The sequence below is a fragment of the Rhinoderma darwinii genome, chromosome 1, assembly GCF_050947455.1.
Source record: "Rhinoderma darwinii isolate aRhiDar2 chromosome 1, aRhiDar2.hap1, whole genome shotgun sequence".
NCBI classification, from domain to species: domain Eukaryota; kingdom Metazoa; phylum Chordata; class Amphibia; order Anura; family Rhinodermatidae; genus Rhinoderma; species Rhinoderma darwinii.
The window spans coordinates 561,646,727-561,718,815 of NC_134687.1; the positions used below are offsets into that span (position 1 = coordinate 561,646,727).

Here is a 72,089-nt window from a genome sequence, read left to right on the forward strand (position 1 = left end):
GCAGTGCAGGGTGTGAATGCAGGAGTCGGGGGGCGCGCATCTAGCTTGCTTTGACACTTCCCTTTCTTGTTTTCTGGCCCCAGCTTGTCTGCAACTAGAAGCGGAAAGAACCTGATGGAGATTGGACTGCAAATAACTCAGAAGTGAGACACCTAGTGGCAGTGTGTTGAGTGATTTTTCACCTGGAAACAAGATTTGGTAATAAGAATATATTACACTTTAGAAGGTGGTAATTGCGCCTATATAATTATCATAAGTTAGGTGAAACGACAGTGACCATTTAAATGCATAAATTCAATTACAGCATTTTTTTGTTCTTCGAACACCTTAAATAATGTTTTACATTTATGGGTTGAGTGAATGTATTTTTTTTTGCTTTTTTTTACTTATTTGATAAATAGTTTGTGTGTTTATAATTTTATTTTTTTTACAAATTATTTTATTAAACTTTAATTATATTTTTTTGTCCCACGTGGGGACTTTTACAGTTTACATTTAGTATTCTAATGCTATATAATAATAACAATAAAGAAATGTGGAATGGAAAATAGAGGCAGTACAGGGTGATCGTGTGTAATCCCCTGGAGGCCTATGTCCGGCCCAGGGCTGTCACATAAAACAGTGTTTTCTCCAATCCCAGACGTCCGTCACAAGAACTCGCCCCACCCCCGCACGTTTATGTTGAAGTCGTGAGCGATCGCAGCCAGTTACTGTGTAAGGCCTCATTTACACGAGCGTGTGCGTTTTGCGCGCGCAAAAAAACGCTGCGTTTTGCGTGCGCAAAAGGCAATTGACAGCTCCGTGTGTCATCCGTGTATGATGCGCGGCTGCGTGATTTTCGCGCAGCCGCCATCATAGAGATGAGGTAGTCGACGCCCGTCACTGTCCAAGGTGCTGAAAGAGCTAACTGATCGGCAGTAACTCTTTCAGCACCCTCGACAGTGAATGCCGATCACAATATACACCAACCTGTGAATAAAAAAAAGACGTTCACACTTACCATGAACTGCCTGCTTCCTCCAGTCCGGTCTCCCGGCCGTTGCCTTGGTGACGCGTCCCTCTCTTGTCATCCGGCCCCACCTCCCAGGATGACGCGGCAGGCCATGAGACCGCTGCAGCCTGTGATTGGCTGCAGCCTGTGCTTGGCCTGTGATTGGCTGCAGCTGTCACTTGGCCTGAATTGTCATCCCGGGAGGTCGGACTGGAGGAAGGAGCCGGGACTTATCGGTAAGTCCGAACTTCTGTTTTTTTTTACACGTATATGTATATTGTGATCGAAAGTCACTGTCCATGGTGCTGAACCAGTTTAACTCTTTCAGCACCGTGGGCAGTGACTGTCTCCTGACGTCGCGTACCCGAACATTTTTTGCCGAGTTCTGTCAAAACGAGTTCGGCCGAACCCGCTGAAGTTCGGTGCGCTCATCTCTAATTTGACACTCCGTTTGGATGTTTGTAACCAGAAAAGCACGTGGTGCTTTTCTGTTTACATTCATCCTTTTGACAGCTCTTGCGTGATTTTCGCGCATGCAACGCAGGACCGTCAGTGTGGCATGCGTTGTTTTCACGCACCCATTGAAGTCAATGGGTGCGTGTTGCGTGAAAAACGCAAGAATATAGAACATGTCGTGAGTTTTACGCAACGCACTCACGCAGCGCAAAATTCACGCATCGTCTAAACAGCCCCATAGACTATTATAGGTGCGTACGACACGCGTGAAAAGCACGCGCGTCGCACGCGCGTATAATACGCTCGTGTAAATGAGGCCTAAAGCTGGCCATACATATTAGAGAACTGTCGGATAGAGTTGCTTTCTGCAGGTGTCTTTATGTGGATTACTGGTTGCCTCGAGTAGATGGCAACCAGATTAGTATTTTGTAGAGATGAGAAAGTTCATGGGCTCATTTTTGTAATTCACCCTCTGTCAATTGTCCCTTTTTTCTAATTACTGAACCCTATTTCCGCTGTACAGATCTGTATTTTAGACTCCATTGTCTTAAATTAGGGAAACAGAGTTTTGTGATAGGAAGATTGCTGGCTGACACATCCGCCACCTTGAAGACTTTCAAAGTTTTGTTCATCTCTAGTATTTAGATAGACAATGCATATTATTGACAGATATATGGTTCTTAACCCCTTAGTGACCAGCCCATTTTAGGCCCTAATGACCAAGCTATTTTATTCGTTTTTCTATAGTCGCATTCAAAGAGCTATAACGTTCTTATTTTTTCGTCTACATAGCTGTATGAGGACTTGTTTTTTTGCGGGATTAGTTGTGCTTTTTAATGGCACCATTTTTGGGTACATATAATTTTTATATTAACTTTTATTAACCTTTTAGGGGGAGATTATAAAAAAAACCTGAAATTTCGCCATTGTTCTATGCGTTTTTAAATTGACGCCGTTCACTATGCGACGTAATTAACATGTTACCTTTATTCTATGGGTCGGTACGATTACGGCGATACCACATATGTGGAGGTTTTTTTATGTTTTACGACTTTTGCACAATAAAAACACTTTTGAACTAAAATTATTTGCTTTTGCATCGTCTCTTTCCAAGAGCCGTAATTTTTTTATTTTTCCATCAATGTAGTGATTTTTTGGGCTTGTTTTCTGCGGGACAAGACGTAGTTTTGAATGGTACTGTTTTGGGGTGCGTGGGACTTATTGATTCATTTTTATTATGACTTTTTTGGGGGGCAATGGAAAAAAACTGCAATTTCGCCATGTTTTTTTGCGTTTTTTTTTTACGGTGTTCACTTTGCGGTTTAAATTAGATATTAACTTTATTAATGGAGTCATTACGGTCGCGGCGATACCACATATGTGTACTTTTTTTTTTTTTACACTTCTACTAAATAAAACCACTTTTTATGGAAAAAAATGGATTTATTTTTTTACTGTACTTTTTATTAATAATATTTATTTCACTTTGATGACTGATTTTATTAGTCCCACTAGGGGACTTTACTGTGCGATATTCCGATCGCTGCTATAATGCTTTGGTATACTTCGTATACCAGAGCATTATTGCCTGTCAGTGTAAATCTGACAGGCAATCTGTTAGGACGTGCCTCCGGTGCGTCCTAACAGGCATATGTCCAGGGCAGACCTGGGGGCTTTTATCAGTCCCCCGGCTGCCATGACACCCCATCGGAGACCCGCGATTTCATTCGCGGGCCGCCGATGGGTGACAGAGGGAGCGCCCTCCCTCTGTAAACAAAGTTAAATGCCGCGGTCGCTATTGACGGCGGCATTTAACGGGTTAAACGGCCGCGATCGAAGTAAACTTCGATCGCGGGCGTTGGAGCAGGAGCTCAGCTGTCATCAGACAGCAGAGCCCCGGCTCCTGCCTGCACGGGAGACCCGTGCAGGACTTAGACTAGGCTGACGTGAAAAGGCGTATTAGTGGTCACTAAGGGGTTAATAACTGTATATCAAGCCATTAATTGGAACGAAAGCAAAGTTTCACTTTAAAGGTTTTTCTGTTAACATGGATTATGATGAATGAAAACGGAGGTCTCAACTCGACTGCATAAAGAAGGCTGGTATAAGAAGTCAGATTCCAGATGCTATGAGATCTGGCGACCCCCCTACCAACAATACTGAACAAGTCGCAGGCTGGTATATTTGGAATATATTGTATTTAGCAACTGGGAGATTAATGTATGTACGAGAAAATAAAAATAATGAAACAAATGCGTATAAATTATAAGGAGCATCTTCACCAAGCCACAAAAAATAACCAGTGAGGAAATGCTAGAAAGTAATCGAGATAAACAGGAAGGCAATATTTTATTTCCCATCATCTGGTAGTGTATATCGGAGACCGATCAAAGAGTGTAAGTATACCACATTACAGGCGCCAGACACAATTATATGCAATACCATGTAATGAACATTCTGAGACCTGAAATACAGGAACGGAGAACAGAAAAAACAAGCTAACATGCCCAGATGGTTGTGTGAACTGAAGTATATACAGGAACGCGTTTTTTCCAGCTCTAATTTCGGACGGGAAAAACGCAGCAGAATACAGTAGCAGCATAGTGGATGACATTTACCAGATCTCATCCACATGCTGCGTAAAAATTCTTAGCAGAAATTGACCCGCTGTGCGTATTTTTCGGACCACAGCATGTCAATTCCTGCTGTGGAACGTGGACATAATTGCTGCGTTTTTCCAGGAGAGGTCTCCATCTCCTAACATTGTGAAAAACGCAGCAAAATACGCGCCATTTTCTGACGTAAAAACCGTAGGAAATGGTGAGTTTTTGCCGCAGTGGAATGTCTGCGTTTTTCAACATAATTGCTGCAGAAAATTTTTGCAGCAATTCTGTTGTGTGTAGACAAGCACTAAAAGGCTTATAAAACAGATAGATGTGTACACAAACACTGATAAAGCAGCTATACCTATAAAGCAGCTATACCTATAAAGCCGGTAGAAGAAGATATTCCTGACATAAACCAGTTCCCTCCTATAAAAAGTTTTGTGTATTTATACTCCCATTAAAAGGAGTTGTCCAGACCTAAGAAATTGATGGCCTATACGCAGGTCGGGGGGGTCCAACTCCCGATAAGCTCGTTTGAAGGGGAAGCAGCGCTTGTACGAGCGCTGCTTCCCCTTCATTACTGCCACTGCTTGTACTGGGATTCACCGACACACTTGTAGTGGTGGTTCACAGTATTACAGCCTTCTCCCATTCACTTCAATACATTCTCTACAAGTGTGTCTGAGATAAACAGTATGGGAAGATGAGGAAACAAAGGGAAGCAACGCTCATATAAGCGCCGCTGCCCCTTCAAAACAGCTGATCGGCAGAGGAGTCGGACCCCCACCAATCAGATGTTGATGGCCTATCCTGAGGATAAGCCATCAATTTCTTACGACTGGACAACCCTTTCATTTCTGCTGGTGAGGCCTTATTTACACGAATGTGTTTCACGTCCGTGATACATGCGTCGCACGGACCTATATAAGTCAATGGGGCCATTCAGACATTCCGTGTTTTCACGCAGAGTGTGTCCGCTGCGTGTAACTCACGACATGTCCTGTACTTGAGCGTTTTTTGCGCATCACGCACCCATTGAAGTCAATGGGTGCGTGAAAATCATGCGCAGCACACTGATGCACTTCCGTGTGCTCCGCGTGATTCGCGCAACAGTAGGTCAAGAAATGAAGGGAAAAATAAAACCACTTCCATTTTTTTTTCTAAACCTCAAAACCACGTGTCATGAGGATGGCATATGTGTGAAAATCACGCTGCCACGCACCAAACACTTATGACAAACGGAACTGCAATGCGCAAAAAACAAACGTTCTTGTAAATAAGGCCTAAGAGAGACTATTTCTCCACTAAGTAAGCTCCGTGTAACAAGTCATCTGAAACATTCGAAACTCCATCCCCCCCTTCCTGTGAAGTTCTCCTCATACGACCTTGCTTCATCACAAAACCCTTCCTGCAAGGAACCAGAATACTGGCATTTTTCCCTTGACTAACCAACCAGTAATCACACTGCTACATATCTGTATAAGATTAAGTCATTTATTTTCTACATCCTTGAAGTTACACAACTGGAATCTTGTCCATTCATTGTTAGGCTATGGAAATGCATTCAAGTTCCCCAATTTTCAAACAGGACAGTGGAATGGCGTCAAGGCATAAAATCGGAGGCTGGCGATCGCTCATGCATCTAATTTCACAGAGTCCAGCATGGCACGGGCATCTTTAAATTCCTCGGTCTCTTCTAAGTCTTTTTCATTATCCTACAAGAAAGAAAGATGGTCTATTTAAACATGGAGGATGATCCACACATACCTCTACTTTTTGTCTGAACTTATGACTGGGGCACCCATCAGTGACACAATGATATTACAATGAAGTCTACAGTGTCCTGGCGGCTTCTCTGCTTGTACAAACACTCCAAAAGAACTTCCGTAGACATCAATCGTAAACAACCCAAAAAGTTACACACCAGGCACAAATTTCTTGGTGTATAAGCCATCTATTTGCAGGAAAAAAAAAAAAAAGTTTTCCAGCCCTGCATACAAAGAAGATTAACATTGACTGCCATATAAAAGTCAGAATATATCTGAATAAAACACAAATGTTAAACGCTATTTAAAGAAGTGTACAGTATTGTGACTCCTTGTAAGAAGTGTATAGACAAGTACAGGATGGGATAGTCAAAGGAACCTGCCGATCCTTTAGGCTATGTTCACACTGAGTTTTTTGCAGGCGGAATTTCTGCCTCAAAATTCCGTTTGGAAGTTTGAGGCAGATTTTCCTCACCCTGCACGCCAATTTTCGCCCGCGGCCATAAAACGCTGCGAGATACGCTTTCTCTGCCTCCCATCGATGTCAATGGGAGGTCAGAGGCATAAAACGCCCGAAGATAGGGCATGTCGCTTATTTTTCCCGCGAGTGTTTTACCGCTCGCGGGAAAAAGACACCTCCGCCTCCCACTGAAATCAATGGGAGGCATTTTCAGGCCGTTTGACGAGTTTTTTGGCACGGTTTCCATGTAAAAAAAACTGTGTGAACATTTAAAAGGGAAAAAAAAAAAAACACTTTTCCAAACTTTGAATGTATTTTGCTTAAGACTAGATCAGATTTATAAAATGCTAAACAAGGACTTTATTCTAATGGGCGTATCATGGCCTAGCAAGGGCTGTATCTTTTGTGTCAAAGTCTCAGCTAAGGCTGGGTTCACACGACCTATTTTCAGACGTATACGAGGCGTTTTTTGCCTCATTTTACGTCTGAAAATACATCTCAAATACGTTGTCAAACATCTGCCCATTACTTTCTATGAGTATAATGCTGTATTGTTCCCACGACGCGTAATTTTACGCGTCGTACGGCAATTACGACGCGTAAAATTACGCCTCGTAAAAAGAAGTACAGGACACTTCTTTGGACGTTTTTGGAGCTGTTTTCTCATAGACTCCAATGAAAACAGCTCCAAAAACGGACGTAAAAAACGCCGCAAAAAATGCGAGTTGCTCAAAAAACGTCTGAAAATCAGGGGCTGTTTTCCCTTGAAAGCAGCTCTGTATTTTCAGACGTTTTTGGTCACTACGTGTGCACATACCCTAAAACCAGCACAAGGACAACCACTGGTACATAATGTAGCTGGTTCATTGAGACCACTGAAAGTAAAAAGAAGACGGACACCAAAGTCACTACTTTCATTTTCTTTCATTCAAAAGATAACAAAATAATCTGGAAAAAGATGTTCCCTTTAGTATTCAAAACATTAAATTCTTACAAAATCTGTATAATCTTAATCCCTTCCCAACGTATTATGTATAGTTACGTCATAGCCGGGTAGGGGGAAGTATTGAGCAGGTTTATGGGCTGAGCCCGCTCCATACAATGCGGGTGTCAGAAGTAGGTTACAGCCAAAACTTCAGTGTAATGAGCGGGATCCCGCTCGTTTAACCCCTTAGATGCAGTGGTCAATAGCGACCACGACATCTAAGGCGTTAGAAAGAGGGGAGCGACCCCTCTGACAGCCCCGCACAATGCGATCGCTGGGTGCCGATGGTGGGCAAGGCAGCCTGGGTGGCCTAATGAAGGCCCAGGTCTCTCTCCAATTAAGCCCTGGCTCCAGCCTGTCAGAAGCACGATAATAAAACTGCGTTAGTATTGCAGTATATAGTGCAAGCCATCCAATAATAGCTGGTTCAAGTCATCTAGGGGGACTAGTAATAAATTAAAAAAAAAAGTGAAAAAAAAACCCCCCAAAAAAACCCTTTATTTTACTCAAGTACAAAGTATTAAAAGTTAAAAAACAAAAACCTTTTCCAATTTTCCCCCTAAAGCATCATAAAAAATAAAAACCAAAAATAATTGCTATCGCCACATCTGTAAAAAAAAAAAAAAGCCTGAACTATTACAATATAACATTATTTAACCCACAATGTGAACGGCGTAGAAAAAAAAAAAAAAAAAAGATCTTAAGCGCCAGAAATGCTGGTTTTTGGTTATGGCCTCTCCCACAAAAAAAAAAAAAAATATCTAACAAAGAGTGATCAAAAAGTCCCATACACCCCAAAATGGTACCAATAGAAACTACAGCTTGTCCTCGCATCTTCGAGTATGGGGACAAGCGCTCGTTACTATGATCTCTCGGCCACATGCATTTCCTTCATGTCGGCAACACAGGCAGGTGTGCTGCCGACTAGCGCTCATTTTTCTAGCTGCATAAAAGATGCGATGAACGAGCGTTGTCATCAGCTGATTATTGTCCTGTTTATATAAAGCAATGATCGGAAACGAGCGTTCATATGAATGACAGTTTGCTCGATTGTTGGCTTGTGTAAAAGGGCCTTTAGTGACTATGTAGAAGATTCAAGCATCTGAGCTAAAACATATTGTAAGCAGAAGTACAACATAACCTGTGCCTGTATGTAGATAATATGATAAACTTTAAAACAAGGACACGTGTATAGTCTTTGAAGAATTGACAGACATATGTACTTACTAAGACCTGTGCGAGATCCGTATGTGCTGCTTCTAGCCTGCGGTGGCAATCTGGGACCATCATGAGAGATTCCTGTAACACTTCAATCTGTAAAGGAAAAATAAACAGACATTTTTACCAAATTAAACTTTGAATAATAGATTATAATCTCAAGACTGTATGGATGATAGGACCAATTGGAACACTTATTCTTCAATTCTTTATTGTAATCAGAGATTTTACTTCCTTATAGAGGTTTACATTCTAGACAGTGTTTGCCTTTTTCTGGATCAACACACAAACATCAAAGCTGAACTTGATCCTTCTATGCAGATCTACTAATGGTAAAGAAGGAATGGACAAAAAGTTTTCAATAGCCAGATAGTGAAATGTAAGTGCTAGAAGGATATTTTAACTTACTTGATACTTGGAAAAAGAGGGCATGCATTTAAATAAAAACTAATAAAAAAAACCGAATTAATTAGGTCAGTCCCAACCGAAAAATCCTATAACGACTGTGTAATGTAAGAGCTTATGTACCACTCACTCAGAGTTGTACAGAGCCATAGGGGGCAATTTTCTATATGCCTGAGAGATGTTTCAGATTTCTGTAAATCCAATAGAGAAAAAAAAGTAAAAAAAAAAAAAGTGTTATGTTCCATCAGATGCTCACTTAATCTTCAGCTGGTGTCAGCTGTAATATTCAGCTGACATCCCGTTGCAACAGCGTCGATCACAGTTACCTCTGATCACCGCCGTTTAACCCCTTCATTGCGGCGGTCAATAGCAACCGCCGCATTTAAGTGGTTGACAGAGGGAGGGGGCTCCCACGAGCAATTGCGGGGTGTCGATGGTTGCTATGGCAACCAGGAAGCCTAGCACTGGCTTCCTGGTGGGCCATGTACGGAAGCCTATTAAGTCCTGCCCAAGGCAGGACCTAATAGACAGTCAGTTGAAAAATGACAGTTGCAATACACTGCACTACATAAGTAGTGCAATGTATTGTACAGGGGATCAGAAGATCAAGTCTTCGAGTCCCCAAGTATAAAAAAAAAATTACAAAAAAATGAAAAGAAAAATAAATAAAAGTTTTAAAGGAAGGGTGTCGCGAAAAAAAAAATGTTTCTATCAATTTGCTTTTAGTGTTTTATTAAACCAAAATTTGTGTGTGTTTTACTTTTTTTTTTATTTTCTAACTTTTTCTTCTCTGTGGGGCTGCCATTTTTTTTTTCCATTTCTGTATGTGTCGATTAACGACACATACAGAGATGGAATACGGCACATACATCCCCATAGAGAATGCGAACGGGAGCCGTTCACATTCACTATGGTGTACGCTGTCTGTGTGGGAACGGCGCATGCGCCGCTCCAACACAGTCCAAATGGAAGGTCTTCGGCCGAGCGACATACGGCGCCATTTTCTTGTGGACCGGAAGCCGCGGCCGGACAGTAAGATTACTACTTCCGGTCGCGGCTTCCGGACATGTGTTCTGAAGCAAGCACTAGGAGCGGAGGGAGCAGACGGACCGGAGGGAGCGGCGGCGGCAGGAGCAGGTAAGTTATGTATGTGTGTGTGTGTCTGTGTTTGTTCATGTGTTACTGTGTGATTACCACTGTATGCAAGCCTGTATAGTGTAGTACTGTGTATTCGCTCAAAAAATGGCGGCACACAGTGTAGGAGGTTTGTACATTCAATCCCCTCCTTTCTCCTGGCACTAGCCAGGATAAAGGAGGGGGGATTGTTTGAGGACGCTGGAGCGAGTGGGTCTTCTCAAATTTTGCAGCATAAAGCAATGTGTTTGCTTTACCACATGCCAATGCTGCAATTTTTGGAATTGCTCCCTCTAGTGACCAGCACAGGGAAATTTTATAAATTAGAATCTAATTTATAATATTTCCTGACTCGTGAAAAAATTAAAACAATGTTTAATCACTTATACACTAACTGTTTAACTAAAGCGACACATTCCCTTTAAGTAATAAAAATAAGAAATCGCCCTGTTTCCCTGATCAAGTCCTTTATAAAGGAAAAAAAAGCTATACATAATAGGTATCGCTGCGTTCAGAACGGCCTGAACTATAATAATACGATATTTTTACTGCACGGTGGACACCATAAAAAAAATGTAAATAAAAAACAATGACAATTTATTTTTTTGGTCACCTGGATTTAAAAATTTTTTTTATAAGAAGTGATCAAAAAAGTCACAAGTACCCCAAAATGGTAGCATTGTTTAGGGGAGAATTTCTCGGTAACTTGGCCCTGTACACTGCACCATATAACAGCACAGAGAGTACCTGCAACTCCGTAGTATACACCGCATTCCAAATTATTATGCAAATGTTATTTTTCGCTGATTTTCCTAATTAGTCGATGCAAATGACAGTCAGTATAATCTTCAAGCCATCAACCGTTGGAGTATAATGCAAATTTTATTGAACAAATCTCCTAATGATAACAGATTTTTTTTTTTGGAAGTAAAAAAACTCAAAATGCTCGGTTTCAAATTATTATGCACAACAGAGATCAAAACATTTTAAAGGTTGTAAAGAGAACTAAAATGGTAATTTGTTGAATTTGCAGCATCAGGAGGTCATATTTACAGAAATCAAAAGCTCTCTCAATCAAAAAAAAACTTAGCAGGCCAAGTTACATGTTAACATAGGACCCTTTCTTTGATATCACCTTCACAATTCTTGCATCCATTGAATTTGTGAGTATTTGGACAGTTTCTGCTTGAATATCTTTGCAGGATGTCAGAATAGCCTCCCAGAGCTTCTGTTTTGATGTGAACTGCCTCCCACCCTCATAGATATTTTGCTTGAGGATGCTCCAAAGGTTCTCAATAGGGTTGAGGTCAGGGGAACATGGGGGCCACACCATGAGTTTCTCTCCTTTTATGCCCATAGCAGCCAATGACACAGAGGTATTCTTTGCAGCATGAGATGGTGCATTGTTATGCATTAAGATAATTTTGCTACGGAAGGCACGGTTCTTCTTTTTGTACCACGGAAGAAAGTGGTCAGTCATAATCTCTACGTACTTTGCAGAGGTCATTTTCACACCGTCAGGGACCCTAAAGGGGCCTACCAGCTCTCTCCCCATGATTCCAGCCCAAAACACGACTCCGCCACCTCCTTGCTGACGTCGCAGCCTTGTTGGGACATGGTGGCCATTCACCAACCATCCACTACTCCATCCATCTGGACCATCCAGGGTTGCACGGCACTCATCAGTAAACAACACGGTTTGAAAATTAGTCTTCATGTATTTCTGAGCCCACTGCAACCATTTTTGCTTGTGAGCATTGTTTAGGGGTGGCCGAATAATAGCTTTATGCACACTTGAAAAAACCTCTGGAGGATCCTACACCTTGAGGTTCGCGGGATTCCAGAAGCACCAGCGGCTTCAAATACCTGTTTGCTGCTTTGCAATGGCATTTTAGCAGCTGCTCTCCTAATCCTATTAATTTGTCTGGCAGAAACCTTCCTCATTATGCCTTTATCTGAACGAACCCGTCTGTGCTCTGAATCAGCCACAAATCTTTTCACAGTACGATGATCACGCCTACGTTTTCTTGAAATATCCAATATTTTCATACCTTGTCCAAGGTATTGCACTATTTCAAGCTTTTCGGCAGCAGATAGATCCTTTTTCTTTCCCATATTGCTTGAAACCTGTAGCCTGCTGTAAAGGATCTGCCAGACACCGCTTCTGTGTCGACGCCTGTGGGTAATCAGTCTGCACCTGCTCCTATGTCTGTGAGACTGACTCCATCTTCCACCACTCAGGATGGCAGACTTAGGAGTGGGAGAGCCTATCACAGCCTGGCCAGACGGAGCTAGCTTCCGCCCACTGTCTATTTATACCTGCCTTTCCTGTTCCTCCTTTGCCTGCGATTCTGCTCTGCTGGTTTCCTGGCTCTGCTGCTGCTGCTTGAACTACTGATCCTCTGCTTGTTATTGACCTTGGCTTACTGACCACTCTCCTGCTCAGCGTTTTGTACCTCGTGCACTCCTGGTTTGACTCAGCTCGTTCACTACTCTCGTTGCTCACAGTGTCTCCGTGGGCAGCTGCCCAGTTTCCCTAGCTTCTGTGTACCCTTGTCTGTTGTGCACTTACTGAGCGTAGGGACCGTCGCCCAGTTGTACCCCGCCTAGGACGGGTCGTTGCAAGTAGGCAGGGACTGAGTGGCGGGTAGATTAGGGCTCACCTGTCTGTCTCCCTACCCAGTCATTACACCTGCTTAATAATGTGGAACGTCCTTAAGTAGTTTTCCTTTGATTGGGCACACCTGGCAAACTAATCACAGGTGTCTGAGATTGATTACAATGATCCAAAGAGCCCTAAGACACAATACCATCCATGAGTTTAATTGAAACTAATAATTAAATGTTTATGACACTTAAATCCAATGTGCATAATAATTTGGAACACTGTGTAGAGCTGCAGACAGTCAATGCGTTACCATATAACATCTGCAGGCCTTACAAAGACTTAAATGACAAAAAGCTACAATTGTGTCACGACACAATCCAAGCAACTCTATAACATTATTCAAATTAAAAAAATTGAAATAAGTTGCTGCCTTGTGTGGCAAATTGCTACCACGCAATTATCTTGCACAGGCCAGCATTCAAGATATCCCTGCACCTCTGGGTCGTTGGGAGCCCGCTTTGTAGGGAAAATTTAAAAGGGGATGCAGCACTAAATTAGCGCTGTGGCCCCTTCATTCTCAGGATCAGTAGGGGTCACAAAAAGTCGAACCTCTACCAATCATAGTGATAGCATAGCCCATCACTCTAGGAGATGAAAATAAGCCTTTAATGAAAAATGATTATATAATATAATATATTTATTCACACTTTAAAGAGCAAGAGTTATTCTCACCAAGGATAGCGGATTGAGAGCTGTATATGTGCTTGCCCATCAGTGGCTGAATTCACAGCCGGAGCTCGGAAAGTTTACTTAAAATAAAATCTTTCTGCTGTTTTTTCCCCCTTCACCCAGAATGGGATCAGCTGGTTGCATAAAAATCACCTGCATCTTTTGGTTAATAAAGAAATACTATGCTGAGATAATATCACAGAGATAATTACTGCATGAAAAAACGGTCATTGAGAATATTGATCATGCGGAGAGGCCCCGGCAGGAGGTGTTAAAAGAAATAGAAAGGTAAAGAAAACGAAAAGCAGAAAACAGCAGGTTTATATTTTGCTGCTTATCATGCATAAAAAGTTATTACTTATCACTGCATTTCATTTTAGCAGAGATGATACTCTCCCCATGTGGTCGGGAGTAAAATTACTAAACTGGAACCCTACTGAACGTGAACATTTTTCCTGCCTACATACTCTTAAATGTTGTTTTGTGAAAATCCTTAGGTTAAGGATAAGAAATACTAGAAGTTTACCGTCTCCCTGCGAACAAGAAGACAAGCCGCCTTTAAGTGCAATGAACTGGGATGGATATACTATATTCAGCAACAGACAGACCAAAATATACTATGTACTAAGAGGTCTTCCATTTATTTTTGTAGTTTTTAACCCTCCATTAAGAAAACGATGCTGTGGTGCTTATGGAGCTTATTTATGAACGATTCTGCTTCAAGGTGTTGTCAGGTTTGGAAAACCCATTTTTATACACCCTATTTGGGAATTCTGAGTTAATAGAGTTAGTGTTCTGTTCAGGATCCTAATCTCTTGGTCATCCTGGACATACAGTCGACTGGGCTATTGATTCCATTGGAAAAACGGAAACCATTAGCAATGTTTCCGTCACCATTGATATCAATGGTGACTGAAAAAGAAGCTGCGGTTTCAGTTTGACTTTCCGTTGCGGGGTTCACCCGACGGAAACCCGGAACGGAAAGCCAACGCTGATGTGAAGAGGCCGTAACGGATACAAACGGATGGCATACCAGTTTGCATCAGTCATCCATTGACTTCAATGTTAAAAAAAAACGGAAAGCTCCTTGCAGTCAGGTTTCAGTCAATAGCGCAGCAGACTATGGAATTTCTTCTGTCAAAAAAAACGAAAACCTGACGGAAAGGAGCCTAACTGACGCAAAAATAAAACCCATTGAAATCAATGTTTTTGTTTTTTTATGGAAACGTTAACTTCCGTTCTTGTGGTCCTCTGACGGAGTAGCTAGAATGGAAGCCACAACGCAGATGTGAACGCAGCCTTACTGCTAGGTTTCCACAAAGACTACGGTTTATAATAGGGGTCATTAGTGTAACAGACACCCATGGTGCCTATGGGTGTACAATATGGACTGTACATATGTCAATGCTGTGTGCACGGACTGTAATTTAAAAACATTTGTCTCCGTCAGATTTCCAGTAATAGCTATGTAAACGTTAAGATTTTTTTTTTATAAAGTAATATATTTTAGTTTTTAGTGCAATTTTTGTAATGTGTTTTTATTAATATTTTTTTTTAACTTTTTCACGTACAGCTATGTATCCTAGATACATAGGAGCTGTATCTTGCGCTAAAACCCAAATTTGTCAGGTCAGCAGAACTGACGGCTTCGGTGACAGCGGGTCATGCACATCTCTGACACACAAGATCCAGCGGTTATCGATCACATCTAAGTTATGAACATAGAAGCTGTATCTGAAAAAGTTTAATTTATTTTTTATAAAAAACAATTACAAAGTTGCACTAAACACTAAAATACACTTTATTTTTAATAAAGGTCTTCAAAAGTTGACATAGCCTTTAACAAACAGAATATTGTGAATGTTTCTGCAACCCAGTGAACAGCACCTCCTAAACCTCTGATCATGGGGCAACAAATCATAGCATGTAATATGCAAATTACAGCACCAGAGTCGTCATGGCCGATTCTCCTGGCGGATTCATTTCTGAATACACGAACATCATGGGGATTGCCTGGTGAAAGAGCCTCTAAATATTCTAAAGACTGGATTTGGAAAGTAATAGGAAATAGATAAATTAGAGTTAAAGGGGGTCTGTTAGGTCTTTTATGGCAACTAAATCAATTACAGTGCCGGGAGGGGTCGACATGTCTTTGCGGAGTCAGATAGACTGAGCATTTCAGAGAAAAATAATTTTGTTTACTTATGCAGATTAGGTCACAAGTTCCCCGATGGCGGTCCCAAGCCCGGCAAATGCCATCTACCAGTCACCTGCCAACTGGTGAAGCAATAAATCAAGGAGGTGGTATTGTGCAGGGTTTGCTCACGAGAGCCAGAGCACCTGCCAGGATTGGAACCACCCTCGGGGGGACCGGAGACATAATTTGCACATGCAAAGTAATTTTTCTCTGAAATGCTGTCTATTTGTAGCCACAAAGGTATGTTTAACCCCTTAAACGACCAGCCTATTTTAGACCTTAATGACGAAGCAATTTTTTACGTTTTTCCATCGTCACATTCCAAGAGTTATAACCTTTTTATTTTTGCGTCGACATAGCTGTATAAGGTCTTGTTTTTTGCGGGACAAGTTGTACTTGTTAATAGCACCATTTTGGGGGACATTTATTGATTAACTTTTATTAACTTTTTGGGGGGGGGGGGGGGGGGGGGGAGAGAGAATAGAAAAAAACCTGAAATTTCGCCACTCTTTTTCGTGTCTTAAATCAACGGCGTTTACCGTGTGATATAAATAACACAAGAACTTTATTCAGTGGGTTGTTACGATTGCAACGATACCAAATTTGTATAGTTTTTGTATGTTTTACTACTTTTACACAGTAAAAACGCTTTTTTTTTTTTCAAAATTATTTGTTTTTGTGTCTCCATATTTGAAGAGCCGTAACGTTTTAATTTTTTCGCCGATACAGCTGTATGAGGGCTTTTTTTTTGCAGGAAGACTTGTAGTTTTTATTGGTACCATTTGAGAGTAGATGCGACTTTTTGATCACTTTTTATCACATTTTTTTTAAAGTCAGGATTCACAGAAAACAGCAATTTTTCCATAGTTTATTACATTTTCTACGGCGTTCACCGTGCGGGTTAAATAATGTAATACATTTATAGTCAGGGTCGTTACGGACGCGGCGATACCAAATATTCGTAACTTTTTTACTTTATTTTGTTTTTTTAATAGTAAAGCATTTTGTAAGGGGAAAAGCTGGGTTTTTCATATTTTTTTTTTAATTAAATTTAATAAACTTTTTATTTACTTTTTTACTAGTCCCACTAGGGGACTTTAATATGCGATTCTCCGATCGCTATTGTAATACACTGCAATACTTTTGTATTGCAGTGTATTACTGCCTGTCCGTTTAAAACGGACAGGCATCTGCTAGGTCATGCCTCCGGCATGATCTAGCAGGCATTCGTTCCAGGCAGACCTGGGGGCCTTTATTAGGCCCCCGGCTGCCATTGGAGACGCAGACACTCGGCGATCGTATCGGTGGGAGAGGGAGCTCCCTCCCTCTCTCCATAACCACTCAGATGCGGTGCACGCTATTGCGCACCGCATCTGAAGGGTTAAACGGGTGAGATCGATACTAATATCGATCTCACCCGGCAGAGCAGGGACGCTCCCAGCCCTCAGCTGCCTCTAGCAGCTGAGAGCAGGGAGATTTGACGCTCCCTGCTCTGTTTACTTTATCCTGATGCAGCGCCGTAAAAAGACATATGCATCAGAATAAAGCCCGTTATTGGCCGCCGTTAAAAGGCGTATTGGCGGTCACTAACGGGTTAAACATAAGTTTAAAGGGTAACTCAAGAACTAAATATTCACCTTTTTGTAAGTCACGGAGGTCTACAAGCCCCCATAGTTTATATTACCTAAATGGTGCAGTTACAGAGATTCCCTGGTTTCCCCTACTAGGCAGCAGCTGAAGCCTGTGCGGCCATAACAATAAAGCAGTGCTGTCCTGAGGTACTTGGGAGACCGTATAGGAAACATACCCAAATAGAATCACATCATGTTACAACAATGACTACCCTCCTGCAGGACACTAATATGACACCAGTGATGATTGGGCTTATGGTTAGGAAAATGCATAAATTCCTCATGTTTTCGGTCACTCAGGCTTCATGATGCATTGCTTATAAGTGACTGCTTTACATTTTCTCTGACTTGGAGGGGCTTAGTTGTGTGCACCCACCCACCCACATCTATGTAAGGAGAGGTAATTAAAGAGGCTCTCTCACCATATTATAAGTGCCCTATGTCCTACATAATGTGATGGGTGCTTTTTTATTTTGAAAAACGATCATTTTTTTAAGCAAGTTATGCACAATTTTAGATTTATGCTAATTCGTTTCTTAATAGACAACTGGGCGTGTTTTTACTTTTTTACCAACTGGGCGTTGTAAAGGGAAGTGTATGACGCTGACCAATCGTCATACACTTCTCTCCATTAATTTTTAACAGTACTCGCAACACAACGTGATCTCGCGAGATCACGCTGTGCAGTCAGATACTCCCACATTAACTTTACCAAAGTGTCTTGAGAGTGAATGGACATCGCTTTCAGCCGGGACGCGATGTCTATTCACGCTCCCGACACTTCCGTAAAGTTTCTTGGGGACTTACTCACACAGCACAACGTGATCTCGCGAGATCACTTGTTCCGTCATTCACAGAAACTTTACAGAAGTGTCGGAAGTGTGAATAGACATCGCGTCCTGGCTGGAGGTGATGTCTATTCACTCTCAAGGCACTTCGGTAAAGTTAATGTGGGAGTATGTGACTGCACCGCGTGATCTCGCGAGATCACGTTGTGTTGTGAGTATTGCTAAAAATGAATGGAGAGAAGTGTATGACGCTGATTAGTCAGCGTCATACACTTCTCTTTACAGCGCCCAGTTGGTAAAAAAGTAAAAACATGCCCAGTTGTCCATTAAGAAACTAATTAGCATAAATCTAAAATTGTTCATAGCTTGCTCAAAAATGATTGTTTTTCAAAATAAAAAAAAACACTGTTATCTACATTACAGAGCCGATCAGATTATGTAGGAGATGGGGCACTTATAATGTGGTGATAGAGCCTCTTTAACATGAGGACTCAATTACTGGCCTGAAAAAATATATATATGAGTCATGGAGATAGCAGCCACTTAATGCAGCTATGTAGAAAAACTGATGTAATGGCAAATAACAGAAAGAACAAATACTGTATAACGTAAAAGTAAGGAACACATATAAACACCATGTCCTGGCTCATTTTTCATTAGTGACTAGAGTGTTTCTGCAAGTCCCCTACCCGGCACGGTTATTGGTTTAGTTGCCATAAAGGACCAGACAGACTACATTTAAATAAAAAGAACACTTAATACTTGCCTGTTTTTTAATGACGTATTCATCCCCTGCTTCTCTTTTCAGGCGTTCTACCTTCTCCTCTTGTTGCTTGGCTTCTTTTTCATACATTAACTTTTCTTTAGACAGTCTGTTTAAAAGCAAGGACATCAAGAACATTATTTATAGTGATTGAATACATCTCGCTCTCCCAATTTTGGTTGATAATTTCATGGTTTGTGAAAAACACTGAAATGTATAAAAAATGTGGAAAAATTTGATTTTCTCTGCTTGTAAGACAGATCACAATACAGCACAAAATAGTAATTAACATTTCCCATATGTCTACTTTTTGAGGACATTTTTTCTTTGAACATCTTTTTTTTATTTTTTTAGAATATAAGGGGGCTTAGAAGTTTAAAACTTTTTCAAGAAAATTTCCAAAACCTTTTTTTCAGGGATCAATTCAGTTCTGAAGTGGCTTTGAGGGGCCTATATGTTTGAAAACCCCATAATATCACCCGGTTTTAAAAACAGTACCCCTTAAAGTACTCAAAACAGCATTTAGAAAGTTCCTTAACCCTTTCGGTGTTCCACAGGAATTAAAGCAAAGTTTAGGTGAAATGTAAACATTTTTTTTGTAGAGACTCAATTATAATCCTTTGTTTCTGTAACACAGCAAGTGTTAAAGAAACACAACTCAATATTTATTACCCCAATTCTGCCGTTTTTAGAAATATGCCCTATGTGGTCCTGTGTTACTGGACTGAAATGCAGGCCTTAAAAATGAGAGCACCTTGTGGATTTTGGCACCTTTTTCAGAAGGATATTTTTTAGGCACCATTATAGGTTTGCAGAGGCCTTGAGGTGCTAAAACATAAGAAACAGCCCCCCCAAAAAAACATTTGGAAACTACACCCCCCCCAAAGAATTCATCCTGCGGTGTAGTGAGCATTTTGACACTACAGGTGTTCTATAGATTTTATTTGAATTGGGCCGTGCAAATAATAAAAATAAATGTATTTTCTCCAATAAGACAGGTTTTTGCTAAAAAAAAATTAATAAATTGCATTTCCACAAGGAATAAAGAAGAAAAGCACCCCAATATTTGTAAAGCAATTTCTACAGAGTACGGGAATATCCCATATGTGGTGCTAAACTGCTGTTTGGGCACAGGGCAGGGCTCAGAAGGGAAGGAGCATCATTTGGTTTTTGGAGCGCATTTTGCTGGATTGGTTTCTGGGCGCCAGGTCACATTTGCGGATCCTCTGACATAACAGTACAGTGGAAGAAGAGACTCCATTTGGGAAACTACACCCCTTGAAGAACTCATATAGGGGTACAGTGAGCATTTTGTATTCTGTGTCGCCATATTCTGAGAGCCATGCGGTTTTTATTTTTGTGTCATCTAATTGGTGTGAGAGCTTGTTTTTTGTGGGACAGGCTTTAGTTCTTATTGGTACCATTTTGGGGTACATGCTACTTTTTGACCACTGTATATTCCATTTTTTGGGAGGCTAGGTCATAAAAAAACCCGCTATGGTGGAATACCTTACAGCCTCAGTAAAGATCTTGCGTTTGTTTCTACTTGATCTGGGACCATGGGATGAATATATTGATAGGATATGTACTACTGTACCCTAGGGATTAACAAACAGTGTATTTGCCCTTTACTCCTTCCACCTTTCCTTATGGTCTCGTCTCCCCTGTATTGTCCTGTTGGATATTAGGTTCAAGGTAGCATGTCTATTATTGCTCTTTCTAAAATGCTTCTGTCGTTGGCTTTCTGTAACAAGCTTTAAGACTATACTTACCACATTTCCATAGGTCCACAAAACACGGTCCGTTTTTTTTTTAACAGACAATTGAATAGAATGGGTGAGACTATTCCGCAAAAACTGACAGGAACAGGACCTGCTCTGAGTTTTGTGGATCAGACACACGGAAATAAAAAAAAAAAAATCTAGCAGTTTGGGATTTGTTTTTCATATTTCTTTATGGCGTTCACTGTGCAGCATATATGATGTGATAGATTTATAGTTTAGGTCTTTAGGATTGCGGTAAAACAAATTATGCAAGATTTATTTTTCCCCACAATAAAATTATGGGGAAACCGACGATTTTTAGTTTTTGAACTTGACATGTCTATTTTTTCTATTTTTTTTTACACCTAGTAAGAGAGACTTGAAGGTCCAATTGCTGTAGGGCAATGTAATTTATCTGTCAGGTTTACACTGGCTTCCGTAGATATCAGACCTGAAGGCTTTCCCATCCCTTGGTTGAACTTGATGGACATGTGTCTTTTTTCAACCGTACAAACTACTACTACTACTACTACAAGGCCATTGTTAGTCCTCTGGTTGACATGGCAACAATCGGCACCCCGCGACAGCGTTGATATTGACCGGCGCATCGAAGTAGTTACACTCTCAGGATCAGATTCTGAGCCTGCCCCATCACCATGTCATAATTGTACAGCAAGAGGGGGTTAAAAAAAAGCACTGTGCAGAGAAACAGAGAACTGCAACACAGGGGTGGGTAGTAATGGCACTATACAAAAAAAACAAAAAAGAGAAGGCAGGGTTTTACTACATCTGCAGCCCCTTGCTTCTATGGATAATTGGATCCACACCGATCAACACGGTATGTCATCCTTGCGATAAGTCATAGCTAATTAAAGTAGGACGACCCCTTTAAGAGTACGTGTGAGGATGCTTAGATCTAGTACAGGGGTCTCCAACCAGCAGAACTCTGGCTGTTCTGAAACTAAAACTCTGAGCATGCCCTGACAGTCTGCGCCTGTCAGGACATGCTGGGAGTTGTACAGTAGCTTAACAGCCGAAGTGGCGTTGGTTGCGGACCCCTGATGTAGTACCTAACCCCAGTACTAATGTGAGCATCTGAATAATAAACCCCCTTCTCCATGTCACACTGACACAGATATAGAAAGTTAAGAAATGAGGATTTGTTTTGCGAGATCCTCAAACTGCTTTACCTGTACCATCGTCTGCTTTTTAACATCGAGGAAACACTTGTCTCCAGTCGTTTTCTTTCCTGGACTAATAAAATAGCGGCTCTCTACAGGGTTGAATCGTCAAAAATGAGTGTTTGTTTTTTTACCTTGTGGAGCAATTTTCATTTAGGGAAAGAAGCGGTGACAGTGTCCTCTCCATGTCACAGGCACAGCTAAAATCTGAGTGAGGAACCACTCCTCACAGCTCTGCTTCCTGGACACAGGCAGTCTTCCCCCAGTGTAAACGCCGTGGAGTTTTCCCAAAAGAATTTTGTGTGAAAAACCTGCAGCATTTACAGTAGCAGCAAAAAGAGAGATTTAATCTCACGCACACAGGCTGCAGAAAAACCTGCAGTGAAAATGTACATAAATTGACCTGCGGTGCGGAATCTAAATCTGCAGCATGTCAATTTATACTGCGTTCTCGTTGCTTTTCCCCCATGGAATTCAATGGGGATGTAAGACCCGCAACCAAAGTCACAACTCAGAAAAAACAGGTTTTTTTTGGTTTAAAATTAATTTAAAAAAACAAAAAACGTATACTTACCACTTGGGCATTGTCATAGCGACGCTTTTTCTGTTTCGTCCAATGTAATTGCTGCAGCCAATCACAGGCTGCAGCGGTTATATGGGCTGCGGTGTCTTCCCAGGAGGCCGGGCTGCACGGACAATGGAGGGACATGTTGCCATGACTACAGCCCACGGTAAGTCTCTTTTTTTTTTTCCAAGCGATGCTTTCTGCAGCGGTAAGAACGCCCAAAAACTGCACCACAATGTGATGCAGTTTTTCCAGACGGAATTTGCTGCGGTTCCTAGGTCGAATACACCGCCTAGTTTTACGCAGCATATCCGACCAGTGGGAACCTGGCCTTATGGGTTTGACATGGTGAGGGGAATACTGCAGTCACACTTGAATTTGCAGATTTTAAGAGGAGTTGGATTGTCCAATTTTATATCTCTTTCCTAGATTATAAAACAAAAACAAAAAAAAAGGAAAAAACAAAAACAAAAAAATGTTACATTTTCTGTAAATATTCAATGGAAACATCGCTAGAAGCGTAGGAAGTGTTCATTCAGGTTCTTCCCCAACTGATGACATTTAACAAACAACTATCCAGCTCTAGAGCCCAAATGAAAGCTGCCAACCTGAGCAGCAACGTTCTTCTTCTCTCACAAGGTCAGCATGAAGTGTGCGCAAAATGTCTGAATCCACTAAACAAGAGCCGACAAGGCTTCATTGTTCTTATTACAGTATTTCAACACCACAATGAAGCAAATAAGAAGTAAAATAAACACAAATACCAGAAATTACATCTAGAAGATCACAAGGAAGGAAATGGCTACTGGCAAGTAAAATGACCTGACACAACTGAAGACCATTTGAGAAAGAATTATTTTACGCCCTGTTAAGTCAGTCAAGTTTCTCAGATTAGAGTTATTTCACTGGCAAAGAGACAAATCGGAGAGAAATGAAGAAAATGGAAAATGATGGACTGACATTTTCCTATCAGCAAACTATGTCAGAAAAGTCAACATATGTGAGGGAAGAAAATATACCGTACAGTGAGAGAAGATATCTGTACACATGGGACACTTGTAAATCGACCGGCCGTGGTCTTAAATCCCACTATGTATGGTTGCAAAAAAGGCTAATTCTTAAAGGGGACTTGTCACGGTCTGTGGGTATGTGGACTCACTAGGCCGTACCGCGGTGGCAGCTGGCCAAACAGAGCACCCAATCAATACAAAGTCCAGCACAAGGGTACCTGAATAGTCCAGACGGTGACACAGGTTTTAGCACAGATCGGGCTGGATGTGGCAGGTTGCACCAGACGTGGCGGATGACAGCAGGTGCGGCAAGTTGCGCCAGAAACAGCGGACGGCAGTAGGACACAACTCCAACACTGGACATGCTCAGGAACAAAGCACGTCATGGGATACAGGTAGCACGGCACGGGAACAGGATAACACTGAGGGACCGTTTGCAAAGACTAAACATGGAAATTACGAACGCTCAGGCAGGGGGTGATGGGGCAGGGCCCCTTAAAAAGTTCAGGGTGATTGGGGCTAATTTAAAATATAATTCATGTGCGCGCTGGCGCTTTAAGGCCGGGCATGAGCGTGCACACACACCCTAAGAGACAGTGCAGAGCGGAGGGGAGTGTTGGCGTCTCCTAGGAAGATGACGGCCAGCACTCACAGATCCATGGTCCCGGCCGCCGAGGGGCGAGTAGGAATGGCTGTCCGCGACCATAGACGCTACAACATCAAAAATCCTGTCCATCTGTGGACAGCATGTTATAGAGCAGGAGGAGCTCAGCAGATTGATATATATATTAAAAAAAAAAAATAATAATTCAGGAAACTTGGAATTAATTTAAATTCCTGCTCACTGTGGACTAAAGAGTCCAGTGGGCGGTCTCAATCAGCAATTGGCAGCTAGGAAGGTTGTCAATCTAATAGTTAAGACTGCCCACTTGACTCTTTAGCTCATAAGCCTGTACATGACAGGTTACCCAGAATCTTCTCACACAAAGCTATAAAATCAGTCTGCTCAGCTCCTTATGCTCTAACATACATATTGCAGACTGGACAGCATGTTTAACATAAAGGATTCCCTTTAAAAAAACAAAAATAGTTTTAGTCTGCTCTGCAATTATTCATTGAATTAGCAAATTAAGTAAAATACTATTTAAAAGGGGGTTTTGTATGGCAAACATTTGTGCCATTTTTTAATGGGTGAGAATAAGGGGCTGTGCTTGCATGGTAACTCTTCACTGAAGTCTATGGGAGATGCAGAAACAGCTGAGTGAGCGTACAGGCACAGCCACCACTGCAGGAAAAAGGGAGGCACCACCATGGACCAGATATTTATGGCATACCAAAATGATAACGTTTGTCATGGGAATTCAGGAGATTATAATATCACTGAGCTCCAAAGTGAGTTAAAAAACAGTTTGTTTTGCATATGACGTTTGACAAATAAATACCACTTTATGGAAACTATTGGAGACGTGTGTGGTTATCCGCACACTGGTGGTAATATTGTAGTTGATCGGCCGGGGTTTAATCAGATATAGGACGACGTGACCCCATCCCATATACTGGGATTTGTGCTGCATCACGCCCTCCTTTTCTTTGTTCCCCTTTCACGTCAGGCAGAGTGTCACTGAGGGCTCTCCCTTGCCTTAGATAGCTGACAACATAGGATATTGTTGTTAAAATGAAAACTTTTTAAGTACTTTTGAAAAAGGGCCCTACACTTATTTGAGAACTGCTCAATGGTACCTGGAATGGTCATGAGTGTAAATCCATGCAGAAGATGTGTCAGGTGAAAGCCACTGAGCAACTGGAATGAGGCTGAAGAGTTTATAGCCACAAATTGACATTATATAGACTGAATGGCTCTCTAGAGTGTGCCACATAGAAGTAGAGCCCAAGTTTACCATGTCCAAGCTCATATCAATAAGAAATTATAAACTGAATGGATTAGTTTAACACTAAATGCAGCAAGCACTTCCCTGACGGAAAATTGGTTGTCGACTTTGGACAGCGGCTTTTTATTGGGCAGGTTCCCCAGTGACTTGCAAAGCACTACATGGACACCAGAGGTCTTTGAGGCTCTTTGCTATCGGGTGATCTGCTCTGGTTAATAGAGGGGAAACACTCAGGATCCAGGACCTCCAGTGTTAGATTTCTACCAAACCGTTCCCTTTACTGGTCTCCATACCGACTTGGTGGAGATTAAGAGATTTGGATTTACTAAATGTTTTTTTTTCCCCCTAACTAAAAGAATAAAACCTATGAGGCACTAAATAAAAAAATAAAAAAAAATGGACTATGGACTCCAGATACATAGAGAATATTAGATAGAACTTTGCAGGCATCTATGAAGAGGTATATAGAAAGTGTAGCGCAATTCCATACAGATCACTTTGTTTTCTACTGGTTACGGTCATTGTATCAATAGCAATGATAAGCCAAGATCCATTCTCTTTAATACGTCTCATTTTTAATTGGTCGTCTTCTAAAGTCAAGACTAGTGATATCTTCTGTATTTTACGGATATACTTTTATGTGACAAAAGAAAAATATTGCCCAATTTTTGCTGGAAAAGACCGAGCGTATGACAGAAGAGTAGCATGATAATAACAGCTCAGTCTCCTTTATTACTGCAGAGATATTGCTTGTTACAATCTCAACCTTCTCTTCAGCATCTGTCACATACAAGGCAATCCTGGTTCATTGTAACTGCCAGGAAGATTCTCAGCCAGCCCGGGCTCCTCAATTCGCTTCTTTCCAGCAAATGGAGGCGAACATCCATTACTTTATCACTTTATCTTAACTGTCAGAGCATTTTCGGAAGGATCAAAATACGATACATACACTTATAAGATATCTTTTCCAGGACAGTAAGAAATCAATTAATACCATGGGAATTTTTTATTTTTTTATAAACAAGAAGTATTAAAATATGTGCATCACACAAGCACATAGAAAACGCTCAAACCTGGTTTTAAAAATACATTTAGTTTAGGTCTCTGTGTAGTATATATATGAAGCTCTAAAATAAAAATGACCTTGTGTAAATCAAGTTTTAACCATGATGGTGGCAGTTGCTTTAGTTCTCAATGTCTTGCAGTTTTCACAGTGGCCACTGAGCGCTCACAATAGGGTGACACTTGCTGTCACTTTACAGCTTGTGCTGTGAACACTGGGGGAGGGTCAGAAGTAATCACATCATCAGAGGGTGGGATCGAAGGTAACAACATTCACCGAAAAAAACAAAACTCCATTTGCCTCTGGATGAAATCTGAGGCATACGGAGGCACAGTAAAGGTTCCATGTACTAAAATGGGTGCGCTATTATGGGGCTGTACGAGTCATAATAAGGTCGTGTGTATGAGGCCTTAGTCAAGCGTAGCAGAATATCTTAGGATACAACACACAGTCGAGTCACATTATTATAACCACCTCCTACTTTCGACGTCGGCAGTGTGTAGTCCATGAAGGAAGTGAGGCGTTGTGTGCTGGCTTGGTGGGTATATAAGGTGTGTGATAAGCTGTCTGAACACATCACTCGTTGTTGCCATGGGTAAAAGGGGTGAATTATCAGTTGCAAAAAGAGATGATTATTGGCTTTCGGGCCAAGGGTGGCAGTATTTCTCAAACAGAGCAGTTTGTGATCTGTCCGCGTGCTGCTGTGGTGAAAGTGCATCATGGGTGGAGAAATGGCACCGTTGAGAATAACCAACGTGGAAACTGCGGAGCACCACGTGCCATTGATGTGAGAGGTGAACATCGGCTACGAAGCTAAGTGTAGGCCGAACGACACGCTACAATGGAGCAGCTCCCTGTGAAAATCAACCAGGGAGCTACCAGACGTGTGTCGAAAACAGTTCAGCCAACCCTACATCGTATCGGGCTCAGAAGCAGACAGATGGTCACTGCTCCTACACTAACAATGGTGCATTGGAAAAAAAAAGCCTTCAATTTGCACGGCAGTATCAGAATTGAACCCCCAATGATTGGCAAAGGGTTGCCTTTTCTGATGAGTCACGTTTTCTGCTTTATTGAACAGATGGATGTTGGCGTGTCAGGCGAGATCAGGGAACAAACACCCTGCAACTATTGCTGGAAGAACACAAGCTGGTGGCGGCATTATGGCCTGGGGCATTATTTCATGGCACTCATCCATATGGAAGGCACTCTGAACCGATTTGGGTATGAATCCATTGTTGCAGATCACGTCCACCCATACATGCGTTTTGTCTTCCCTGGGGAAGATGGAATCTTCCAGAAAGACAATGAGACATGTCACACGGCTAGAAACTCTCCAACAGTGGTTGGAAGAGCATGACCAAGACTTCCATGTACTTCCCTGGTCCCCTAATTCGCCAGACTTGAACAACTGTGGGACCACCTCGATCGTCTTGTTTGCTCTATAGATTCTCCCCCACGCACCCTCCAGCAAATGTGGGATGCACTTGCAGTCAGATAGTGGTCATAATAATGTGACCCGACTGTGTAATATTTCATCTGATGACATTAGAAAATGAAAAGTCAATTAAGAAGCAATTCCAACAGATCCGACTTACCATCATGAAGTGCAAATATTATTCTAAGGGGGTGTTTATAGTGTATAGTGAAGTGCTACTGTATGATTTCCTATGTATACATTCATATCCGGTGTTCATATGTTAAATACAATAAAGATCTGAGCTCTCATCATTCCATTCCCAAAAAGATTCATCTCCATTGCATGAAATATCCAAGCTACACAGCGGCAGAGGCATAAACGCTTTTTATTTTGTGAACCATCCCTATAAAATCAGCCATTTGTAATCCAGCTGCGTGCTTATTAGCTGTGAACCATAGCAGCTCAGCTCATTCTCCTAATCTTCCGTCTTAACTCCATTTATTTGGCTTATTTTTTTTTCTCTCGCTGCTGCTCCTTTACAAAATACAACGCTGCCCCTTCTAAGATTAATTGATCATCAATTTAATCCTAATTTGGACCAAGTCAGGTGGTAAATGGACCATTTTTGCTTGATTGTTAGTGAAATGTGTGCAAGCACATTGATAAATTTTGATTATTTATCAATTACCACCAAATGAACTAAATCTATTGAATAAATTGCCATAATAGAGTTAGAAAATATTGCTATTGATAATGATTCTCGCTAATAGTCTTTTCCGGCTGCAGTTCCTGGGTTGTCGGCGAGACAACAAAGAATTCATTTTTCATAACATCAGCAGCGTATGCCTCAGCAATCCTTCATTAATCAGTTACATTATGGGGCTGCTCCTCCGTAATGTGTGTTGCTTTGCTCAGAAAGCCTAAAACACTTTGTCATATTTTATGTCAATTATCAGTAATTTTAATATCCTTCCATCAAGGCATCTTGTAATAGTTAACATATGCTACAGTAAGTGTCTTAAGACTCCTTGAGATGAGTTATACTGCGGATAGGGTTTGCGAGTCACAATGCCATCGGCAGAATGCAAATAACAAAAACGACAGCCTAATGAGAAAAATGTCCCTTGATCTTAATTTCTGATTGCACCGGCTAAGTCACTTACATCCAGGGTGGAGCCGAGCGGCTTTTAAACGAATCTGCCAGTGTGTTTTCCCAAAGTTAATGGAAAAGCCGCTCTCTGGAAAATGGAAAAAAGAATTAGACCCGACACACATTCAGCAACCCTAATACTGTATTTTTGAGGCATGTAGCCAGTGCCAGTTCAAATGACAAAACCAAATTACTGTTGTCATTTTATTAAGGGTATCCGCTGTGCATGGAGCGAACTGAAATGTGCAAAACTGTATAAAAGCCATGCACAGTGTTTTTAACTTCCAGCCAGAAGGAATGCCTGGGCCAGTGCTTCATTATCCTTTACTTTCTGACTGCAGGTCTCGCCCAAGGTCACACTTTAGTAAATGTGCGCCCGGCACCGTTGCGGAATTATAAATGATACGGAATAGGCCACTGTTCACTGAATTTCTATTTCAGCAGCAGAATATGCTGCCACTGACTCAAACGGATTTCTTTATTACGGGCAAGAAATTAATCATAATCTGGCTTTTCAGGTTTGAATAGGCAGGTAGTTAAGCTGTGGACGGATTGTGTAAAACCAAAAGATCAATGTGCAGCGCACACGTTAATGAAGATTCTCTCATTTTCATTACATAAAATGACCTCATCGGAGAACTTAGGGGGGGAGCAAGAAAATTATTTAATGGCAAGAGGTCTTTAAAAGTGAAAGACTCAGTATTAGTATATAGATTATAGTCATGGAGTCAAATCATATAAACAGGAATGAGAATTATTTCTCAAAGGGGGAGGGTGCAGGATTTTTTTTTGAGAAAAAATAACTAGCTTCCACCAATATCTGTTGGCTTGGTGTTATCCAGCGGATAGGTCATCAGTATATGACACTCAGACCCCGCGCCGATCAGGCGCCGGATGTTTTAAACGGTACGCAGTAGGTGGAACCATTTGAATAGCAGAGCAGCTGCAGTTCTATAGAATGGCCGCTATGCAGTTGTTGGAGCCCTCTGCTTCCAGCTCCAACTACCGCATACCGTTCAAAACAGCCAGCGACAGCTGATCGGTGCAGGTCCAATACCCGGACCTGCACCGATCATATACTGATGACCTATCCTGTGGATAAAAACAGTTGAACACCACTCCCTTCTACCAAACTGTTTGTTTAAGGCCTGATTTACACGAGCGTGGGCGTTTTGCGCACGCAGAAAACGCGACGTTTTGCGTGCGCAAAAGGCACTTCGCTGCGTGTGTCATCAGTGTATGATGCGCAGCTGCGAGATTTTCTCGCAGCCGCCATCATTTTGACACTCCGTTTGGAAGTTTGTAAACAGAAAAGCACGTGGTGCTTTTCTGTTTACAATCAGAGTAAGAACGCTGTTGCGCGAACCACGCAGTTCGCACGGAAGTGCTTCCGTGCGACCTGCGTGGCTTTCACGCATCCATTGACTTCAATGCGTGCGTGATGCGCGAAAAACGGGGAAATATAGAACATGTCGTGAGTTTTACGCAGCGGACTCACGCTGCGCAAAACTCACGGACTGTCTGCACTGGCCCATAGACTTGTATAGGTCCGTGCGACCCGCGTGAAAAGCACGCGCGTCACACGGACGCATATCACGGTCATGTAAATGATGCCTAAAGGTCTTGTCTGCAATTCAGAGTTTTGTAGTGGGGGACAGATTTGGAAACTTGAGGGGGAAAAAAAAATAAATCATTCTTATATACATCCGTAGTAATGTCACGTGATCACATTGTCAAATGGCTTTTAACCGCTATGAGCGAAATATCAGTCACGAGTCATAACACGAAGCCAACAGATATTGGTGGAAGCGGCTCTAAGGACTAGGTTTAATTTTTTTATTTTTTTCTCTCAAAAACAAATCCTGCACCCGCCCCCTTTAAGAGTAATAATCCTCATTACTGTTTATAGGATTTGACTCCATGACAATAATCATCAGTTGTCCGGTCACGGACAACTCCTTTAAAGAGGCTCTGTCACCAGATTTTGCAACCCCTATCTGCTATTGCAGCAGATAGGCGCTGCAATGTAGATTACAGTAACGTTTTTATTTTAAAAAAACGAGCATTTTTGGCCAAGTTATGACCATTTTTGTAGTTATGCAAATGAGGCTTGCAAAAGTCCAAGTGGGTGTGTTTAAAAGTACAAGTCCAAGTGGGTGTGTATTATGTGCGTACATCGGGGCGTTTTTAATACTTTCACTAGCTGGGCGCTCTGATGAGAAGTAACATCCTCTTCTCTTCAGAACGCCCAGCTTGTGACAGTGCAGATCTGTGACGTCACTCACAGGTCCTGCAGCGTGACGGCCACATCGGCACCAGAGGCTACAGCTGATTCTGCAGCAGCATCAGCGTTTGCAGGTAAGTCGATCTTACCTGCAAACGCTGATGCTGCTGCAGAATCAGCTGTAGCCTCTGGTGCCGATGTGGCCGTCACGATGCAGGACCTGTGAGTGACGTCACAGATCTGCACTGTCACAAGCTGGGCGTTCTGAAGAGAAGAGGATGTTACTTCTCTTCACAGCGCCCAGCTAGTAAAAGTATTAAAAACGCCCCGATGTACGCACCTAATACACGCCCACTTGGACTTTTACTTTTAAACACACCCACTTGGACTTTTGCAAGCCTCATTTGCATAATTACAAAAATGGTCATAACTTGGCCAAAAATGCTCGTTTTTTAAAAATAAAAACGTTACTGTAATCTACATTGCAGCGCCTATCTGCTGCAATAGCAGATAGGGGTTGCAAAATCTGGTGACAGAGCCTCTTTAAGGGCGTTTTGGGTAATGACGTAGTGATCTCAACTCTGAGGAGCCAAATCTATAGAAAGAATATGTGATCCATAGCGGAAAAATGTGTGCGCAAATAAAATGAAAAGGTTCCACTCGCTGTTGTAAAAGGCAGCTGATGAACACCAGAGGTGTATACTGAGAAACCGGGATCCTTCACTGGCAAATTTTACCAAGAATGTCGGGATGGAATAATCTTTAAGGTGGCTTCACACGCAGCGTCTACGGCCAGATGTTAGCTGGAAACCAATGGTAAAATATAGAAGGCACTACAAACATTGCATTTTTTTAGGTGGCAATTGTTTTTTTTCTTGCGTATATTTTTTTATTTTGTTTTCATAACTCCAGCAAGGTTTGGTTTGGCATTTTTTCCAGCAGTTCGTATGGTTTTTCGCCATAGACCTCCAAAGTTTTTTGTTTTTTAAAAAGATGTGTCTATGTGGTGCGGTTTTTAATAGCGTTTTTCTTGTGGTATTTTTTTTCTCCAGAATAAATCATGTATTGCAAAGAAAAATCTTTGCATCACTTGATCTTTGAATTAAATGATTTGCAATGTGAAAAATGACAGAAAAACGCAATTTTTTTTTTTTTATTGCAAAAAAAATTGTAGCCACATAAAACTGCATGTACTATTTTACAAAAAAAAACCTCAAGCTTTTTAAGATGCATTTTTTGCCCTCAGATAAGACCAATCTTTTACTGGAAGTAAGCTCTGACATTCCCAGCTAAGTCCTGGTCTCTACTCCGTCCACAGTCAAAGCTGGAGGTGACAAGGAGGTGCTGCTTTATTTGGCAGCTTTCTTCAAGCCTGTCTGTTTAAACCCTTAAGGACACAGCCTGTTTTAGCCTTCAGAACACAGCCGATTTTTTTCAAATCTGACATGTGTTACTTTATGTGGTAATAACTCCGGAATGCTTTCACCTAGCCAAGCGATTCGTAGATTGTTTTCTCGTGACATATTGTACTTGATGTTATTGAAAAAATTTGGTCGATAAATTCAGTATTTATTTGTGAAAAACACCAAAATTGAGAAAATTTTTGAAAATTTGCATTTTTCTAAATTTAAATGTATCCGCTTGTAAAACAGATAGTAGTACCACACAACATAGTTGCTGGTTAACATCACCCATATGTCTACTTTATGTTTGCATCGTTTTTTTGAACGTCCTTGTATTTTTCCAGGACGTTACAAGGCTTAGAACTTTAGCAGCAATTTCTCATATTTTCAAGACAATTTCAAAAGGCTATTTTTACAGGGACCAGTTCAGTTCTGAAGTGGCTTTAAAGGACTTATAATTTAGAAACCCCCCATAAATCACCCCATATTAGAAAAATGCACCCCTCAAAGTATTCAAAACCGCATTCAAAAAGTTTAACACTTTAGGCATTTCACAGGATTTAAAGCAAAATAGATGTGAAATTTACTAATATTTTTTTTTGCCAAAATTCATTTGTAATACATTTTTTTTGTACCACAGGTTTTAGCCAAGAATTGCAACTAAATATTTATCACCCTGATTCTACAGTTTTTAGAAATATCCCACATGTGGCCCTAGTGTCCTCTTGGACTGAAACTCGGACCTCAGACGCAAAGGAGCGCCTAGAGGATTTTGGGGCCTCCTTTTTTTAGAATATATTTTAGGCACCATGTCTGGTTTGAAGAGGTCTTGTGGTGCCAAAACAGTGGAGAGCCCCCAAAAGTGACACCATTTTGGAAACTACACCCCTCAGGAAATTTATCGAGGGGTATAGTTAGCATTTTAACCCCACAGGTTTTTTGCTAAATTTATTGGAAAAAGTCTGTAAAATTGAAAATCCACCTTTTTTTCTGAAAAAAAATGTAGAATTTTTTAATTTTTACAAGGAATAAAAGGAGAAAAAGAACCCCAACTTTTATAAAAGCACTTTCTCCCAATTACGGCAATACTCCATATGTGGTAATAAACTGCTGTTTGGACCCACGGTAGCGCTCAGAAGGGAAACAGCGACATTTGGATTTGAGAGCACAGATTTTGCTGGAATAGTTTTCAGTGCCGTGTCACGTTTGCAACGACCTGGAGGGACCAAAACAGCGGAAACCCCCCAAGTGACCCCATTTTAGAAACTACCCCTAGGAAAATTCCTTGAGGGGTGTATAGTTAGCATTTTGACCCCACAGGTGTTTTGCAGAATTTGTTGGAGTTAGTCTGTGAAGATGAAAATTGACTTTTTTCTGAAAAAAGAAAAAGGTTTAATTTTTACAAAAAGTAAAGGAGAAAAAGCACCCCAACATTTGTAAAGCAATTTCTCCCGATTACGGCAAGGGTTCAGAAGAGAAGTAGCGCTATTTGGAGATCAGATTTGTCTGGAATGGTTTTCGGGTGCCATGTCGCATTTGCAGAGCTACGGAGGTACAAGTACAGTGGAAACCCCCAGGAAGTGACCTCATTTTGTAAACTACACTCCTTAAGGAATTTATTTAGGGGTGTAGTGAGCATTTTTACTCGAAAGGTGCTTCTTAGAAGTTATAAACACTGGGCCGTGAAAATGCTGAATTTAATTTTCTCCAATAAAGCGTTGCTTTATCCTCAAATTTTTCTTTTATACAAGGGTAATAAAAAAAAATTAAAATAAATAAAAAGCACCCCAAAATTTGTTGTGCAATTTCTCCGGATAAGGCCAATACCCCATATGTGGCCATTAACTGCTGCCTGGGCACACTGTAGGGCTCAGAAGGAAAGGCCCACCATTTTGTTTGTGGATCTTGTGCTGAATAATACTCCATATATGATTTTTACACAGTTCCAGGAGGTTTCTAGGGCCTACTTTTGACGTGGATGATTTTTAACCAACACCTTATTGGTTTGCAGAGGCTCCAGAACATAAAGTTCAAGAAATGACTCATTTAATAAAATTGCACCTTTCAAAGCACAGTATTCATCTAGGGGTATAAAGGGAATTAGATTTTTTTTGGGGGGGGGGGGGGGGTGGAGTTATTGAGATATCAAATTAATTTGGTATTTAAGAAATGAATGGAATGGATGTGATGTCATTGGAGTAGTAATAATTAGATTTAACGAATATCAACAGAGGTGTGATAAAAAAACGGAAGCATTCTCCGATACAGAGGCCTGGTCTAGATGGAGCGGTCATACAGTAGTGAGTGGTGTCTTTCCTAATCCCTCTGCTTGAGCAAACAACACCATTTCTGGGGTTTTTGGTTTTTTTCTGTGTGTGGGGGGGGGGGGGGGGAGGAGTACTCCAGAGAAATGCTGGCCATGTATTATTCTGGACATCCCAGAAGTGCAGCTACCTTCACTGCTGCTCTCTCCTTCCTGGTCTCCAAAAATAATTTTTTTTTTATAATTTTTTTCTGGAATCCCAGGAAAGTCTCTGTATTGCTGGATGTTCTGTAGAGAACAAAGGCGTTATAGAGTGCAACTTGGGTGAGGTATAGCGCCAATTTTTTATACCACACCTTAGATTTTCTTAGGGCACTGTAGGGCCGCAGTACCTGGTCCGAAAGATCCACCCCTCCCATGAATTGGTTATAGTCCTGGATGCACACAGGCTTGGTGGTCTGCTCTTTGGCTCCTCTGACTTGAACTGTGGTGGATCAATCAGCATGAAGTGTGGTCAAAACAAAGACATCACGCTTGTCTTTATATTTGACAAGCCTCAAATTTTCTGAGCAAACAGCCCTGCTTTCCCCACGGCGCAGTGTCTGCTTTATAAGGGACTTGGGGAGACCCTTTTGATTTCACCGAATTGTGCCACATGCTAGTGTGCCCCTGGCAGAAAGGCACTTCAGGAGGGGGACGTGGTTGTAAAAATTGTCCACATACAAGTGGTATCCTTGGTCCAGTATGGGGTGGAGCAAATCCTATACTATCCTCCCACTTATTCCCAGGACAGGTGGACAGTTTGGTGGCTCGATCTTTGAATCCTTCCCTTCATATACATGAAAGCGCAGTGTATACCCAGACACACTTTCGCAGGCCTTATACAGCTTCACGCCATACCTAGCCCTTTTATTGGGTAGGTACTGGCGGAAGTATAATCTGTGGACTAGGGATTCGTCCACTGCTAGGCATTTTTGGGGTGTATAGACCTGACTGAATTTTAAGTTGTAGTGGTCAACTACTGGCCTAACTTTATAGAGTCTATCATAATTGGGGTCGTTTGGGGGTGGACACTCATTGTAGTGAAGGAATTTTAATAAAATTTCAAAACGGGTCCTGAGCAAGGCAAGAAAATAAAGAGGGGAATGATAAAGGATGTCTCAGTTCCAATAGAAACGTATCGTGTTTTTTTTTGTAATGCCCATACTCAATAGAAGGCCCTAGAACTTGCGGATATCAGTGGGGTTTGTGGGGAGTCCATTTTTGGGGCCTGGCATAAAAACTATTTTGATTGCGGGAAATTGCTCCGCATATATGTTTGTTTGTGCCACCATCAAATTTACAAGGTCAACAATGAAGAACAGTTGGAAATAGTTCATTTCACTGAAACCTGCGGTATCTACATTGATGCCTGGAGCCACAGTGAATTCAGGCACCTGGGGCACAAAATTATCTGCGGGGATCCATGTGGAGTCAGCTGTACTGTGCTGCGATTGTGCACTACTGACGCCTACACTTGGACGGCTACGTGGCGGTTCATCAGTAGATGAGTCACTAGATGACGAGGACACTAAAAATGTCACCTCATCCCCACTACCAGAATCAGAGTCCTCAGAGCATGGCACATGCCTCTTCGGCAGTATACAGACGCTTAGACATTATATTTTTTCTTCTGTAAACTTAATTAGTAACAAGTGTCACAGGCGTTGAAAGTAACGTAAAACTTTTTTTGTGTTTTTTTTTTTTAATAGAATAACCAATTCCCTAAAACCAATGTGTTTATTTAATCGATCTACAAAAACTCCCGGGAAACAGGTGTCAAACACAGGTGGATGGAGTTTGGTATGTCCCAATTAGGCGCAGAATACAGGAGGGTAGCGATGACAATGAAGGGGTGAATTTATTTTACACCCGACTTTTCACACACGTCACTGGGCAGTGATTTGCAGATATCACCGGTTAATTACAGGTGGGCAGTGATTTGCAGGGATCACAGGTGATACTGGTGGCAGAGTGCTGATGAGGCTGATTGGTGCAAATCAGGCACAGGAGGGTGGCGAGTCAATGACGGGATAAATGTTTTTATTTTATACGCTGGGCAGTAACAGACGTCTTGGTGCACAGGAGCCTGAATGCGGCACAGGGGGCTGGATGTGGCGCACGAGGCTGGATGCGGCACACGAGGCTACCAGTCTTCTGATAGGGCACCAAGGCTACTGTGACACAGATGGCTGGTGATGGACACCTGCATAGGGCACAGGACACCTGCATAGGGCACAGGACACCTGCATAGGGCACCAGAGATCCGCTGCTGGGTGATCCTGGGTTTATACGGTTAATTAGTAATTTATACTTTCACTAGCAATAGCTCCTTCTCTGATCGCTTCCCTGACAGAAGTTAAGCGGTCAGAGACGGAGACTACACTAAACTCCCCCCTCCAACTGTGATTCCAACTCCCCAATAAACTGTGATTGGTCCATCAGCACTTATGGACCAGTCACAGCAATCGCCGGCCGAGGACTGCTGTGATTGGTGCTTGGCCGACATCCTGTTACTAGGCTGTCTTGGACAGCTGTATTTTCTAAAGTTTAAATTAATTCTAAGTGTCAAACTAAGTCATACTAAGCTGTGATTGGTCCATCTGCACTGATGGACCAATCACAGCGATCGTCGGCCGAGGACAGCTGTGATTGGTCTTCGGCCGGCATCCACAGTTGCTAGACGTTCTCCGACAGCCGTCTTTTTTAAACTTACGCCGCACCAGGATGGGCGTCAGCAGCTTAAAGCGATCACGTAACTGTACGTGGAAATGCGGGAACAGACCGCATCCCATCACGTACAGTTACGTTAAATTGTGGGAAGGGGTTAAGGAGCCTGGAGGAAAGTCAGACAGGTTATAAAAGCACGTCAACCTCTGGGATCCCACTATTACTGATAAGGGACCCTTTAGTCCCTGTTATTGGCTGGAGAGCAGGACAAACATGAGCTGTCCTTCTCCAAACAGTTGAATGGGGATGTCGAAAATAGCCAAACAAGGTCATTCTTTTTCTGACAGCCAGATTTACGGTGAATTAAAAGGGTTGACCCACCACAACAACTTATCACCTATCCACTGTACTGGGCTATATCGGTCAGTCCCAGAGAGAATGAATGTAGCGGCAGTGCACATGCACCACCACCACCGCTCCGTTAAACAGGGGACTCATAACGCCTGTTCTCGTGATAGGCAGGAGTTCCAGCAGTGGGACCCCTAGCTATCAAACTCTTATCACCTACCCTGTTGATAGGTGGTAAATTGTTACAGTGGGACAACCCCTTTAAAGAGACTGTCATCAGTTTATTAATTCCCTATCTCCTAACTAATCTAATAGGCGCTATGATGCTGATAACTACACCTGCTCTAAAGGGCGGGATCGATTTAAACATCGATCTCACCCGTTTAACCCCTTAAATGCGGCGCTCAATAGCGAGCACCGTATCAAAATGGATTGAATTGCAATCGCAGGGTGCCGATGGCTTCTATGGTAGCCAGGGGCCTAACAAAGGCCCCCAGGTCTGCCTGTAGTGGATGCCTGCTAGGCCATGCCTGAGGCATGACCTAGCAGGTGACTGTCAGTTTTACACGGACAGGCAGTAATACGCTGCAATACAGAAGTATTGCAGTGTATTATAAAAAGCGATCAGAAGATCACATAGTGAAGTCCCCTAGTGGGACTAAAAATAAAGTTAGCCAAGTTTAAGTTAATAATAAATAAATATCCCCAAAAAAAAACCAATGAAAAACCCACTTTTTCCCTTATAAAATACTTTAATATGAAAAAATAAATAAAAATGAAAACATTACACATATTTGGTATCGCCGCGTCCGTAACGACCCCACCTATAAATCTATTGTTATTTAACCCGCACGGTGAACGCCGTAAAAATTAAATAAAAAACTAATGCCAAAATTGCTGTTTTCTGTTCATCCTGCCTTTATCAATTTTTTTTAAAAAGTGATCAAAAGAAGTCGCATTTACTCCAAAACGGTACCAATAAAAACTAGAAGTCGTCCCGCAAAAAAAAAGCCCTCATATAGCTGCATCGGCATAAAAATAAAACATTTATGGCTCTTAAAACATGGCAACACAAAAATAATTTTGTCAATGGGTGCGTGAAAAATCGCGCACAGCATACGGACGCACTTCCGTGTTCCGCGCTACAGTAGTCAAAACTATGAATGAAAACAGAAAAGCACCACGTGCTTTTCTGTTTACAAACATAAAAACAGAGTGTCATAATGATGGCGGCTGTGCGAAAATCACGCAGCCACACATCATATGCTGATGGCACACGGACCTCTTGCGCGCACAAAACGCCGCGTTTTTTGGCGCGCGCATAACGCACACGCTCGTGTGTATCCGGCCTTAGTATGTGATTATTTTGAGAACACTTATTTGAATTTTGGAATTCTCATTTACAACAAAGAGGCTCTGTCACCACATTATAAGTGGCCTATCTTGTACATGATGTGATTGGCGCTGTAATGTAGATTACAGCAGTGGTTTTTATTTAGAAAAACGATAATTTTTGATGGAGTTATGACCTATATTAGCTTTATGCTAATGACTTTCTTAATGGACAACTGGGCGTGTTTTACTTTTTTTGACCAAGTGGGTGTTGTGGAGAGAAGTGTATGACGCTGACCAATCAGTGACCAATCAGCGTCATACACTTCTCTCCGTGAGATTTAGGGCTTATTCAGACGAACGTGATATACGTCCGTGCAACGCGCGTGATTTTCACGCGCCTCGCACGGACCTTTATTAGACTATGGGGCCGTGCAGACAGTCCGTGATTTTTACGCAGCGCGAGTCCGCTGCGTAAAACTCACGACATGTCTGTTCTTTGTGCGTATTATGCGCATCACGCACCCATTGAAGTCAATGGGCGCGTGAAAACCATGCAAGGCACACTGAAGCACCTCCGTGGGATGCGCGTGATTCGCGCAACAGCAGTGAAAAGTATGAATGAAAACAGAAAAGCACCACGTGCTTTTCTGCTTACAAACATCCAGAGTGTCATAATGGCGGCTGCGCGAAAAGCAAGCAGCCACGCATCATATAGTGATGACACAAGGAGCTGTTAAGTGCCTTTTGCGCACGCAAAACTGCGCATTTTTTGCGTGCGCAAAACGCACACGCTCGTGTAAATCCGCCCTTACAGCAAGGCAAGCGTAATCTCGTTTTAAATGACACTTTACAGCGTAATCTCGCGAGATCATATATAACTTGCTGTAAATCTCACACAAACGTTAGCGAAGTGTCAGGATTCTGAATAGACATCACGTCCTGGCTGGAGGTGATGCCTATTCATTGTCAGGACACTTGAGTAACGTTAAAGAGGCTCTGTCACCAGATTATCAAATCCCTATCTCCTATTGAATGATCTACATTGCAGCGCCGATAACAGCAAACTTTTTTTTTTTTTTTTAAACGATAATTTTTGCCCAAGTTATGAGCAATTTTATATTTATGCAAATGAGCTTTTCAATGGACAACTGGGCGTGTATTGTGTTTTTACCAACTGGGCGTTGTGAATAGAAGTGTATGACGCTGACAAATCAGCATCATACACTTCTCATCGTTCCCACCCAGCTTCTTTCACTGCAGACACACAGCGTGACGTCACCCACAGGTCCTTCAACCTTGGCGTCAGACAAAGAAAATACATCGGCTCCAGGCGTCCAAAAGGTTAATATGCTCACCTGCACATTGAGATGCTGCAGCTGATTCAACTATACCCTCTGATGCCTGGAGCTGATGTGTCTTCTCTCTTCCGACGCCAAGGTTGAAGGACCTATGGGTGACCTCATCGTTCCCACCCAGCTTTCACTGCAGACACACAGCGTGACGTCACCCACAGGTCCATTGCAGCACCGATCACATTCAATAGGATAGGGATTTGATAATCTGGTGACCGAGCCTTTTTAATGTGCGTGTATGTGGCTGCACATAGTGATCTAGTAAGATTACTATGTGCTGTGTAAATGAATGGGGAGAAGTGCATGACACTGATTGGTCGGCGTCATACACTTCTCTCCACAACGCCCACTTGGTCAAAAAGTAAAACACGCCCAGTTGTCCATTAAGAAAGTCATTAGCATAAATCTAAAATAGGTCGTAACTCCGTCACAAATGATAGTTTTTCTAAATAAAAAAAACACTGCTTGTAATCTACATTACAGTGCCGATCACATTATGTACAAGATAGAGCACTGATAATGTGGTGACAGAGCCTCTTTAATCGATTCAAGATCGGGCTATTTTGAGCCTTCAGGACCAGACGCCGCTTAGCCATTTTTATCATGCATTAGTTAAATGGCAATAACTTTTTTTATTTCTAGGGCTACCGACGTGATTTTGCAAGGTTTTAGACAATACAGGTTTATTTTTTTTATCATTTTTATACACATCCTTTTTGCTATTTTAGAATTTCTAGGCTTAAAGTTTGAAAATAGTAAACAGATATACTTTGCTTTTCAGCTATTTTTTCTGGTAATATAGTTTTACCCTAAAATAGACCTTTTATTTGTGATAGTCATTGTTTACCGTAACTTTTGATATATTACATGTCTATTCTAAGGTAATTGGGTCAGGGCCAGCGTTACGACAATGATTTGGGTGGATTTTATGTGTACTTATTAAGTTATTTTGCACTTTATCTAAGGCCCCATGCACACGAACGTGCTTTTGCGGCCGCAATTCCCCCGAAAATCCATGTGAGAATTGCAGCCCCATTCATTTCTAGGGGGCCATGCACACGACCGCAGTTTTTACGGTCCGTGCATGGCCCGGGAGCCGGCACCACAGAAACAACGGACCTGTCTTAGTACGGCCGTCTTCTGCGGTCCGGGCTCATTGAAAATAATGGCCGCGGCCATGTGCATGTCCCACGATTCGCGGGCGCCTCGCGGCTGACAGTCCGCAGCCGGCCGACCCGAAAATCACGACCGTGCACATGGCTACGGTCGTGTGCATGAGGCCTTACTTTTATTTTCTTATTATTATGGTCTGTCCCTCAAAAAGTCAGAAAAGATCTTTGGGGGACTTATTTTAGAACTTATTTTTACCACTGTAACTGGGGCTGCACAGACAACTTTTGTCACTAAGAGTATGTTCACACTATCTATTTTTAGCAGTTTTTCACGCCATAAACGCCCCGAGAAACGGGTAAAAATATGGGGGCTGAACGCCACAGAACATCTGCCCATTGATTTCATTGGGAAAAATGGCGTTCCGTTCCCACGGAGCGTATTTTACGCGGCCGTTTTTACAAACGCCGCGTAAAAAATACACCCCATAAAAAAGAAGTGCATGTCAATTCTTGAGCCATTTTTCATTGACTCAATAGAAAAACAGCTCCAAAAACGGCTGTAAAAAACACCGCAAAAAACGTCTGAAAATCAGGGGCTGTTTTCCCTTGAAACCAGCTCCATATTTTACAGCAGTTTTTTGTTAAGCGCGTGAACATAACCCATCACAGCCCTATTACGGTAAGTTAGACCCAGAGGCAGCCTCTTACTAACGGGATCCCGACGATAATGCGACCAGTCACAGGATCACCGGGACGTTTATATAAAGCCGACGGTCAGGAACCGGTTAATCTCTTTAGACCAAAGGTGGACAAGATAATGTAGACCAGTGGTACCCAACCGGGGTGCCGCGAGAACCGTCCCAGGATGCCGCGGCACTCCGCTCGTCCACTGCAATAAAAATAAAATAGCAGTCTGGGGATGCTGGGAGTTGTAGTCCTCTCCTCTTATACCTCCTCCCTGTAATGTCCTCTGATATCTCATAACAGCCTGGACATGCTGGAAGTTGTAGTTCTCTCCTACCTCCTCCTCCTGTAAATTTTTTCTGATATCACATAACATCCTGGGAGTTGGTTGTAGTTCTCTTATATCTCCTCCCTGTAATGTCCTCTGATATCTCATAACAGCCTGGACATGCTGGGAGTTGTAGTTCTTATACCTCCTTATTCATTCCTTCCCCAGGATTAAGCACATTTTCTCTCTGTGATGGTCACTTTACTAGAGGGGCAGATGGTGACTTTACTGGGGGGGCTGAGGCTGATGGTCACTTTACCGGAGGGGGCTTATGGTCTCTTTACTGAGGGGTCATTATACTGTGAGTGGGGGGCTGATGGTCATTTTACTGTGAGTGGGGGGCTGATGGTCATTTTACTGTGAGTGGGGGGCTGATGGTCATTTTACTGTGAGTGGGGGGGCTGATGGTCATTTTACTGTGAGTGGGGGGGCTGATGGTCATTTTACTGTGAGTGGGGGGGCTGATGGTCTTCGAGTGGTTTCCGCCCCTGACCTCCCATTGAAATTAATAGGAGGCAGAAAAAACCTGCGGCGCTCGTTTGGTGCTTTTTTGTCTGCTGTTTTTGCATTCGCTTCAACGGCTTAAAAAACAAAAATGTGGGCAAAAAACACAGCAAAAAAAAATAAGTCAAACAACGCTGTCCATTCAAAATCTGCCCCAAAATTCCTAAATGAATTTGGAGGCAGATTTTTAGTTTCTGCCTTACAAAAAAACGTTGTGTGAACATATCCTAAGAGTGTACTGCTTGTTTTTAGCCATTTTTTGTCGTTTTGTAAACAATTTTTGATAGGGGTGCCCTGAGAATTTTTTTTTGTTCCTGGGGTGCCTCGAGTCTGAAAAGGTTGGGAAACTCTGCTGTAGACTTTGGGAGTCAATAGAAAACAATATAAAATATTGGACACCAGCAGAAATTTTGAAAGGGGCACTGGCTGCTTGAATTTGCCCAGCCCTGCTTTCAACCCACTATGTTCTGCTTTCCTTTCTCAAGTGCATAATATTAGATGACAAAGTTAATGGGTCATCAGAAAACAACCTATGGTTTAAATCAAGTTTTTATGTTTAACATTTGTTAGGAATTTTTGGTGATTTATTTTTCTTCATTTTCTATATCATCTACAATTAAAAAACAAAACAAAAAAAAAAAACATAAAATCTTGTAGTTTTCACTCGCCACTAAACCTCACAATTGACTGACAAATCCTGTTCGGTAGAGATCACTTCTCAGCAGTCATCCCATTATCGTCACAGGCAGTGTAACGTCTATGGCCGCGGAACGTCGTTCTTACTTCCCCTCGGACATGGACGTGTGAGTTCTCGGCGGCATCTCCCTCCTGAGACACGCCGGAACTCACTTCCTGGTTCAGTGACTCTCTCCCGCAGGGCGCGCGCCCGGCCTTAAAGGGCCAGTACCGGTCCAGTTGCAGTGAATCTGTAATCAACGCAGAATGCTGCTGGACTATAAAAAGGGCTCTGCCTTATTGATCATTGCCTGAGCGTTGTTGTGTTACCTTAGTTTGTCTTGCAAATGGTCTCCTAGTGTTTTCCAGTTCCCAGTGTTACCCGTTCCTGCTGCCTGTACCATGTATCCTGTGCCTCCTAGAGTTGAAGTAGAGTTGTGTCTTCCGCTGCACCTACTGTGCTACACCCACTGGGTGTCTGCCTGCTGCCAGAGCCGCATCTTAAGCCTGAATCACCGCTACTGTGTACTTTGTCTATAGTCCAGAAAGGGTACCTGTGGCATTGTATTATACCTGGTTGGCCAGCTGCCTTTCCGCTACGTAGTACAGCCCAGTGGGTCCACACCCCACATCGTGACAGGCAGGATTACAATGAAAGGCAACACCTCTATATAGATAGTACGGGATCCATCATTGACATTAAGTGATAGACACAGCTCTTCCCCATCCCTTCCGGCACAGGTTATAGAGAATGCCTAGAAAAAAAAAAACTCTCCCAAAGAAGTCAATGGGCCCCTCCTGTTTACAGGTGCCTTTGGCTATATCTAAATGCTGTTAAAAGCAGCTCAAACAAGATGACTGCCCCATAATCCTGTACAGAAAATAGAATACAAAAATCTATATTTGAAAAATAAAACACCAGATTAAAACAAAATATGTTTTGCTATCTGGTTTTAATTAATAAAAAAAATAAATAAGTATATATAGGGGGAATAAGTGGTTTCTGAATATGGAAAAAATAAGGAGAGCGTTATTGACTTCCGAAAGCACAGGAATATTCCCAGATTAGTTTGGGGGGGGGGGGGGGGGTAAATCAGGTCGAGGTGGTTAAAACCTCTAGGAATTACTATCTGTTATGATCTGACATGGTCTGCTCCAAAACATGGTAGTCAAAAATGGCCCAGCGGCATATTTCTTTTTTAAGAAACGTGGGTTCAGTGCCAAGACCTAGCAGAGATTTTATCAAGCCACTATTGAGAGTTTTCTGATATATGGTATTACATTATAGTTTGGAATGGCAATTTAGAGGGAACGGAATTTGCTATGTAGAGTGATAAAGACTGCCGCTTCCATAATAGGCTGTAATGTTATAGAATTATCAGACATTTTTGAGAAGCAGTGGTGTTGGTGCTGTGAATAAAATTCTGCGGGACCAGTCACACCCCTCTCATAATTTGTTTGAGCGATTACCAGCGGGCCGGAGGTATCGGGTGATTAAGGCAGGAGAAGTGCAGGTTTAGAGAGTTTTTATCCATCTGCAGTACATTTTCTAAACGACTATAAGTAAACGTATGTGTATGATTGTAGAGTGCTAAATGCAATTTTCGTGATCATCCATGTATGGAAATGAAATATATCTCAACGGGGGTCACCTGACCCCCGTCCCACCTGGTGAGGTGTTGATATGTCATTAATGTCTAAGGTAGGAATGCCCCTTTAACATGATGTTCTTATATTCTATCTAATATCAGAAAAATTGAGTGCTACAGAACAGCTTTATTAAAAAAAACGTGCTTTTCCCAAATACTCACTGCTCTCATGTCTATTCAGTAATCTGCCAGAAGAATTTCGACAAATATGCCGAGCATGATATTTGCTTTATGGACACATGCTGGCTTCTTCAAACAATTATATACTTTAACTCATACAAAAATCACACAACCATACTTTTAGACGGAACATGTCTTTATAGTTTCCGTGCCCACCGTTAACAAAACAAATCCAATACTTTTGTTTTAGAAACGCAAAGTTTCAACAACAAAAGTTTTAACACCCAATTTGAGTATTTTCTGCCACAAGGTCAATAAAGTTGACAGCTTGAAATGTAACACGAACAATAAGCAAGAGATGCCACATACTGTAACCCTCTAAAATCTAGGCTAACGAGTTATGGCACAGAAAAAGACGCTTTACACAGCAAAATGTACATTTACAATAGTCGTCTTCTTGATCCTCTTATTAAGTGCAGATCCCAGCAGAAGAATTTGAGAATATTTGAGTGCAGTCAGATACATATTTATTCAGAAAGCCATAGTCTAATACATTGGCTACTACATTGGAAAAAACGCGACAAAATTAAGTGAGAGAGTTGTACTGTTTTTTTCCCTAATAAATCAGTTCTAAGAAGGTTTGTGGAACTGCTTCTACGGAAAACGGATTGTGTTTTATGCATGTTATTTTTATACCGCCATCTACCCAACACAAACTTGGACGCATACAATTGTCCAAAATGTCTTGGCATGCTGAAGAATTAAGATTTCCCTTCACTGAAACCAAGGAGCCTAGGCCAACCCCTAAAAAACAACCCCATAGCATTATCCCTCCTCCACCGAACTTGACATTTGGCACAATGCAGTCAGGCAGGTAACGTTCTCCTGGTATTCGCCGAAGCCAGACATGCCCAGAAGACTGCCAGATAGAGAAGCGTGATTCATCACTCCACAGAACACGTTTCCACTACTCTAGTGGCAGCAGGTTTACACCAGGGGTCCAAAACACACGGCCCATGTGCGACCCCTGTGGCGGTCGTCTGAGGCACGTGGGATATAGAGCAGCTAGTATAGGCTCTGCTCCGAGACTCTGTGAAATCCCCTGACATCGCTGTCCATATATGGACAGTGAGGTCTGGGGCATCCCCAGAGCCAGAGTCCTGGGCAGAGTGCGAGTATAGGCTCTGCTCTGGGAAAGACTGGGACATCACTGAGAAATAGAAAAGAGAGGCAGCACTACAGACGGATGTTGTCAAAAAAGGTAGATTTATTCTCCCATAAGTGCAGTAGATAGTGCAACGTTTCAGCTGCTCAATGCAGCCTTTGTCAAGCATGCTTGACCCGTGTTTGGGATGGGAAATCTGGAAACAACACGGAGCGTTTTTCACGGTCGGGCCTTAATGTATTTTACCCTCCATCGTGGGGCCGGTACTACACAGGGTCCTGCTCAAACTTCAGACACTAACGTTATCTTGTGCCAGAGTGCCCTCTAAGCGCAATCTGCCTGGCCCTGCTGCAATTTACACCGCTCTCACTGCAATGTCGGAGACTGGCTGAGGTGGTGACAGGCAGAGAGGGATGTTAGTACACGCAGCGCATCATTGATTATAGATTGTTAACTTGTTCCCTGCCGGAAAACACAGAAATTCTAATCAATTAGATATACATTTATCCAATAGTATTTCCGCTAACAACCAAGTCATTTTTCTTTAGTCGACGTGTTACTTGCTGTAAACAAACCGTACCTATACTGGATTTGAGCATCCTCATGAATTAAAACATGCCTCCAAAAGGGAATCCTGCACTTAGACGAAAGCCTCCTGTGGCAAAGAGCATTGCTGCAGCCCGAACTGCTGAAATCTCTGAACAGAACAAAGCCCGTAGCTTTCAGCATTCTCAGAAATGTAACCCCTTTCAGACCTATCATGCCTCCAAAAAGGAACCCTACACTTGGACTTTATTGGATATGTTGGCTTCAAATCAGTAGGAAATAATGTTTTTAATCACACACACAAACAACTAACAAATGGACCAGTGTGAAGCCGGGTAACTCGGCTATTCTATATTATGAAAGTCAATGTCTGTTTGTCCTCTATAGGCATCCAAACGCCTGAACCATTTGACCCCAAAATTGCCACATCGGTACATCGGATGTCCGGGAAGGTTTTTGTAAATGTCCCAACCTTGCCGCTGTGCTCTGTGATCAGCCATTATAACGAATGTCTGTTTGTCGTCCTCTATAGGCATCCATACACCTGAACTATTTGACCTGACATTTGGCACATAGGTTTATCGGGTGTTCAGGAAGGTTTTTGTAAAGGTCCCGACCTTGCTGTTTTCAGTTATCAGTCGTTATCACATGATCATGATCCAATACTATAAAAGCGGCAGACATTCGCTTTTATAGTAAAGATGTTTTTTTTTGGCAGTAGCAGGTAGTGCACTTTACAAGATAATCCTAGATGGGAAGGTACAGGAGCGGTTACCCATAGCAACCAGATTACTGATGGCCAGGAGGAAAGCTGCATTACTAGCTGCAGAGACTCCTCCCGCCCAACTGCAGGCTGATCAAATGCATCATACTGCTGCTCGAGCTGCTGAAACTCCTCAGCAAACTCGGGCTCTCTCAGCAACAGATCAGACAGGTGGCTCTGAGAAGCGCAGAGACTCCTGCCCGAACCCAGGCAAGTCAGCAAGCTGATAGAGCACATCATGTTCAGCAGGCTAATGAGTGGGCTTGCATGCATGATGCGGTTTTCAATTGTGATCCAACCATAGCCCATGGTCAACTGGTAATAAAACTGCCAATGTTGTTAATCAACAGGCTCGGTCAAAGTCAAATGACTCAATTTCCCACAAGTTTAGCTGTTAGGTATTTAGGAAATTAAAATTGAAATAAACAGTGTGTAACTGCCTGGGTATATAGGGCTACTAGCGACTTCCCTGTAAACCATGAAAATACGAGGGCATGGATTAGCCTCCTGGGCACCCTTGGAACAAATCCAATGAACACGCAAACAGACAGACCGACACGTTATACCTGGGCAGCACTGGGTACTTTATCTAGTTAATAAAAAAATATATAATATGTAACAAGGGCTGCTTTTATCAAAACACACACTATGTGAACACTCACCTATGCTAATTTTTAACCTGCGACTATTTTGGTGTTACTTTCTGTATATATTAAGCTTCATTTGTGCTAAATGTTTTATATATGATGGTCTGAGGAAGAAGTCGGTCCGGCTTCATAACGTGTCTCCTTTTTGAAATATTAACAATAAACTACTCAGTTTACGATTGTTGTGGATCACTACTCTGAATGAACTAGTAACGAACACTGGGCAGCGCCAGGGAATCTATCAAATTTCCTTTCCTTCTTATTGTGCATCTAACTTTTGGACACTGGCCTCCCAGATCGGGACTGTGAGCCCCACTACCACGCTGAACTCTACTGGATGTTGTGCTTCTAGCGCAACTACATCAGGTCAGCAGAACTGATCAAATGTATTTTCATTGTTTTTAGAAATATCCGATGATGGGCTATGTGCAAACTGTGTGTTTTTTTTATCCACTTTTTAACAGTATCCAAGAGAGTTTGTGTTCTAACATTCCAACCCAGATGGACTTTTTATTATTGAAATGGACAAAATCTATAAAATCTGTAAAATAATCTAGAATTTGATAATCCAACATCCTGGTGCCAGTTTTTTGTACTTTTAGGGTATATTCATACGCAGCTGATTTGTTGCAAAAATGTCTGCGACTTAAAATCCGTTTCATATATGTGAATGGGGTGGCTTCTGCAGAATGTGCATGGATTTCTGCAAGCACCATTTATATGAATGGGACAGTTGCAAAAATGTCTTCAAGAAAAACCTGCGGAGGGTGAATATACCCTTATTAGAATGCTTTTTAGCCAGTTCATCAACTTTGGAAAAGGGAAAAAAAATGGTTCCTTGGAAAAAAAAAATTCAATACATACATGCTCCCCATGGGTTCAGATGTAAAATTCTTTAATCAAGGCTTGTAGATTTGTAATTATGGTATGTCAGCTACATTTAAACAAGAGTGTTAAAAGATTGTTAAAGTTAAACTAACACAATTGCAGTGTGAATTGTCTTAGTCTCATTCTAATCTACTGATGTCACTTTCATTTAGCCGGAAGGAAACAACGGGACAGTGTCAGTGCTGTTTTTGCATGGCCCTAGCACTCTCTACTTACTTTAAATTGAAAGCCATTATTAGCTTCAAATGGATAGAAAAAGACATATTTAAGGATGGTTTATGCAATTAATGACTAACTTATGGGCACGCCAGGAGCCCTCCACCACACGGACAACTCCACATATGTCCTCCCAGATAAAGCTGAGGTTATAAACCAGCACATATCTATCCCAACCACCCCCAGGTCCATAGTCCATCTACAGCTAATATTGAAGCGTGACGTCCCCAATTAACCCTGTTTTTCCATCCGATAATTTATGACGCTACATGTTAAATGAAATTCCAACAATGAGCCATATTATAAATCGTATATACACGCATTTTTTTCGTCCAGACTGCTCTGGCTACTAAACGCTATATCATTTTTAATTGACGGCTCATCCTTAGGAGAGGTCATCATTATGAGAGTCTGACTCCCGGCACCACCGCCAATCAGCTGACTAAAGAAGCCACGGCGTTCGTCGCCACGGCCTCTTCAGTGTTTACCAGGCACGGCACGGTACACATTGATAGCAGCTGTGCCTTGGATTGAAGCTCAATCGCAATCCCCGTCACAGATGCTCCGAATGTGTACGGCGCTGTGGAGGTAAACTGAATAGGCTGTGGCGACGGCCATCAATGAAAACAGTTTTTTGGACAAAGTAGATATCAAAATAAAAAAAAAAAAACACATTTCTCCTAAATCCAGTAAAACACTAAATAAGTACAATAAGAGTCCATTATGTTGATAAATCAGATATTTCTGCAGTCAGAGAGGGACCTCCATCTACATCAATATATGATCACTCCTGTATAGACGGCCTTCCACATCTGAAGGTGTGCCACATATTTTGAGAAGCACTGGGCTAGAGCGTGGGGTTCCCATCCATTCTCATCTTTTTATCCCGTTTCTCCCTGGTGTAGGTCCTGTTCTTACTTCTCTTTCTTACTTCCAAGATCCAAGTATATAAATGCCTCTTCCACACAGCTGACTACATATTGTTCTTTCTCCATCTGAGTTAAAAACATTTTTAGATAGAAAATACTCTCCTATGAAAATGTGGACTCACCGCAAAGTCTCCAGGTGCCTCCATGTTCAGGAAAATAGTTATCAGGGATGGTATACAATCTAGTTCTAGATAAGAGTAGGGATGTCACGATACCAGAATTTGGACTTCGATACCGATACTTTTGTGCAGTATTGCAATACTAGATACCAAAACGATACTTTTGCCAACAAAACAAAAAAAATATTCTTACATTTTCTGGTGTGGGGCACAAGGTGTGATGAATTTTGAACCTCCACGTGCTTCACATTAATAGTACTTAACCCCATCATATGTCTCAGTCATAATGGACAACATTGGGTTAATGTGTGAGGTACATGATGGGTTTAATTACTATTAATGTGAGGCACATGGAGGTTCAAAATTCATAATACCTCGTGCCTCACATTAATAAGTGAGAGAAAGCAGTTTTTTTTATTTTATAACAGCGTAAACCTGAATGATGCTATAAAGGTGTTGTTACGGTCGCGACCATACCGAACATGTGTATATTTTATGCATTGAGAGTGTGTGTGTGTGTGCGTGTGTGTTTTTTATTTAACATTACTTTATTATTTTTTTTTACTTTTTTATTTTTAAACTTTAATGTACTGGCATATATCTATATACCAGTACATTACCCTGTGCACTGATAGTACACAGGCAGTTGTTAGGACATACCTAAGTATGCCCTAACAGGAAATCTGGTCAGACAGACCTGGGGTCCTTCAATGGACCCTGGGCTGTCTGCCCATATATGGTATGGCCCTCGATCGTGTCACAGGAATTCCCTGTGACGCGATCCAAGGGGCATCCCCCCTTCTCATTCTCCCCTGAATGCTGCGTTGTGGTCAGCATTCAGGGGAATAGTGGCGGAGATGAGGTTTCTCTGATCTCCACTGTTAGAGCAGGGCTGCGGTTGTGTAATACAGCCATTGCCCCGCTCCTGACATTAAGTGCACACGCGCTCAGCATGAGGAGATGCTGCCGGCGCTGCACTAATGAGCGGCGGCACAGGCACTGAAGACAGAACATGGGGGTGTTTTGCAGTGCGCAGCCGCCATGTTCGGTCTTCAGTGCTGGCGCTCATTAGTGCAGCGCCGGCCACATCACATCATGCTGACCACGCGCGCACTTCTCAGGAGCGGGGCAATGTCTGTATTACACAGCCGCAGCTCCGCTCACATACATTCATGTATTACTATACTAAGCTGTGCAGCTTAGTATCAAAATACATGAAATAATGTTATCGGACCGTTTGAGGGTGCACGGTATCGAAACAGTATCGAAGTTTTGATGCCTCGCGCATCCCTATAAGAGAGTACTATATTATGCTGCAGATTTGCCGCAAATCTGAACGTAATACACATCGTGTGCATTTGGCCTTATAAGTTATCATCTTTGCCAGGGGACTTCCAGGACATATACACATAGCTGCACAGCCAGAAGTCAGTCTCTCTATGCCGATCAGAGCCTTGATGCGAGTCTCATAGCCTTCCATAGAGAGACTGACCTCCATTACACAGCAGAGATAGGATTCAGAAAGTCAGAGAGCGGGTCACGTGATCTAACGGAGGCCTGTAACGCAGCAGATAGATTTACAACAAGGCCACCGGTAAGAGAATTACTTTAATAACCTGAAATATGATCTCCTGAAGGCACAGGCCCAGCGCTCAATACTGAGAGATCATCACCCTTTGGGGAGTCACAAGGACTGGTAACGTCACGGCAGAAAGCGGTCCTATGACTGCACCGCAATGGATTTACACTCAGTTCTAGCTTTACTGAATGTAAACACGTGGGGTTGTGCGGTGTTTTTTCTGCTCCATCGGAATGTACCGAGACCTTTATAACATCCCAATGCTGCATTCACACTTTTTTAATCTAAAAACTGGAAACGGATCCCAGTACAAAAGAGAAGGGAAACCATTGGTAAGATTTCCCTCATCCCAAGATCTTTAGATGTATAGGACAGCGGATCTCAGTGTGAACGCAGCCATAGGGATCAGGTCCACAGAGTCATTCGTTCTATGCTGTAAGGATCCCCATGCTAATGTTCTCTGCTGGAGCTACGCATGGCGCCGCATATTTATATGGTAGTATATAAATGAAGAGTCTGGATATAAAAGATGCAGCTTGCACAGAATTGTCCATCCATATTATTTGCCTTGTATTTTACCTCATTCTCCCCCAGGCTTTTCATGACCTATTCTAAGGATCGGCAATCAATGTGACACACCCAGAGAACACCTTGAAATCCTGGAAAATCCCTTTAATGCCAGCAGAGTCCCTAGTATATGACATTATTGTAGGGTACGCCACCTTCTCTATGATTTATACAACATGTTGAGGACTGCAGAAAACATATGGACTAGAGGCATTTTATGACGTCCTGTAAAGTGTACGGATAACCTTTGTAATACAAGCCGCTCATTGGATCGTTCACATTGTGGGGTGCAGAGTTGTTTTACACAGGCTATGTCATAAATGTCAGATAGATGCACTTTAATATCACGTCATTCATTTATACAATAGGGCATCTGCGCCAATCACTTAAAGAGGCTCTGTCACCACATTATAAGTGCCCTATATTGTACATGATGTGATCGGCGCTGTAATGTGGAGAACAGCAGTGTTTTTTTATTTCGAAAAACGATCATTTTTGACAGTTATGACCCATTTTAGCTTTATTCTGAGTTTCTCAATGGACAACTGGGCGTGTTGTACTATATGGCCAAATGGGCGTTGTACAGAGGAGTGTATGATGCTGACCAATCAGCGTCATACACTTCTCTCCATTCATTTACACAGCGCTATATGGCTATATTGCTATGTGCAGCCACATAAACACACTATAACGTTACTCAAGTGTCCTGACAATGAATACACATTACCTCCAGCCAGGACGTGATGTGTATTCAGAATCCTGTCACAATCCCGACACTACAGCACAGCAAGTGTAATCTCGTTTGAAATGAGTTTACAGCGTAATCTCGCGAGATTTCGCTTCCTGTGCTGTAGTGTCGGGATTGTGTTACCGAAGTGGTCAGGATTCTGAATACACATCATGTCCTGGCTGGAGATAACGTATATTCACTGTCAGGAAACTGCAGTAACGTTATAGTGTGTATATGTGGCTGCACATAGCGATATAGCTATATCGCTATGTGCTGTGTAAATGAATGGAGAGAAGTGTATGACGCTGATTGGTCAGCGTCATACACTCCTCTGTACAACGCCCACTTGGTCAAAAAGTAAAACACGCCCAGTTGTCCATTGAGAAACTCATTAGCATAAATCTAATATCGGTCATAACTCCGTAAAAAAATAATTGTTTTTCTAAATAAAAAACACTGCTGTAATCTACATTATAGCGCCGATCATATTATGTACAAGATAGGCCACTTATAATGTGGTGACAGAACCTCTTTAAGTGCGGTCTACATATGGCGCAGTATTAGCCCCTCCCCCTCTGACTCAGCACCTGGACCCGGGTTCACACAGTGCAGTCAAAATACAGGTGTTTTTTTTACCACACAGTGTGAACCCAGCCTTTAGGCTATGTTCACACGGAGTATTTTGGGGGAGGAATATCTGCCTCAAAATTCCGTTTGGAAGTTTGAGGCAGATTTTCCTCTCCCTGCACACCGATTTTCGCGGCGATTATAGCGCCGCGGGCATAAAACAGCGAGAAATACGCTTTCTCCTGCCTCCCATTGAAGTCAATGGGAGGTCAGAGGCGGAAGCGCCCGAAGATGCATGTCGCTTCTTTTTCCCGCGAGGCAGTTTTACTGCTCGCGGGAAAAAGACGCCGACGCCTCCCATTGAAATCAATGTGAGGCGTTCTCGGGCCGTTTTTGCAGAGTTTTGCGACGCGGTTACCATAGCCTAAGGCTATGTTCACACGGGGTCTTTTGCCGAGTTTTTTGACGCGGAAACCGCGTCGCAAAACTCGGCAGAAACGGCCCGAGAACGCCTCCCATTGATTTCAATGGGAGGCGTCGGCGTCTTTTTCCCGCGAGCAGTAAAACTGCCTCGCGGGAAAAAGAAGCGACATGCCCTATCTTCGGGCGCTTCCGCCTCTGACCTCCCATTGACTTCAATGGGAGGCAGGAGAAAGCGTGTTTTCTGCCCGCGGCGCTCAATGGCCGCGGGCGAAAAACGGCGCGATAATTGCTATTCACACGGAGTATTTTGGGGGAGGAATATCTGCCTCAAAATTCCGTTTGGAGCTTTGAGGCAGATATTCCTCCCCCAAAATACTCCGTGTGAACATAGCCTTAAAGGGGTTTTCCCGTGAGTCAGAGGGGCTAATACTGTGCATATGTGCACAGCTCTTCAGTGATTGGCGCAGATGTCCTATTGTATAAATGAACGACACGGTACTAAAGTGCGGCAGATATATGACAATTACACGACTGACTCGTGAACAGGAAATTCCTGTCATTCATTATCTAGCAAGGCGGCCATGACGCAGCATGCTGGGCTCCATCCTCGTGGCGCGCAGGTTACGTAGTGTCAGGCATGGGCGCCATCATGGCAGGCGCAGCACACTTCAGGCTCACACACCCGCCCTACTCACCGCTTTACTACGCCGGTCTTAATCTTTATTTGCCTCACTCGTGGATCCGCCATCTTAACCGGGGATGATAGAAGCGCGATGTCGTCACCAGCGAACCACGGAGGATGCGCACTGTGCGAAGTTACGAGAGTAGTGGTCACTGAGGAGAATGTGGAGCTTTGCGCATGCGTGCGAGTATCCCGTTGCTGCGTAGCTGTGTATGCGTTATACAATGCTGGATGTGACGTGAGTGGTCGCTGCGCTGAGGAATGACAGGTGTCCAGCTGACTTGATTGGGTTTTCTGGACATACTACATATTTTTCATTATGTCCATGAATGTATTTCTTTATCTAAATAGTATCACAAGTATAGTATAGTCTTATTAAAAATTCTGCACCAGGCTCCTGCTGGTAAAAGCGTTCTGCCACATGTAATGCAGCCGTGGTAACATTACCGTGCAATAACCCGCAGCACAACATAAAACATAAGAACAACAACATAAGTACAACGTAACAATAACATAAGAGCAGCATAAGAATAACATAAATATGACAACAAAAGTTCAACCTAACAACAACATAAGTACAACCTAACAATGACATAAGAACAACATAAATATGACAACAATAGTTCAACCTAACAACAACAACAACATAAGTACAACCTAACAACAACATAAGTATGACAACAACATAAGTATGACAACAACATAAGTACAACCTAACAACAACATAAGTATGACTACAACAACATAAGTATGACAACAACATAAGTACAACCTAACAACAACATAAGTATGACAACATAAGTACAACCTAACGACAACATAAGTGCAACCTACCGAAAACATAAGTACAACCTACCGAAAACATAAGTACAACCTAACAACAACATAAGTACAACCTAACAACAACATAAGTACAACCTAACAACAACATAAGTACAAAATAACAACAACATAAGTACAACCTAACAACAATATAAGTATAATCCAACAACAACATAAGTATGACTACAACATAACAACATGAGAACAACCCAACAACAACATAAGAACAACATAATAACAACATAAGTAGGACAGCAAGATAAGTACAACCTAACAAGAACATAAGTACAACCTAACAACAATATAAGTACAACCTAACAACAACATAAGTATGACTACAACATAACAACAACATAAGTATGACAACAACATAAAAACAACATAAGTATGAGAACAACATAAGTACAACGTAACAACATAAGCACAACCTAACAACAACGTAAGTACAAGGTAACAACAACAATGTAAGTACAACATAAGAACAACATAAGTACAACCTAGCAACAACATAAGTACAACCTAACAACAACATAAGTATGACAACATAAGTACAACCTAACCACAACATAAGTACAACCTAACAACAATATAAGTACAACCTAACAACAACATAAGTATGACTACAACATAACAACAACATAAGTATGACAGCAACATAAGTACAACCTAACAACAACATAAGTATGACAACAACATGAAGGAAAAAGAGGTAGATCCAGCGCTGCAAAAATTTTTTTGGGTAAAAAGAAACTTGTTCCAAGTTTTAATTCGATAAGTTAAAATTGAGGATCAATGGAAAAAATGGATGGAATAGAAATGTCCTGTGTTGCCAAGAAATGGGTATATAGCATAGATGACCTACGCGTTTCGAACGCCGCTTGCGTTCTTAATCATGGCTTGACAACAACATAACAACAACATAAGTATGATGTAATGACAGGGATAGGGAAACAGACAAGTGAGCCCTAATCTACCCGCCACTCAGTCCCTGCCTACTTGCAACGACCCGCCCTAGGCGACGGGGTACAACTGGGCGACGGTCCCTACACTCAATAAGTGCACGACAGACAACAGACAAGGAAACACAGAACAAAGGGAAACGGGGCAGTTGCCCACGGCAACACCGTGAGCAACAAGAGTAATAAACGAGCCGAGTCAAACCAGGAGAGTACGAGGTGCCAAACGCAGAGCAGGAGAGTAGTGAACAAGCCGAGTCAAACCAGGAGTGTACGAGGTACCAAACGCAGAGCAGAAGAGTAGTCAGTAAGCCAGGGTCAATACGAAGCAGGGACAAGTAGTTCAAGAAGCTGCAGAAGGGCCAGGAAACCAAACGAGAAGAATCACAAGCAAGGAGGAACAGGAAAGGCAGGTATAAATAGACAGAGGGCGGGAGCTAGCTCCGTCTGGCCAGGCTGTGATAGGCTCTCCTACTCCTAAGCCAGCCATCCTGAGTGGTGGAAGATGGAGTCAGTCTCACAGACATAGAAGCAGGTGCAGACTGATTACCTATGGGCGTGGATACAGAAGCTGTGCCTGGCAGATCCTTAACAGTACCCCCCCCCCCCTTTATGAGGGGCCACCGGACCCTTTCTAGATGGACCTGGTTTATTGGGGAAACGAAGGTGGAACCTCCTGACCAATACCCCAGCGTGAACATCCCGGGCGGGTACCCAAGTCCTCTCCTCAGGCCCGTATCCTCTCCAATGGACCAGGTACTGGAGGGAGCCTTGGACCATCTTGCTGTCCACAATCTTGGCCACCTCGAATTCTACCCCCTCAGGGGTGAGAACAGGGACAGGAGGTTTCCTCGAGGGAGACAAGGACGGGGAGCAGCGTTTAAGGAGGGAGGCATGAAACACGTCGTGTACCCGAAAAGATGGGGGCAACTCCAGTCGGAAGGAGACAGGATTGAGGACTTCAATGACCTTCTACGGCCCTATAAACCGGGGAGCAAACTTCTTGGACGGGACTTTAAGGCGCAAGTTCTTTGACGATAGCCACACCAGATCCCCGACCATAAACAAGGGGTTAGCAGAACGTCTTCTATCTGCCTGAGTTTTTTGTATGCTCTGGGACGCCTCTAGGTTCTTCTGAACCTGGGCCCAGACTGTGCACAGTTCCCGATGAACGACCTCTACCTCGGGATTGTTGGAACTACCAGGTGAAACGGAGGAGAACCGTGGATTAAACCCAAAATTACAGAAAAAGGGGGAGACCCCTAACGAGTTACTGACCCGGTTATTAAGGGAAAATTCGGCGAGGGGAATGAATGAGACCCAATCATATTGACAATCAGAGATAAAACACCTTAAATATTGTTCTAGAGACTGATTAGTCCTCTCGGTTTGGCCATTAGTTTCAGGATGGAAGGCAGAGGAGAAGGACAGATCAATCTCCAACTTTTTACAGAAGGCTCTCCAAAACAAAGAAACAAATTGTACCCCTCTGTCAGAAACAATATTGACAGGGATCCCATGGAGACGCAGGATGTGTTTGACAAACAAGGTAGCTAACGTCTTAGTATTGGGTAGTTTTTTGAGGGGCACAAAGTGGCACATCTTACTGAAGCGGTCTACTACAACCCACACCACCGACTGGCCTTGAGATGGAGGCAAATCGGTGATAAAATCCATGGAGATATGGGTCCAAGGTCTCTGGGGAATGGGCAAAGAACGTAGTAAGCCCGCTGGTCGGGACCTGGGAGTCTTGGACCTAGCACAAACCTCACAAGCGGCGACGTAGGCCTTATCGTCCTTAGGCAACCCAGGCCACCAATAGTTTCTGGCAATGAGGTGCTTGGTACCCAGGATGCCTGGATGACCAGATAGTGCGGAGTCATGATTTTCCCTAAGTACCCTTAGCCGGAATTGCAGGGGAACACACAGCTTGTTCTCAGGAAGGTTCCCGGGAGCTGAACCTTGATCAGCAGCAATTTCAGAGACTAAATCAGACTCAAATAGAGGAAATGATTATACCTGGAGGCAAAATACAAGCAGGATCTTCCTCCGAAGGAGGGCTGGCCATGAAGCTACGCGACAGTGCATCAGCCTTAATATTTTTAGACCCAGCCCTATAGGTAACCAAAAAATTGAATCTGGTAAAAAATAACGCCCATCGAGCTTGTCTCGGGTTTAGCCTCCGGGCCGATTCTAGGAAAACCAGATTCTTGTGGTCGGTAAGGACCGTTACCTGGTGCCTAGCCCCCTCCAGGAAGTGGCGCCACTCTTCAAATGCCCATTTAATGGCTAAGAGTTCGCGGTTGCCAATATCATAGTTACTCTCTGGGTGAAAACTTCCTGGAGAAGTAGGCACAGGGACGGAGATAGGTGAGGGACCTGGTACCCTGGGACAAGACAGCCCCCACTCCCACCTCGGACGCGTCAACCTCCACGATAAATGGCTCCATTTTGTTGGGCTGAACCAACACCGGGGCCGAGATAAAGCACTTCTTAAGGACCTCAAAAGCCTGGACAGCCTCAGGAGGCCAGCGGAGGAGATCAGCACCCTTGCGAGTGAGGTTCGTAAGAGGCTTAGCGATGACCAAGAAGTTAGCAATAAATCTCCTGTAATAGTTAGCGAACCCCAAGAAGCACTGTAACGCCTTCAGGGAGGCAGGTTGGACCCATTCCGCCACAGCCTGGACCTTGGCAGGGTCCATGCGGAATTCATGAGGAGTGAGGATTTGACCCAAAAATGGTATCTCCTGCACCCCAAACACACATTTTTAGGTCTTCGCAAACAGTTTGTTTTCCCGAAGGACCTGGAGCACCTTCCTGACATGCTCAATGTGGGAGGACCAGTCCTTGGAAAACACAAGTATGTCATCAATGTACACTACAAGAAATACCCCCAGGTAATCTCTTAAAATCTCATTTATGAAATTCTGGAAGACCGCGGGAGCATTACACAACCCAAAGGGCATGACGAGGTATGACGAGGTATTCGAAATGACCTTCGGGCGTGTTAAACGCAGTCTTCCACTCATCCCCCTCTTTGATGCGGATAAGGGTATACGCCCCCCGTAGATCAAACTTAGAGAACCATTGGGCCCCCTGAACCTGATTAAAGAGATCAGGAATCAAAGGAAGGGGATACTGGTTCCTTACAGTGACCTTATTCAAGTTACGGTAGTCAATGCATGGCCTAAGACCACCATCCTTCTTCCCTACGAAGAAGAAGCCAGCACCTACCGGAGAAGTAGAGGGGCGAATGTAACCCTTGGCCAGGCATTCCTGGATATACTCTCTCATGGCTTCACGTTCGGGACAAGAGAGATTAAATATCCTACCCTTAGGGAGCTTAGCTCCTGGTACCAAATCGATAGCGCAATCGTATTCTCTATGAGGAGGTAACACTTCGGAGGCCTCCTTAGAGAAAATATCAGCGAAGTCCTGAACAAACTCAGGTAGCGTGTTCACCTCCTCAGGGGGAGAAATAGAATTAACAGAAAAACATGACGTCAAGCATTCACTACCCCATTTGGTAAGATCCCCAGTATTCCAGTCAAACGTGGGATTATGCAACTGCAACCAGGGAAGGCCTAAAACCAAATCGGACGATAATCCCTGCATCAACAGTACAGAGCACTGCTCCAAATGCATGGAGACAACAAGGAGTTCAAAAACAGGGGTATGCTGTGTAAAATAACCATTAGCAAGAGGGGGGGAGTCGATACCCACTACCGGGACAGGTTTAGGCAAATCAATCAAAGGCATAGCTAGAGACATAGCAAATTCCACAGACATGATATTAGCAGACGACCCTGAATCCACGAAGGCACTGCCGGTAGCAGACCTACCACCAAAAGAGACCTGAAAGGGAAGCAAGATTTTATTACGTTTCATATTTACGGGAAATACCTGTGCGCCCAAGTGCCCTCCCCGATGATCACTTAGGCGCGGAAGTTTTCCGGCTGCTTATTCTTACGCCTAGGACAGGTGTTCACTTGATGCTTGTCATCCCCACAATAGAAGCAGAGACCATTCTTCCTGCGGAACTCTCTACGTTGTTGGGGGGACACGGAGGCCCCGAGTTGCATAGGTACCTCCGAGTCTTCCGTGGAAGAAGGAAGCAACGGAAGCTCGGGAGGCATCATGGGGGAGTCAGAGGAGAAAACACATAAACGTTCACGTTGTCGTTCCCTGAGACTTCGGTCAAGTCGTACCGCTAAAGCCATAACCTGGTCTAGGGAGTCAGAAGAGGGATAGCTAACTAGCAGGTCTTTCAGGGCGTTCGACAGACCCAACCTAAATTGGCACCTTAAGGCAGGGTCATTCCACTGAGAAGCTACGCACCACTTCCTAAAGTCAGAGCAATACTCCTCAACAGGTCTCTTACCCTGACGTAAGGTCACCAGCTGACTCTCGGCAAAGGCAGTCCTGTCAGTCTCGTCATAAATGAGTCCGAGAGCAGAAAAGAAAAGATCAACGGAGGAAAGTTCATGGTCGTCAGGAGCCAAGGAAAAGGCCCATTCTTGGGGCCTTTCCTGGAGCCGGGACATAATTATACCCACCAGCTGGCTCTCAGAACCTGAGGAGTGGGGCTTTAAACGAAAATAGAGCCTAAAACTCTCCCGAAAGGAGAGAAAAGTCTTCCGGTCCCCTGAGAACCAGTCAGGCAACTTGAGGTGGGGATCAAGAGGTGAGGGGTACTACCATGGTAGCATCAGGCTGGTTGACCCTCTGAGCCAGGGCCTGGACCTGTAGGGAGAGACCCTGCATTTGCTGAACCAGGGTCTCAAGGGGGTCCATAGTGGTGTGAGGGACCAGGGTAGAGTAGGTATATGGGCTTGTGATTATGTAATGACAGGGATAGGGAAACAGACAAGTGAGCCCTAATCTACCCGCCACTCAGTCCCTGCCTACTTGCAACGACCCGCCCTAGGCGACGGGGTACAACTGGGCGACGGTCCCTACACTCAATAAGTGCATGACAGACAACAGACAAGGAAACACAGAACAAAGGGAAACGGGGCAGTTGCCCACGGCAACACCGTGAGCAACAAGAGTAGTAAACGAGCCGAGTCAAACCAGGAAAGTACGAGGTGCCAAACGTAGAGCAGGAGAGTAGTGAACAAGCCGAGTCAAACCAGGAGTGTACGAGGTACCAAACGCAGAGCAGAAGAGTAGTCAGTAAGCCAGGGTCAATACGAAGCAGGGACAAGTAGTTCAAGAAGCTGCAGCAGGGCCAGGAAACCAACAGATAAGAATCACAATCAAGGAGGAACAGGAAAGGCAGGTATAAATAGACAGAGGGCGGGAGCTAGCTCCGTCTGGCCAGGCTGTGATAGGCTCTCCCACTCCTAAGCCTGCCATCCTGAGTGGTGGAAGATGGAGTTAGTCTCACAGACATAGAAGCAGGTGCAGACTGATTACCTATGGGCGTGGATACAGAAGCTGTGCCTGGCAGATCCTTAACATGACAACATAAGTACAACGTAACAACATAAGCACAACCTAACAACAAAAACAACATAAGTACAACCTAACAACAACATAAGTACAACCTAACAATAACATAAGTACAACCCAACAACAACAGAAATATGACTACAACATGAGAACAACCCAACAGCAATATAAGAACAACATAAGAACAACATAAGTAGGACAAGATAAGTACAACCAAACAACAACATAAATACAACCTAACAACAACATAAGTATGACAACAACATAAGTACAACCTAATAACAATATAAGTACAACCTAACAGCAACATAAGTATGACTACAACAAAACAACAACATAAGTATGACAGCAACATAAGTACAACCTAACAAAAACATAAGTATGACAACAACATAACAACAACATAAGTATGACAACAACATAAGTACAACCTAACAACAATATAAGTACAACCTAACAGCAACATAAGTATGACTACAACAAAACAAAAACATAAGTATGACAACAACATAACAACAACATAAGTATGACAACAACATAAGTACAACATAAAAACAACCTAACAACAACTACAACCTAACAACAACGTAAGTACAAGGTAACAACAACGTAAGTACAAGGTAACAACAACAATGTAAGTACAACATAAGTACAACCTAACAACAACATAAGTATGGCAACAACATAAGTACAACCTAACAACAACATAAGTACAACTTAACAACAGTATTTTTTAATGACACCATTTATTGTACTATATCATGTACTGGGAAACTGAAAAAAAAATCTTTGTGGGGCGGAATGGGAAAACACTGTTTTTTTTAAATTTGTTTTCATGGAGTTTTACTTGGCGGTAAAACGATATGTTTATTTTGCAGGTCAATACAATTATGGCGATAACAAATTTATATTGTTTTTTTCATGATGTACTACTTTTCCAAAGAAAACTTTAAAATTTGTTTTGTGTCGCCATATTCTGAGAGCCATAATTTATTTTTCCATCAATTGAGCAGTGTAAGGGCTTGTTTATTACGGGCAAGCTCTAGTTTTTATTGGTACTGTTTTTGGGTAAATCTGACTTTTTGACCATTTTTTATTCCATATTTTTGGGTGCTAAGGTGTCCAAAAAACAGAAATTCTGGTTAGGTTTTTTTGACGGTATTCACTCTACTGGTCAAAGCTGTTGTCCACTAACGGACAACTGATGACCTATTCACCGGATAGGTCATCGGTATATCGTAGCTGCGGGTCCGACACCCGAACCCCGCACCAATCAGCTGCTTCAGTGGCCTGCGATCACCAGATGTTATGGTGCATTATGCAATGTATGGAGCCATAAACAGTTGGCTCAGTACATTGCATAGCGGCCATGCTGCTGAACTGCAGCTCTGCTCCTATTCACTTCACTGCAGTACTTCAGCTCGGCCGCTATTTCATGTCCAGAGCTATCTGCTTCTGGCATGGACGTCCAGTGCCCAGAGGCAGCCAGAGCGGCTTAACGGTGCGTGGTCCAGGTGTCAGACCCCCACAGATCATGTACAGATGGTCTATCCCGTGGATAAGTCATCGGTTGTCCGTGTAATGACAAGGTAGGAAGACAGACAGGTGAGCCCTAATCTACCCGCCACTCAGTCCCTGCCTGCTTGCAACTACCCGTCCTAAGTGACGGGGTACAACTGGGCGACGGTCCCTACGCTCAGTAAGTGCAAGACAGACAAAACAGACAGGGGTACACAGAAGCTAGGGAAACGGGGCAGCTGCCCATGGAGACACCGCAACAAGAGTGGTGAATGAGCCGAGTCAAACCAGGAGTGCGCAAGGTACAAAACGCTGAACAGGATAGTGGTCAGAAAGCCAAGGTCAATAACAAGCAGAGGATCAGTAGTACAAGCAGCAGCAAGCCAGGAAACAAGCATAGAAGAATCACAGGCAAAGGAGGAACAGGAAAGGCTGGTATAAATAGACAGAGGGCGGGAACTAGCTCCGTATGGCCAGGCTGTGATAGGCTCTCCCACTCCTAAGCCTGACATCCTGAGTGGTGGAAGATGGAGTCAGTCTCACAGACATAGGAACAGGTGCAGACTGATTGCCCACGGGCGTCAACACAGAACCTGTGTCTGGCAAATCCTTTACAGTCCGGTAGTGAATAACCCGTTTAAATAACATTATATACAGTCGAGTCACATTATTATAACCACCTCCTACTTTCAATGTCAGCAGCGCCGTAGCCCATGAAGGGAGTGATGTGTCGTGGGCTGGCTTGGTGGGTATATAAGGCGTGCAATAGGCTGTCTGAACACATATTACTCGTTGTTGCCATGGGTAAAAGGAGCGATTTTTTAGAGTTACAAAAAAGGGTTTATTATTGGCTTTCGGGCCAAGCGTGGCAGTACTTCTCAACCAGCGCAGTTAGTGAACTGTTCGAGTGCTGCTCTGGTGAAAGTGTATCGTGAGTGGACAAATGGCACCATTGAAAATAATCGACATGGAAACTGCAGAGCACCACGTGCCGTTGATGTGAGAGGTAAACGTCGGCTACGAAGGTGCGTGAGGGCCGAAAGACACTTTACAGTGGAGCAGCTCACCATGAAAATCAACCAGGGGGCTACCAGACGTGTGTTTAGTGAACCCTACTTCGTATGGGGTTTCCGAAGCAGACAGATGGTCACTGCTCCTACGCTAACAAAGGTGCATCGGAAAAAAAGGCTTCAATTTGCACGGCAGTATTGGAATTAGACCACTGATGACAAGCGAGAAACATCAGAGCACAAACACCCTGAAACCATTGAAGGAAGAACACAAGCTGGTGGCGGCAGCGTTATGGTCTGGGGAACTTTTTCATGTTATTCTCTGGGCCAAACTCATCATGTGGAACGCACTCTGAACCGATTTGGGTATGAATCCATTGTTGCAGATCAGTTCCACCCATATATGCTGTTTGTCTTCCCTGGGGCAGATGGAATCTTTCAGCAATACAATATGACTTGTCACACGGCTAGAAATGTCCGACAATGATTGGATGAGCACGACCAAGACTTCCAAGCACTTCCCTGGCCCCCTAGTTCGCCAGACTTCGACCCAATGGAGCATCTGTGGGACCACCTCGATGGTCTTGATCGTTCTTTGGATCCTCTCCCACACACCCTCAGTAAATGTGTGATGCACTGCAGTCAGCATGGCTCCAGATACCTGAGACAACCTGCCAGCACATTATTAAGTCACTCCCATTCCGTCTAGCTGCTGTCCATTCTGCACACGGCGGTTACTCTGGATATTAGCTGGTGGTCATAATAATGTGACTTGACTGTGTATTAGAACAGGTCAGACTTTTATTGACACGGCATTACCAAACTATGTTTTTTGGGGTTTTTTTTTGCATTACTTTAAGGAAAAATTAAAAAAGTTATGGCTCTCAGAATATGACACAAAACACATTTTATTTTTAACAAATTGTCTTTTCTTTGTAAAAGTAGAGAAACATAAAAAACTTTATAGATTTATTATCACTGCAATCGTATTGATCCGCAGAATAAAGTTACCATGTTGTTTTTACCCCATGGTGAACACCGTAATAACAAAACCCCAAAAACTACGGAGGATTCTCTATTTGTTTTTTTTTACCCATTCCATCCCACAAAGACAAACCTATTTCTATGTTGACAGAAAAAAAACACAGTTATTGCTTTTGGATTGCGGGGAGGAAAAAACTAAAGTGAGTGACAGAAATTAAATACAGCTAATACAAACACCATTTCATACATCCAAAATATATAAATATATATTTTATTTAAAAAAACTGGAATACTGAACAAAAAAGTATAAATTCCCATTAGCACAATAAACAGCAATAATACAATGTACTGTTAGTAATTTACAGAAAAACAATTACCAAGGTAAACCAAAGAGTATTTGAAAAACGAGTGAGATCTAACAAATTTCACCACCCATGTAGGACAGTATAAGATGGGAGGAAGACCCTAGGCATTACCAATCTCTCAACCTTAACATATATATAACTGAACTACCAAAAATCAGACAGTAAAAATAAAAAGGACTTCTGAGTCCAGGACTATGAAAGGTCTGGTGCGTGAATCTAGGCCAGGGGATCTTGCCCGCTGTTGGCAAATTTTTAGATGTAACTACGGCGCCTATGTATGATCTTCTGGGTCCAGTCCAGGAACAAGTGGAGTGTAACACCCATGGCCGCGGGCCGTCGGGATTACTCAGTTCCTGACGGCCGCAGCCGTGGATCTGTGAGCGCTGGCCTGCATCTCCTCCTCAGGAGACGCCAGCACACACTTCCACTTCACTCTGCTGTGTCCCATAGGGCCAAATTAGCCCATCAGCCCCTGGACTATAAGAAGGGCCCTGCCCCTTCTTGCATTGCCTGAGCGTTGTTGTCATTTACCTATTTTCATCTCTGCAAATGGTTCCTTAAGTGTTTTCCAGTTCCCAATGTTCCCGTTCCTGCTACCTGTATCCTGTATCCCGTGCTATCTTGGTCCAAGTGCCGTTTAGAGTTGGAGTCGTGTTGTGCTGTGTACTACGCCTTCCTTGTTACACCACGCCTGGTGTCTGCCTGCTGCCAAGGTCCCATCCAAGCCTATCTACGCTACTGTCTGAAGTTACCACATGTACACCTATCTGAACTATAGACTTTGACTTGTACCCTGTTGGCCAGCTGCTATACCGTCAAGGCGGTACGGCCCAGTGGGTCCACGCACCCAACGTGACATTGAGCCATCCACAAACTAGCTATACTCTTATGGGCAATAAATAGAACCTCTATTATTCTCTGACTTTAGATATGAGGGAACTGGGACACTCATTGAATCACCTGGGCCCAGTAACCTCTGATATCAGAGGATTCTCACAAATGGAAATATATACCAGGTACTGTACAGTAATAGACTTGGGGCAGAGGTTGGGAAAGTATCTAAATTTGTGGAGGCGATCAGTGGTGGGATGTGCTCTACCATCAATTGGTAACATTTATGACACAAGAAGCAGGGGTGGGATTCAAAGTGTTAACAACAGTTTCCCTGTTTTGCGGACAAAGACATACGCACCGGGGGGGGGGGGGTGTTGCGTTGTTTTGTGGTGTATTGCGCCATGGAAAATTATTCTAATAATAAAATAAAACAATTACGATATTCCAAATACGCCCTATATTAATGTGGCCTCTAAATAAAGAAATACCCTGTCCAGAGTGTTTAAATGGATTTCCACACTATGTATATAATTACATAAGCGTACGTACCTACTTACCCACACATTATATTAAACTCACTCATTCAGTATAGACCTATATGTGCACATTAAATATCCTTAGCATACTCAGCCCATTTAGTTACACTGTGCTCTGTAAGAATGGGTGGAGGACACTGCGGCGTGCACAGTAAACTGTGACAAATCTCCCGACTACTGCACAGATACGGTGCTCAGTACATAAATACAGCACCAGAACTGAACTCAGTACATAAATAAAGCACAAGAACCAAGCTCAGTACATATATACAACACCAGAACAAAGCTCAGTACATATATACAGCACCAGAACAAAGCACAGTACATATACACAGCACCAGAACTAAGCTCAGTACATATATACAGCATCAGTAACAAGCTCATACATATATACAGCACCAGAACCAAGCTCAGTACATATATACAGTACCAGAACAAAACTCATATGTCACGATCACAGTGTATGTGGACCCACTAGGCCGCTCCGCCGTAGCGGAGAGGCAGCTGGCCTAGTCACAGTCTATACAAAAGTCTATAGCAGTTCGTAACACACGGGTACCTGAACTAGTCCAGACAGTGGCTGTGGCTTCAGCACGGATGGAGGTAGGTGCAGCAGGTTGCGCCAGACGTGGCGGATAGTACAAGACGTGGCAGAAGACAATGGACATGGCAGAAGATACGACGTGGCAGAAGACACTGGACGTGGCAGAAGACATTGGACGTGGCAAACGACAGCAGGTGCAGTAGGACACAACTCCAACACTAAGAGGCTCAGAAATGAGAAGACAGCACAGGATACGGGTAACGGCACTGGTAACAACTGGAACGGGAAAACACTAAGGGACCATTTGCAAGACAGACTTGGGATATACTAACAATGCTCAGGCAAGGATCAGAAGGGCAGGGACCTTCTTATAGTCCAGAAAATCATGTGATTTGATGATGAGGATTTTTTTAATGTGTGCACGCTGGCTCTTTAAGAGCGGGCACAGTGGACCGAAGCGGAAGTAAGCACTGGCGTCTCCTAGAAAGGAGATGGGGCCAGCATTCACAGATCCATGGTTGTGGGCGTCGGGAGGTGAGTAAACCCGACGGCCCGCAGCCATTGACGCTAGAATATATATACAGCACCAGAACAAACCTCAGTACATATATAAAGCACCAAAACTAAGCTCAGTACATATATACAGAATTAGAACCAAGCTTATACATACAGTGAAGGAAATAAGTATTTGATCCCTTGCTGATTTTGTAAGTTTGCCCACTGTCAAAGACATGAACAGTCTAGAATTTTTAGGCTAGGTTAATTTTACCAGTGAGAGATAGATTATATATAAAAAAAATCAAAAAAAAAAAGCACATTGTCTAAATTATATATATTTATTTGTATTGTGCACAGAGAAATAAGTATTTGATCCCCTACCAACCATTAAGAGTTCAGCCTCCTCCAGACCAGTTACACGCTCCAAATCAACTTGGTGCCTGCATTAAAGACAGCTGTATAAAAGACTCCTGTCCACAGACTCAATTAATCAGTCTGACTCTAACCTCTACAACATGGGCAAGACCAAAGAGCTTTCTAAGGATGTCAGGGACAAGATCATAGACCTGCACAAGGCTGGAATGGGCTACAAAACCATAAGTAAGACGCTGGGTGAGAAGGAGACAACTGTTGTTGCAATAGTAAGAAAATGGAAGACATACAAAATGACTGTCAATCGACATCGATCTGGGGCTCCATGCAAAATCTCACCTCGTGGGGTATCCTTGATCCTGAGGAAGGTGAGAGCTCAGCCGAAAACTACACGGGGGGAACTTGTTAATGATCTCAAGGCAGCTGGGACCACAGTCACCAAGAAAACCATTGGTAACACATTACGCCGTAATGGATTAAAATCCTGCAGTGCCCGCAAGGTCCCCCTGCTCAAGAAGGCACATGTACAGGCCCGTCTGAAGTTTGCAAATGAACATCTGGATGATTCTGAGAGTGATTGGGAGAAGGTGCTGTGGTCAGATGAGACTAAAATTGAGCTCTTTGGCATTAACTCTACTCGCCGTGCTTGGAGGAAGAGAAATGCTGCCTATAACCCAAAGAACACCGTCCCCACTGTCAAGCATGGAGGTGGAAACATTATGTTTTGGGGGTGTTTCTCTGCTAAGGGCACAGGACTACTTCACCGCAACAATGGGAGAATGGATGGAGCCATGTACCGTCAAATCCTGAGTGACAACCTCCTTCCCTCCACCAGGACATTAAAAATGGCTTGTGGCTGGGTATTCCAGCACGACAATGACCCGAAACATACAGCCAAGGCAACAAAGGAGTGGCTCAAAAAGAAGCACATTAAGGTCATGGAGTGGCCTAGCCAGTCTCCAGACCTTAATCCCATAGAAAACTTATGGAGGGAGCTGAAGATCCGAGTTGCCAAGCGACAGCCTCGAAATCGTAATGATTTACAGATGATCTGCAAAGAGGAGTGGGCCAAAATTCCATCTAACATGTGTGCAAACCTCATCATCAACTACAAAAAACATCTGACTGCTGTGCTTGCCAACAAGGGTTTTGCCACAAAGTATTGTCTTGTTTGCCAAAGGGATCAAATACTTATTTCTCTGTGCACAATGCAAATAAATATATATAATTTTGACAATGTTATTTTCAGGTTTTTTTTAAAATATAATCTATCTCTCACTGGTACAATTAACCTAGCCTAAAAATTCTAGACTGTTCATGTCTTTGACAATGGGCAAACTTACAAAATCAGCAAGGGATCAAATACTTATTTCCTTCACTGTATATACAGCATCAGAACCAAGCCGTTATGATGTATATATGTAATGAGCTTTGTTCTGGTGTTGTATATACTGCATATATGTACTTAGCTTTGTTCTGGTGCTGTATATATGTATTGAGCTTGGTTCAAATGTTGTATATATGTACTGAGCTTTGTTCTGATGCTGTATATATGTACTGAGCTTAGTTCTGTTGTATATTTTATTTGTACTGAGCTTGGTTCTCGTGCTGTATTTATATGCTGAGCTTGGTTCTGATGCTGTATATATGTACTAAGCTTTGTTGTGGTGCTGTATATATGTACAAAGCTTGGTTCTGGTGCTGTATTTATATGCTGAGTTTGGTTCTGGAGTTGTATATATGTTCTGAGATTCTCTTTGGTGCTGTATTTATGTATTGAGCTTGGGTGTTATGATGTTTATAACTCCAGAACCAAGCTCAGTACATATCTATACAGCACCAGAACCAAGCTCAGTACATAAATACAGCACAAGCACAAATACAGCTCAGTACAGAGATCATTTGCAAATTAATTTTAACCCCTGCCATATAAGTTTGTACGGCATAAAACTACAACTCCCAGCATAGCCAGAACGATGGTAAGGATATGCTGGGAGTTGCTGTTTCACAAAAAAGAGCGATACACCCATAATCTCGCTGCAGATCATACAGTGACTACAGTACTGATCAGTCACAGGGAGAATAAACATTTACATTTAGTGACTCACCGGTGACGTATACTCAGATTGGAGTCGTTCTTTTTCTCTTTTCTTTTCCATCTGATCCAGACCTCTATAATAACGCCCTCCCGGCCACGACCAATTTCTGTAGAGCTTGCCGCTCAGATGTCTTCGGCTCCTTGCTTTTTCAAAATTTCCGCACCTATAAACGAAGATAAAATTCTCATGGTTCCACACTCTATACCTTTAAATATAATAGTATCATACACTGTGCCCCTGAATATAATAGTACCATACACTGCCCCTGAATATAATAGTACCATACTCAGTGCCCCTGAGTAAAATTGTGTCAAATACTGTAAAGTAATGCACCACACATACATACAGTGCCCCTTGTAGATAGTGCCCCTCATAGAGCCCCCTGTAGATAGTGTCCCTCATAGAGCAATCTGTAGATAGTGCTCCCCATAGAGCCCTCTGTAGATAGTGCTCCCCATAGAGCCCTCTGTAGACCGTTTTCCACATTGAGCCCTCTGAAGATAGTAGTGTTCCCTGTAGCGTTCCCCGTAGATAGGGCCCCCTATAGCATTTCCTGTAGATAGGGCCCCCTGTAGCATTCCCTGTAGATAGGGCCCCCTGTGGCATTCCCTGTAGATAGGGTCCCCTCTGGCATTCCCTTTAGATAGGGCCCCCTGTGGTATTCCCTGTAGATAGAGCCCCCTGTGGCGTTCCCTGTAGATAGGGCCCCCTATGGTGGTCCCTGTAGATAGAGCCCCCAGGGGGGGTCCCTGTAAATAGGGCCCCCTGTACCGTTCCTTGTAGATAGTGCCC

The 72,089-nt window shown here is 42.9% G+C and overlaps 1 protein-coding gene across 1 annotated transcript; it reads right to left on the reverse strand.

Annotated features, from left to right (window-relative positions):
* Positions 1-5,533: 5,533 nt before the first annotated feature.
* TBCA (tubulin folding cofactor A) lies at positions 5,534-55,484 on the reverse strand. The gene is made up of 4 exons (XM_075854887.1): positions 55,319-55,484; positions 18,741-18,846; positions 8,492-8,578; positions 5,534-5,768 (listed from the first exon to the last, which is right to left on the reverse strand). The coding sequence occupies exons 1-4, from the start codon at positions 55,369-55,371 to the stop codon at positions 5,688-5,690; spliced, it is 327 nt and encodes a 108-aa protein (XP_075711002.1). The 5' UTR covers positions 55,372-55,484; the 3' UTR covers positions 5,534-5,687.
* Between the last annotated feature and the right edge of the window lie 16,605 nt (positions 55,485-72,089).

Bases quoted from the DNA above. Each gene is read 5' to 3' on its own strand.
- TBCA (XM_075854887.1), bottom strand. From the start codon at position 55,371: ATGGCGGATCCACGAGTGAGGCAAATAAAGATTAAGACCGGCGTAGTA. The intron at 8,579-18,740 runs GCAAGTATTAAG...TTTCCTTTACAG, and splicing joins AATACGTCATTAAAAAACAG to ATTGAAGTGTTACAGGAATC. The intron at 5,769-8,491 runs GTAAGTACATAT...TCTTTCTTGTAG, and splicing joins CGGATCTCGCACAGGTCTTA to GATAATGAAAAAGACTTAGA.